The 72089-nt window shown below is 37.3% G+C and overlaps 2 protein-coding genes across 2 annotated transcripts; one reads left to right on the top strand and one right to left on the bottom strand.

Annotated features, from left to right (window-relative positions):
* The first annotated feature begins 261 nt into the window (after positions 1–261).
* On the top strand, positions 262–4370 carry LOC126722347 (F-box/kelch-repeat protein At3g23880-like). The gene is made up of 2 exons (XM_050425501.1): positions 262–1404; positions 4074–4370. The coding sequence occupies exons 1-2, from the start codon at positions 262–264 to the stop codon at positions 4368–4370; spliced, it is 1440 nt and encodes a 479-aa protein (XP_050281458.1).
* Positions 4371–28072: 23702 nt separating this feature from the next.
* LOC126723256 (probable WRKY transcription factor 12) lies at positions 28073–34789 on the bottom strand. Its single transcript, XM_050426580.1, has 4 exons — positions 34226–34789; positions 33942–34015; positions 33312–33473; positions 28073–28358 (listed from the first exon to the last, which is right to left on the bottom strand). Exons 1-4 carry the CDS (start codon positions 34517–34519, stop codon positions 28196–28198), a joined length of 693 nt encoding a protein of 230 aa, XP_050282537.1. The 5' UTR covers positions 34520–34789; the 3' UTR covers positions 28073–28195.
* Positions 34790–72089: the final 37300 nt, after the last annotated feature.

Genomic DNA, 72089 nt, shown 5'->3' with positions numbered 1-72089 from the left:
TTATAAAATTTAGAGGAGACTTGTGAATTAAGGAAAAGTGTTTTTTCAATTTTTTCTTTCTTTCTAATGTTTATCTCTATGAAAGTCTTTATTTGGTACAATCTCTAAAATAAGAAATAGGGTAAACAATCAATTAGCTACTAGTTTTATGAAATCTCTCTTCCCTATAAAAAAAAAGACTTGCAATTGAAGTAGGAATACCAAGCTTTCTCACATACAGAAACTAGAAATATTGCTCATCATAATTCATGAATGAAAGCAATGTCAACCTATCTTCCTGAGGAGTTGTTGGTGCATATACTGTCATGGCTACCCCCAAAATCTCTCATACAATTCAAGACTGTTTGCAAAACTTGGCTTTCTCTCATTGGGAACCCAGATTTTCACTCCAAAAATCTTATCAACCACTCGATTCTTAGCACCCCCCAAAACCAGCTCCTCCTTTTCAAAGGCATAGATAAATCCCGTATTCAAACAGAAGTTTGTTCATTTCTCTTTCATGAAAACCTTGAATGTGTGCCAACTCAGACTCCTAGTCCTATATATCTACCTTATACTTGTGTCAAAATCATTGCTTCTTGCAACGGTTTTCTCTGTCTTTACTATGACTTAGGCTTTGACATTATTATGTGGAATCCTTCCACATTAGATGTCAAGGCTACAAGATTTGTGTCCCATTATCCCATTTGGTCTATCACAAGTGACCGTGTTGGGTTCGGTTTTGACGCTAGATCCAATGACTTTAAGTTGGTGAGAATTCTCACTTCCGAGTTATGGCTTCCAAATCAGGAGATAAAGCAGGAAGTTCAGGTGTATAGCTTAAACTGCAGTTCTCTGAAAGAGCTTTTTGTAGATCTACCATATGGCTTTTTAAATCAAAAGAAATCGACACTTTATAGAGATGGTGTTTTTTATTGGTATGCAGATTCTGGTGGTCGCGACAATGTCCTCAATGACGAGATTGTTGCATTCAATATGGGCGAAGAGACTTTCCGCACGGCATTGGTGCCAAATGAATATCGTGTCGGGAACAATGGGAACTGCCGCCATAAGTGGTGGTGGTGGAGGCTGGTTACGGAGTTAAGACATTGCTTTGCTATGATATTCTTCCCTTCTAAAGAGCAAACAACATTCATTGATATATGGGTGCTGCTTGAATTTGGTGTTAACAAGTCTTGGATCAAACTCTTTAGCATTGGACCTACAATGGATTTGGGGCGTCCTTTGGGATTTTGGAGGAATGGTAATTTGTTCACGGAAAACAAAGAAGGGCACCTTGTACTATGGGATCCCTTCACTGGAAAGTTTAAGAATCTTAAAATTGAAAAGCCGAATAGATTTTTGGAAGTTTTTCAATACAAGCCAAGTAGAAGAGGTGATTACATAAATGGTGCATCTATGCATGTATTATGGCAAAGAAACGGATATAAAATAATCAGAAGGTATTGTATTTTATAACCTTAGTACTTAGTGTTTTGGTTATCTAGAGTTATTTGAGGCTCTTAATATTAATAATAAAATTTTTTTTTTCCAGATTTGATAGCAGAATAGTACCTATGGGGCCTTCTCGAGGATGATTACTCTTTATCACTAGGTCAAGGCAACAATCAGTTTTTGATATAGGCGGTGTTTGAAATCAAATTTTTTATTCAACAAAAATTGTTAATGAAAGGAAAGCGAGAAGGAAGAACCATAACATAGGTAAGAGAACTTGGAAGGAAGTTCCTAATCGAATATCGAAGGAGAGGTTACATCCTTCATATATCCAATTAGAACCCGATTCATTGTTCGGTTCGATGACAAGAAATTTAATCAATTGAGTTAACTAGTTAATGTTTTAGTTGAAATTTCTATTATGGAAACATTTATATTTCAATGTTGTTGGTTTTTTAAGATGATTTTGATATTACAAAGTTTTTGGTTAATAAAAGTCTAGTTTATTAATTCGCAATAATCCTAACTTTTTCTAGAGTTGTTGCCTATCATATCTTAAACTACATACTTAATACTTTGGCTGTTTCTACGTTAATATTTAAAATGAGTTATTTTACAAAAAATATTTTCTATAAAACTATCTCATATATCTATGTTTGGTAGCAACTTTAACTGAGTTGGAAAACAATCTTGTCACGCCCCAAACCCAAAAAGGTCCAAAGCATGAAAAAAACATCTCAAAGGTACCTGTAGATTTATCATTTTTGACAATTCAATCCAAATAATTCATGTCAAGTACCAACATCAAGAATTATCATAATAATTTCATTTACAATACTCCCAAAGTAAGCCAAAGCTCTATGCAATAATTACAATGACCATTGGCCACAAAAGAATGGAGGTCTGAATAAATATAATTACATATCATTAACTTATCCCATCAATGGAAATGAAGTCATAACCACTATTAGATACAAAAGAATAAGTCTAGCCTACTCTAGGATGTACATCTAAATATCTCCATTACAAAAGTCCAGCCTCCATTGGTAGTTGGTCTAACTACTGCTAGCCACCCAAAAAAAAAAAAAAAAAAAACCTTTCTTAAAACGTCATTGCCTAGTCTAAAAAATTTGTAAAAGAATGGGATGAGACAGAGCCTAATAAGTAGAATAATTAATGGGGGAAGGAGAACTGCAAGTTTCATGATGATGAATAGTTTACAAAGCATGTTATAATTTGAGAATTTCCAAATAATTTCTACAAAACCATTTCCAAAAATAATATGACAATAATGATTATAATGATATGGCACAAAACATCTCAAAATGCTCCCATGAAACTACATACTATGTTTTGTGAGCAATAACAATACAATTCCAAATCCAAGGCCACATGACAATGTTGTTACATAGATGGAACTAATTTGCCGTCACAAAGACAGAACTCATTAACCATCACAAAGATGAGTGCTAAGATATCGATGTCACACAGATTATAGTATCTAACTAGATACTCATCGGGTAATTACATGTTACAGCACATGGGTAGAACATAAAGAGTTCACAAATTACCTTTAATTCAAAATACATAATTCACTTCCAAGTAGTTTCATAAAATATTTGAATACCCAAGATATTCACAAGGTTCTCAAAGCGTTCAACTCATTTCTTGTCAAAAAGATTTTGTATTAACTTCCCAAATAACATAGATCAAGATAAAGCATCTTTATATTTTGCAAATAATGCAATAAATCCATAAAATCCATTCTCAAGAATTTAATCAAAGATACTATTCTTTTTCATGCTAACAAATCATGCATTTCCCCATATACATTACCAAATATGATGCACTATTCATAAATAGTCATGTATAATAGGGTCACAACACAATACTTTTTAAGAAAACATAGTTCCACAAATAATTTTCCAAAATGTGTTTAACCCAAAAACAATGTTTATGCAACATGGTTAGTTTCCGAAAATCCCATTAAAAAGTTACTTACCTCGCAACCTGCAGAAGCCTAATTTTCCAAGCTCCAAATGAATTTAGCTAAAACCTAAACAATACCAAGCAAACCTATCACAATAAGCATAAAGCTTGACATTGCATCTAGCTATGAATTAGAGATTGCTAACTAAGCAATTAATTAGGCAAGTCTAGTATTTAACCTCACAAATAATGTATTCCACTTCCAAAGTTTCTCAACAAATTAATTCACAAGGTGTTGAGGTCTAAAAAATCACAACACCCAGGCCCAAGGAAATAGCACAAGGGGCCATAGAAAATGAAAAGAGGAGGTGAGCCCAAAAAAAGCTTGAAGCCCAAAAACCATAAAAAAAGACAAGCCCTAAAGCCTACGAGAAAAGAAGGAAGAAAAAGAAAAAAAAAAGGGCTCAGATCGGAAGATTAGAGAAGAACCAACGTAAAGAGCTGAGTTGGGATCCCCGAAAGGCTGCCAAAGGCTCGGGATCCCCGAGGCGTGTAGCATAGCCAAGACAGGATTAAGACAGCTCAAAGAAAACGCCAAAAGAACACAAGAAACAAAGGGTAGATACGTCCTTCTCAGGTACCAGAGATGCAGCAAGAAAAAGGAGAAAGCCTAGAGTGACCTCTCATAATGCAAATGAACGCTACCTCAGGGAACCAGAATAAGGAGCTATAAAAAGGGAAGTAGCAGCAAAAAAACTTTCGAATCAGCAGAGTTGGATTTCGCCCACTTGGGAAAAATGACAAAGAGGAAGGACGACCAAAAGCTAAATCATAAGGAACGTGACATCAGAAACAAGTGCATTCCAGAATGGAAAGTCAGCCATGGGCTTTCGAAGAAACAACACCAAAAGGAAGAAAAAATGAGAAACAGGAAAAGGCTCAAACTTCTAGGCGATGGGTACAAAACGGGCTCTGGTACCCAGGGAGCAAAACAGGGGAATCAATAGTTCCTCGGGACTCTAGAATAATGCTATAAAAAGGGGGGAAAGCAGCTGGCAAAAGGGAGGAATTTTTTGTGAAGAAAGCAATAGAAAATTACAACAGAATCATTGAGAAAGTTCTATCGAAAAAACTCAAAGAAAGTTGAAAACTATCTCCCGATATCGCAGAAACAGCCACTATAGCACGTACTTGGATTCAAAAGGATTCAAATTTTGCAAGTCTTAGAGGCTTGGATAGTCATCTAAGTCTGTAATTTTTGAGCTTACTTGAGCCTTGTATCACGTCTTAGTGAGTACACTGTAATCATAATAAAGAAAATTTAATGAAGTATTTCTTATTAATTTGAGGATCCCTAACCATTGCTTTGTGTATTTCCTGATTGCTTTGGATTCCTTTTGCTGTTTTCATTGTTATTCAATACAAATATTCTCGTTTGCTAGTTTATGTGTATTGTAGGAAGCATGCTCTGTGCACCACTTGGTTCTTAAACAGCTCTTTAGCTAAGGTGAACCAAAACCCAGTCCACCAAACTATAATTATTTGGCCCAGGATCCTTAGGCCTATGTGCTAAAAAAAAGTACTCTTACATTTTGGCGACTCCACTGGGGACTGGGTAAAGAAGAGGGAAGAAGCAATCCCTTCGCAGAGTATGCCTCCAAGATAAAGGAACAACAAAGGTACTAATATGCCACCTGTGACCTCTGAGCCCGTGGGAGAAAACGAAGTAGCTTCCAGACAGAAAGGCGAGGTACCCCTGATGGAGCAGGGGGTGGTGTCAGAACAAAGGCACGCAAGGCAGGAGTCAGACCCCATGACTCGAATGACAGCGATGTTGAAGGATTTGGAGCAAGAAGTTCGCCTTCTTAAAGAAGGCAGGACACAGAAATCAGAGACAATGTTCCCCCCGTGGGTAACCAAGACAGAATTCAACCAGAAGGAGGGTCAACAATGGGAGGGAGAACCAACTCAGTACCTAACACTAGCAGATGTCAGTGCCCTCCTGGAGCAAGAAAGGGAAAAACTTTCGGGGATCCCCAAGAAATTCTCTCGAGATCCTCCATTTCCACCAGAACTCCTTGGCAAGCCATACCCCAAAGGGTATAAACCCCCAAAGTTCCATCCTTTTGATGGAAGAAATGGAAGCACTGTGGAGCACGTGAGTAGGTTCATTCACACTATGGGCCCCTACGCAAGAGACAAAGAACTGTGTCTAAGAGAATTTGCTAAATCCTTAGTGGATAGAGCATATACTTGGTACACCATGCTGAGATCTGGGTCCATTAAAACTTGAGATGAAATGATGGAGAGATTTTGTGCTAAGTATTATTCCGGTGAGGACAAGATCACTTTCCAAAGCCTTCAGATGATAAGGTAGAGGCCTGGGAAGGATCCCGTCCAGTTCATTAAAAGGTTTGAAGATGTGTCCCTAGATTGTTATGGGGACCACAAAGAAAAAGAACTCGTAGAAACTTGTATATCCAACATGCTTTTCGATTACAGACTCAACCTCGAAAATCTATGCATCGTACAATTTGCTGACCTGTTACAGAGAACTAGAAGGACAGCACAAACTATGAGGACAAAGAGGATGCCAGTATCCCAAGCCATGACAGCATCAGTTGGAGAGAAAAGGAAGAGGCCTGACGGGAAGGTGTTCGAGGAACCACCAGTGATCCCATGTACCGCAGAGGAATTAAACCATGTCCTGGACAAATGGATCAGGGATGGAGTTGTTAGGCCATTTATTGTGTCCAGGCCACCAACTGAGGAAGAAAGGAAGAACCCTTTGTTTTGCAGGATCTATAATTATGTCAAGCATTCCACCAAGGATTGTTGGACCCTCCATAGACTCTTCCACAAAAAGCTAAGAGAAGGAACCCTAGAGCTTACTCAAAAGGAGCCAGAAGTGCAAAGGAACCCCTTCCCCAACCACAAAGGGAAATGGGTGGTAGCTGTAATAATCCATGGGAACCCGGCAGAAGTAGAAGAATCTGAAGGATCCTTCCACCCAAGCACAGTCAGGACCCTCTAGAAGAATCCCAAGTTTAGGTCACTATTCAACCAACTGGGATTTGGACTAGAAGCAAGAAGGGTGGCCACAGAGTCTCTCATGAGTATAGCAGCAAATTCGGGAATGGAATGTAATGCCCTTTAGCCTCAAAAATGCAGGGGCCACATACCAGCGAACCATGACATCTATCTTTCATGACATGATGCATGAGGAGATGGAAGATTATGTAGATGATATTGTGGTCAAGTCAAAAACTAGGACAGGACACCTTCAGGTACTTGAGCAAGTTTTCGAAAGATGTAGGAAATACAAACTACGCATGAACCCCATGAAATGTGCCTTCGGGGTGTTTGCTAGAAAGTTCATTGGGTTTCTGGTACATCACAGAGGCATAAGTGTAGACCCAGCCAAAGCCACAACCATTGCCACAATGAAAAGACCGACGACGGTGGGAGAGCTCAAAAACTTCCTAGGGAGGGTCTCCTATATTAGGAGATTTGTGCCTGGGCTAGCTTCAGTTACAACGGGATTATTCAAACTATTGAAAAAGGGAACTAAGTTCACCTGGGAAACGGAACAACAAGAGGCCTTCCAAAGGATTCAGCAAATCATGAATCACTTGCCCACTCTCCAAGCACCAGTGAGGCCTTCCAAAGGATTTAGCAGATCATGAATCACTTGCCCACTCTCCAAGCACCAGTGCATGGGCGACCCCTGTTGCTGTACTTAGCATCAAACTCCTAAGCAATAAGAGCCTTGCTAGCACAGGAAGATGATGATGGGAATGAACAACCTATTTACTACGTAAACAGGACACTCAAGGACACCGAGACCAGGTACCCCAGGATAGAGAAAGCTGGCCTAGTGATTATCTACGCGTCCCAGAAGCTGAAAAGGTATTTCTTAGCTCACCAGATCCTTTTGGTGACTAAGTCCCACCCCATAAAAGCACTCCTACACTAGCCCCTTCTCACAGGAAGGATAGCACAGTGGCTGGTCCTGCTCTCTCAATATGACATAGGCCTCAAGACCCCTAAAGCTGTCAAAAGTCAAGCCATAGCAGATCTACTAGCTCAGTTCCCAAGAAAGGAATAAAGCTCACTGAGTGAAGAGATCTCGGGTGAGGTGGCAGTGGCAGATATCCCAGGAAAGAAATGGACAATGAGATTCAATGGGTCAGCTACAACAACTTCAAATGGGGTAGGAGTCGTACTAAGCTGTGAGAATGGGGATACCATACCCATGTCTTTCAAGCTTGGGTTCTCCTGTTCTAATAATGCAGCTGAATATGAGGCATACTTGACCGGGTTAACTATAGCACTCAGTATAGGAGTAAAGCATATGAGAGTATTAGGAGACTCCAATCTTGTAGTTTCCCAGGTGAAAGGTGACTTTGCACTAAGAGAACAAAGTTTAGTAGCCTACAGGACTTGGGCGTAAAAGCTGGACTAGGAATTCCAAGCCTTTAGCATAGAGTACACTCAAAGGAGTGAGAACAGGTTTGCTGATGTGCTTGCCACCTTGGGATCCTAAGTACCATTCAAAGGAAGGGACACGTTGGTAAGGATAGGAAAGCAGGAACATTCTATCATAAGGATTCTCCAAAAGATGTACCCCGGAGAGTCTAAATAGTGGGATTGGAGGAGCGAAGTCAAAGAAAAAATGAAAGAGGAAGGACCCGGAGGGAGTATCAAAGAATTGACGGATTACACTCTAATAGAAGGGGAACTGTACAAGAGGCTGCCTGGAGGAATCCTATCCAGGTGTATCAACGAGAAGGAAGGAAAATTTAGGCTAGAAGAATTACATACCCAAGCCTGCGGGATCGCAGAAAAGATCAGCCTATATAGAAGAATGCAACGCATTAGATACTACTGGCCAAACATGAACAAAGAGGCAACAACTATATAGGAAAAATGTCAAGAATGACAGCTTGCGATAGACAAAGAAGAAAGCTACGCTGTATTTGTTACAAAAGATTGGAGAATTTCCTTCATGGAATACTTGGCTCAAGGGATCCTACCAACTAACAGGATGCTAGCCCACTAGCTCAAGAAACTTGCGGACAGGTACTTCTTGCAGAACGGGATCCTATTCAAAAGGGGATACAGTAAGAGATCCCCTAAGATGCCTGGGGCCAAGGGAAGCTAGAGAAGTAGTCAGGGAAGTCCATTCCGGTGATTGCGGGAGTCACCCAGGAAAAATAAGGCTCTATAAACAGTTACTACTGTTGGGGTACTACTGGCCAACGATGAAAAGGGACTCCAAGGAACTAGTCAAAACCTGCCACGCCTGTCAAGTCCTTAGAGATGCGATCCATACTCACCCAAATGTGTTGCAAGATATGACAACACCATGGCCTTTTCACACTTGGGGGCTCAATCTCATAGGGCCTATAAATCCCATATCCAATGGTTACATATGGATCTTAGCAACCACAGAGTACTTTACAAAATAGGTAGAAGCCATCCCTTTGAAAAAAGCCACTAGAGCAGCTGTAACAAACTTCATTCGAGAACATATCATTACATGATTTGGGATCCTTAGGAGATTGATTAGTGACAATGAGGCCCTGTTCATAAACAAAGACATGAAGGGGTTGACTGAAGCATATTACATAAAGCATGGAAGGTCTACCCCATACTACCTATAAGGAAACGGCCAGGCTGAGGCCACTAATAGGGTGATGTTGAAGATCCTTAAAAAGATGAAGCATGAGTATGGAGGGAAATAGAGTGACCATTTGGCAGATGTACTTTAGGCATGCAGGAGTTCTGTAAAAACAGCCACGGGATTTTTGCCGTTTTCCCTAGTCTATGAAACAGAAGCTATTAGTCCTGTGGAATTAGTTGTTCCTACACGAAGAGTAGTACTTGAAGAAAGCCAAGAGGAAACCAAGGACACAAACAATGAAAGGAGATTGGCAGATTTGGAAGGGGTAGAGGAAGAAAGAGAACTAGCCAAGAAGAGAAGCCAGAGGTACCAACAAAGAATGACTAAAGCATATGCACAAGCAGTACGCCCGAGAGCTTTCACTGAAGGGCAGCTGGTACTGAGGTAAGGAGGAATCTTCCAGGGCCTTCCAAATTTGCCCCAAAATGGGAAGGACCCTACATCATCAGAAAAGCTCATGAAAGTAGGTATTACTACCTTTTAAAGGAAGATGGGATAGTCCTGACAAAACCCATAAATGGGAAGTGGCTGAAACAGTACTATGCATAAGAAAGAAAGGGTCTCAGCACGCCAGGATCCTTTTGCTAACTCCCCAACTCGCTAAGTTTTTTTTTTTTTAATTTTTTTTTATCATTTCTTTGCTTTTGTTATGAATTCTTGTCTAAGTGATTTTGTTCAGGAACCCATGATAGAAGGACACTCTGTGATCCTTACTATCTTTGATGACTTTTCCTATGTTCCTTAAATGGTAATCGTATTTTAATTCAATGAAATCTTTTTTCCTTCAGCCTTTAAGTCCTAAATATTGCAAAGTCCAAGTCTGGACAGAATTGAGGGAGGATATCTGGGCCAAGACAAAAGAAAAAATAGATAAATACCTTTTGACACATGACCCCGGATCCACCTCACAGATAGTTTCAAATGCCTTACAGATAGTTCAAATGCCTCACAAATAGTTTCAAATGCATGGTCTAGGATCACAGGCAAAAAGTAAGTGCTCAAGATACCTAGCCCAGCACTTGACAAAAAAGGGGACCTGTCAAGTTCATGAACTGGGACTAACAATAATAATAAATAAATAAAAAGGGGGACACCTAATGTACCTAGTTCAGTACTTGCGCAACAAAACAACCACCAGGGTACTTGATCCAGGACCTACAGTAAAACTTGTAGGAACCATGGCCCAGGACCCAGTAAAAAAAAAAAGAGGGGAAAGAAAAGCAATGTACCAAAGGGAGCAAAAAAATCTATATGCTATTAAGAAAAATCATAAACAGTTTAGAAACACAAACACTTAGGAGCAGTTTCGAAACACAAATACAGATCTATGCAAAAAAAAAAAAAAAGAGTAGTGTTCAAGCAGAAGAAAAAATAAAAACTTATACAACCCCAAATTGTTTATACACATCTAAACCAGCTAGAAAAAAGGGGAGAAGGGAAAAACTAGGAAATAAGGTCGACCAACAATGAACCATCTGGGGAAATAGTAGGGACAACTGAAGAAGAAAGAACCCTCTGCCTTTTAACCTTCAAATCTTGTAAACCTTGTGAGCACGAGCCAGAGCTTCCTCAACAGCAACAATCTCAGCATCTATACTCCTAGAAGCCTGCCACTAGAATAGCACGTGGGCCAGTAGACGCAAATGTTCCAGCAAGAAAGACAGTTTGAACTTGGCCTCTAAAAGGTCTTGTACCACTCCCCTCCACTCTAAAAGCTTCTCTTCAGATAAGGAGTCTATAGAAGAATCTCTCAAAGAAATCAGTATAGCACAATGCAGCTCCATCAGGATGTTGCCTAGAAAAACACCTCCCCTAAAACCATTGGTAAAATCTCCATAACTCTTGAGCAACCCTTCTAGTAACGGCAGACCCTCCACAGGCACGGAGAAACGCAAGAAGCTGCCATAAGAAGACCCAAAGGAATGGAAGTGACTAGTAGGGAGGCTGTTGAACTCCAGAAGATCAAAACGGGCCAGGAAGATGGAAAGCCTTGAATTAGGATTTGAAGCAGCCACTCCCGGAACGTCCCCCATCATTGTATCACCACCTGTAGGAGCTGGAGAACCTTTAGCCTTTTGGGTTGTTTGAAGATCAACAACCTGAACGGATCTCACAAACCCCCAGGAACTACAAACTCAGAATCCCTAACACCTGTATCAACACTCGCAAAAAAAAAGAAAAGAAAGAGGAAACAGACTTAGTTCAAAAAAAAAAAAAAAAAGAGGCGGTAAAAAAAAAAGATAAGGGAAAAAAAAAAAAGGAAACCAATATTGGCCTCTTGGGGCAGAACCTCCTCCTTTTACTCCTCTGGCTTCTTAGAAGACTTTGAGAAAAGACACATAGCAAGTTGAAGAAAGGGTGAGGAAACCTTAGCAAAACGACGAAAAGAAGGCAAAGACATAGGGGGCTTAGCCATAGAAGAAGAAGATAGGGGAAAGGCATTAAAAAAAAAAAAAAAGTAAAGAAAGAAAAGGAAACACAGTAAGGACGATCTACACCCACCTTCAGAATTCTCTAATTCCAAAGAATAGGCGACGCTAGGAACAAACCTCACACTGGCTTGACCTAAAAAGAGAAAGGAAAGAAAGAACTCAAAAGGGGAAGGAGAGAAAAAAGGGGGCAAAAGAGAAATGGAGTTAAATACTATTATAAAGGAAAATAAGGCTCACCCATTTGCTTGGACAGAGAGACGCCTCCCAAAGTTTCTGTACTTAACACCATTTGAGGGAACACAGTTTTGATGGGACTAGGAGTCTACTCGAGCTGAGGACTTTGGGACGAAGGAAGTTAGGAAGCCCCAGGATCCTGGGTAGCTTGGACACCCTGCATTGGCTACCCAGCCTCCTCAACTATGCCACCATTAGGGGGCTCCTCTTCCACACCAAGAAACGCAACAAAGAAGGCTGCATCCATTTCCTCCTCCAGAGTCCTACCAGCCATGGGAGGAGACACTTCCACCTAAAAAAAAAATAGACAAGCAATAATAGGTGTGGGTAACAAGGTGCCACAAACATACAGTACTAGAGAAAGGAATTAAAGCAAACAGAAAGAGGCATGAATAAGGAACGGTCATACCACATCATAACCAGTTGATTGACTTCTACCTTTCTTGGAGTCCGATTTGCGTTTGGACTGCAAAGAAAACAACCACTCATTAGCTAAAAGGGAGAAGGGGCTGCAACAATAATGACAAACATAAAAAAGAGAAGAAGGAAGGAGGTCTTGCCCTTCTCTCTCTCTCTACAGATTCTTTGATGGTCTTTTGTTTACTACGAGTACGCCCAGAGGGTCCTAAGGGGGACTGAGATACAAAATCAGAGGATCCTAAAGGACTATGGATTGAAGAAGTCACATGAACCTAAAAAAAAGAAGACTTTACCTTAGTCTTCTTCCGGGTCCTTGTAGCCAAAGGTTGCCCAACTTCCTTTTCCTCAGGAGCCACCAACTGCTTCTGGGATTTCCCAATCTTTCTATTTTTTGCCTCAGGGCCAGCCTCTGTGCCCTCTGCACTTTCCTCAACTTCGGCTTCTTTCAATTTTTCCTGCTTGATCCTTTTTTCCTTGCCTTTACCTGCGGGAGTGGCAACACCTATTGCCTCTATTGCACCCCTCTTAATAGGTACCCCGGAAGAAGTACCAATGATAAGGTCACAACCCGACTAAGTTTTTGGAAAATCCTATGCATAAGTCACCTAGCCTCCCCTGGAAGCATGCCATTCCACAAACCCTGTCTTACTACTCACAGCAGTAGAAACAATTCCAACAGTAGGCAGGGATAGGCATTTGTTGGATGTTGGAGCAAAAGAAATACTAGGATTGGGGGCTTCCTTAATCGTGCCAGAACCAACATAGTCAACAAAAGATTTTTGTACTCTCCTCTAATAGCCAGCATAACCATTGGAGGCAAAAACTCCTTTTTGGGAATTGGGCACTACAAACTGAGGGCTCCTCTGCAACCAGTAGGAGAAGGCCTGGAGTCTCAAAAAAGGATCCAAAGAAGGAAGAGATGGTACTACATCTTTAAACACCGGGGGAATATCCTAATCAAAACTGAATTGCCAAAGTACTCGGTGTGCCGAGTAATGAGTGTACTTAGGGCCGCTTGAAGAGGGCACAGGAAGCCAAGAAGGACTAATACAAGCTAGGTAGGCTAAACTACCCTCATCACCACAGCGCAAATCAAAAGTGTTTCCTGTAGAAGTAAGAAAAGAAGACAACACAGAATCACAAGCAAAGCCAGGACCGAACTCTCGGGGAGACTGCCAATGTAAATGTCTTGCCTAATCAAACAACTCAACTAGGTTGAGATTGCCACCTTTCAGACTAATCCAGCGGAAGATGATAGGAAAAGTATCAGTTGAATTACCACAAAGACCTTTAATTATATAGGGGGATCCCTGAAATTTGTCTTTCACAAACTTCAAATTTCTACACTTAGCTAAAGTAGCTGAAGAACGATCCCACATAAATATCTGAAGGATGGCACAATGAAGAGATGAAGTGATTACATAGCAAGAGTCGCCTTCGGCTTCATCCCCATGAAGCTGGTCTAGTTGGGAATAGACGTGGCCCAAGAACAAGGGAGCTAAAGGATACTAGGCGCCTCGGGCCAACTTAATTGCCAGCGGAAAGAAAGTAGACTTAACCCCATACCCGGGGAACTCACTAAATAGGAACTTACTAAGCCAGAACACCAGGAAACCGGCTCGCCTGACTTCCTTATCTTTCTCACGCGAAAGGGTCATAACCCATCTCCCCATTTTGGTCGGCTTGCCACCAGGAGAAGCAGTGTGACCACCAAAATGGCTAAATAACTTGTTTTATACCTCGAGATCCTCTTCAGAAAGACTAATATCAAAAGGATTCTCATCTCCAAACACCGGAAGAAGGAAGTTGTTGAACACATCCTTTAGGGTGATCGTCAACTCACCAACAGAAAAGAAAAAAGTGTGAAGAGAAGGGCACCAACGGCATACTAGATGCCTGAGACCTTTAGCGTCTCTGAAACCCTCAAGATTCCTGGAAATCACCACTGCTTTTAGGATCCCAGCTCACTCCAAGCGACCCACGAACTCCTCATCAGAGAGTTCCCTATCCACCCAAATGGACCAACCTTGGATTTTCCCAGGAACAAATCAAAGAAGATAGGCACCGCCTCTCGAAGTCCCTGCCTGATCTGAAGATCAAAAATTTCTCTAGGGTCTGGAACCTGAGCGGAACCAGCGAAACCCACCTGACTAGAGAATACCCAAGCGTGAGGGGATGAAGGGGTCTCACCATGAGATACCTGAGGGAAAGATAGTCTAGGGGTATACCAGGGGTCCCGTAGGGGAAGAGTTGGGCGCTTAGTGACCTCATGAGACTCGCCTTGAGTTGAACTAGTGGAGCCTTCACCCTCAAAAGGGCTGGGAGTACGCTCTCTTCTTTTTTGAGAAGAAGAAGCCATCAAAGCAATGGGTATGATGAGAAGTAGGGAGAATTGGAAGAATGGAAAAAGAAACGGGAGTAGTAGACTGATTGAAAGAGAGAAAAGAGACCTAAGAGTGGAAGATTCAGGGAAGCAAAGAGATAATGTGAAGCGCCCACAATAAAGGCACAAAGAGCAGTTGGAGAAGACAAAGTATAGAAAGACACGCCAGTTGCCAAAATATTTAATTTTGAGGGAGAGATTAATTAGTAGTTATTAATGGAAGTTACGGGGAACATAAAAAGTGGATGGAGGAAGTTTTACTCCAAAACTCAACTGCCACATCCTGTGCAAAAGGGGGAAATTACAAAATAAAGAAGCACGACACGCAGAAAAGACCAGGATATCCAAAAGCAGCAGGAAGGTAAGGATCCTGAAGAAGGAAGAATGGAACCCAAGGATAATTAAAAGGAAATCCTACGGAAGCTAAAAAATCCTGAATTACTCATGCGTGGGCTTCAAGCAACCCACGAGCTCAAGGGGCTAAATGTTGAGGTCTAAAAAATCACAGCACCCAAGCCTAAGGAAATAGCATAAGGGGCCATAGAAAATGAAAAGAGGAGGTGAGCCCAAAAAAAGTTTGAAGCCCAAAAACCATAAAAAAAAAAGACAAGCCCTAAATCCTATGAGAAAAGAAAGAAGAAAAAGAAAAAAAAAAAAGGGCTCAAATCGGAAGATTGGAGAAGAAATAGCGTAAAGAGCTGAGTTGGGATCCTCAAAAGGCTGCCAAAGGCTCGGGATCCCTGAGGCGTGTAGCACAGCCAAGACAGGATTAAGACAGCTCAAAGGAAACGCCAAAAGAACACAAGAAACAAAGGGTAGATACGTCCTTCTCAAGTACCAGAGATCCAACAAGAAAAAGGAGAAAGCCTAGAGTGACCTCTCACAACGCAAATGAACGGTACCTTTGGGAACCAAAATAAGGAGCTATAAAAAGGGAAGTAGTAGCAAAAAACTTTCGAGCCAATAGAGTTGGATTCCGCCCACTTAGGAAAAATGATAAAGAGGAAGGACGGCCAAAAGCTGAATCATAAGGAACGTGACATCAGAAACAAGTGCATTCCGGAATGGAAAGTCAGCCATGGGCTTTCGAAGAAACAGCACCAAAAGGAAGAAAAAATGAGAAACAGGGAAAGGCTCAACCTTCTGGACGATGGGCACAAAACGGGCTCTGGTACCCAGGGAGCAAAACAGGGGAATCAATAGTTCCCCGAGACTCTAGAATAATGCTATAAAAAGGGGGGAAAGCAGCCGGCAAAAGGGAGAAATTTTTTGTGAAGAAATCAATAGAAAATTACAACAGAATCATTGAGAAAGTTCTGTTAAAAAAACTCAAAGAAAGTAGTAAACTATCTCCCGGTATCCTAGAAACAGCCACTAAAGCACGTACTTGGATTTAAAAGGATTCAAATTTTGCAAGTCTTAGAGGCTTGGATAGCCATCTAAGTCTGTAATTTTTGAGCTTACTTGAACCTTGTATCACGTCATAGTGAGCACACTGTAATCATAATAAAGAAAATTTAATGAAGTATTTCTTTTTAATTTGAGGATCCCTAACCATTGCTTTGTGTATTTCCTGATTGCTTTGTATTCCTTTTGCTGTTTTCATTGTTGTTCAATACAAATATTCTCGTTTGCTAGTTTATATGTATTGTAGGAAGCATGCCCTATGCATCACTTGGTTCTTAAACAGCCCTTTAGTTGCGGTGAACCAAAGCCCAGTCCACCAAACTATAATTATTTGGCCCAGGATCCTTGGGCCTGTGTGCTAAAAAAAGCACTCTCACACAAGGCATAGGCTCCAATTTATAAAATTAACCCATTCAATATCATCTTCCTAATACTAAAAATCATAAGAATTTATGAGTAGCTTCCATAAGATTTACACAACATCATCAAGAGACCCATGAAACCAAAATCACAATATCCTCCAACACAAACCATTTAAATCATTTACTAGCTCCAAATAAACTCAATAAAAATTATATTCACCATCTATTTCACATTAAAAAGCCAAGACCCCCAAATTTTCACCACTTAGATAGCCACCATTGTAAAAACTATAAACCCACTCATTAAATAATTCCACCAAGACCAAACCCATATATATGAACACATGGATATCACTTCCAAAACTCATAAATCACGTAAATATTATTATCAGAGCTTAGCTTAAAAGAACCTCAAGCAAAAGTACCCACAAAAAGATTAGGAATTTTTACCTCAAATAATAGATATGAGTGAGCTTAGCTTTTCCCTATGGAGTTTTCCTATAAACCTTGTTGGAAAAATGATGGTGGAGGTGGTGAAGTGTGTGTACCAGTGGGAGAGTGAGGGAGTGTGAAAGAGGAGTGTTGTGTGAAAAGAAAATAAAAGAGAGGAAAGTGAGAGGTAGAGAGATGGCTGGCCAAAGTGTGTGAGGGAGATATTTTGTAAGGATATGTGGTGGGGAACAAAAGCGTAGGTGGGGCACGTGCAACTCTATAAAGCCTAATCAATCTTTTTTTTTAATAATGGGCTGGGGCGTTACAAATCTCCCAACCTTCCTTATTCATCTTTCCGTGAGATAGAGTTGTTTAAAAATAAAAATAAAAAAACCGCTCTGTTTTTTTAGTTAGAAAGCCTTATATAAAGATAGTTTTCTAGGTTTTCGGTATTTGGTAGTAAATAAAAATTTTGATCAAAGGAAAACCATATTTGATCAACAGAGTAGTCTATAAAATATAAAACTTGTTTTTTAAAGATTGTTTTCCACTGAATTACTTAGGAAAACAAACTCTTATCACACCCTGTGTGAAACACTTCTTATAAATTATCTTCTTTTTCCTAGTGAAACTTAATCAAATCTCACGCTTCAATCTTTGTCTTGCATGCAATCACAGTAAGCTTTCTTTTGCCTCTATTTTCTACTTTTCTTAATCACTATTCTCATGCCAACACTCTTTCTCTTCTCTTCAATTCCATTTGATTGATCTATTTTCTCTCGTTCTCATTGTCAGTCTCTCACTCTTTGCTCCTCTCTCTGATCTCTCTTGCTCTATCTTTCCCCTCTGTATGATCGTTCACTCTCTAGATGGTTTTTGTCACATTGGGGATGAATAATGAGGAAGAATCTTAGAAAAACAAGGATTGTTGTTTGCATGTGTAAGATTACCAAGGATTTTTCAATATTAAGAGGACTATGCCTGGAACATAGTTTCGATTGGCATAGACCCTAAAACGAGGGCAATAGCCACGTTTCTAAAACGCGGTTATAGACCCTAAAAATGCAGCTATAGCCCTGTTGAGGGCCAAATTTCACAAGAAAGCCCATTCCATGAAAAGTAAGGAAATACCATGGGCCTTAACAAAAGAAGGCCCAATTCATGAAGTTCAGAAGGACCATGAAGGCCCAAAGTCCCAAAAATAAGGAAAAAGAAAGAAATAATAAAGAAAAAAGAAGAGGATCTCAGGCAAGAGCAGAAGACATGCATCAAGGATCTTAGGCAAGACCAGAGGACATACAGCAAGGATCTCGGCTAGGCCAGAGGATATGCAGCAAGAAGAATCAACATCAAGGCCTTATGTATTCCAGCAAAAAGGCCATTAAAAATCCAGCAAAATCTAGTGAAAGAACTGGGTTGGGATACCCAGAGGCTGCCAGAGGCTCGGGATCCTCGGGACGTGCAACACAGCTAAAGTGGGATTGAAACAGCTCAAAAGGGGTACCACGAAATACAAGAAACGAAGAACAGATATGTCTTTCTCAAGCACCCAGTGGTGCAGCAAAGAACCAAAAAGCTTGGAGAATGACAATTCATGAACAAAAGGCTAGTACCTCGGGGAACCCAAAATGAAGAACTATAAGGCGAAGTGGCTGGGAAAACCTTCAACCCAGCAGAAATGGATTCCGCTCACTTGGGAAAAGTGACAGCAAGGAAAGACAACCAAAAGCTGAGTCTAAAAAGTAAGAAGCTTTGAAAGAAGAGAGATTGAAGGTTAGCTGCCCAAGGATGCCCCAGAATGGAAAGTCAATAAGTGACTTTTAGAGAAACAGCACTAAAAGATGAAAACTATCAGAAACAGGGAAAGAACCAGCCATTAAAGTGGCTGACATAACAAGGGCTCTAGTACCCAGGGAGCCAAGGGGGGAGAATTAGTGGTATCTGAACCCTAGAATGACATTATAAAAAGGGGAAGGCAGCCAACATTGAAAGGGGGATTCAGCAATAGGGAATCAGAACAAGAATCGTTGAGAAAACTCTGTCAAAAACTCAAAGAAAGTAGAAAACAACGCCTAGTATCCCAGAAACTGCCACTATAGAACATACTTGGATTCAAAGGGATTCAAACTTTGCAAGTCTTAGAGGCTTAGATAGCCATCTAAGTTTGTAATTTTTGAACTTATTTGGACCTTGTAACGCGTCTTAGTGAGCACATTGTAATCCACAATTAAGAAAAATAATGAAATATCTCATATTGATTTGAGGATCTCTAACAATTATTTCGTGTATTTCTTTATTACATTGTCTTCCTTTACTGTTTCTTGCTGCTCAATATATATATTCTTGCTTGTTAGTTTTTCCTTTTACTCAGCCAAAAGCTGAGTCTTTTTACTGGGGTTCTCACTTCAACTTGGGCCTTGGACACACTTAGCCTCCAAAGAAACATATGCCAAAACATGCACATATCAGATATCACTCTCTCCCATAAAAATCCTTCTCCCTTGGAAGGCAATGCCTAAGCAAAGACACTTGGACTTGAGTTCCAAATCCCACAAGTCTTGTGCGAAGGCACTAAGTCTGTGAGAATTGGGGCCAGGATCCTCGTGGCTGAATCATTCTCATGAAATTCATTTACATATATGTATATGTATTAAAATGTATATCCTAATCTAAGAAACTAACAATTATTTGAAGATATGTGTATTGTATAGTATTTTTTGTTTTTTTTTTTATTTTTTTTTATTTTTTATAGAGGTAAAGGGAAAAAACAAAACTCTATTGCATAATAAGCATGGAGAAAGATCATACAGTTTAGAGAACCAGAAATTCTGGGTTCTTATAGGCCTAGTACGCCCCGGGATCCCATGTCAGTACGCTCGGGGTACCAAGTGAAGGAACTTTTTTAAATGTTTATACAATAAAAGATAAGCCTTAAATATTCTATTTCAATCTCTTTCTCATTGTTAATATTATGAATATTTATTTTACTTATTTTGTAAGAGTAAAGGGTCATTTTATGACACTAAAACACTTATAATGGTATTTTTATTACTTAGGAGGAATCGCATTTTTGTCTTGAGGAGACTTGCGCATAACTTGGTTTGTAATTAGCCCCATTTAGCTGCGGTGAACCAAGCCCAGTCCACCAAAACAACAAGTAGAGGGCCCAAGATCCTTGTTTCTACATGGGCCTGTGTGCTAAGAAAAAAGCACCCTTACAAGCCCCTTTTGGTCTATAGCTGTGTTTTCTATCGTCGTGTTTACATGCGCGGCCTATTCACCGCGACTATAGGTCTAATAGGTCTATAGCTACGTTTTTTTAAACGCGGCTATAGACTGAGATCTATAGCTGCGTTTTTAAAAATGTAACTATAGACCATGTTTGGGCTATGTTTTAAAACCGCGGCTATAGGTACATTTTTGGCTGCATTTTAAAAATGCAGCTATAGGTTTTTTATTATTTTTTTTTCCAAGCTAAATCAAAATCAAACACATACTCACAATACAAACACACTCAGAAAATTTAAAATCAAACACAACATACTCACAATGCAAACACAACGTGCTCCAAAATACAAGAACACAAACCCATGAATCTTCTCTCATTCAACAAACCAACCGAAATCTAACACTAAATCCATTCAAGGAACGAACACAAAAGTACAAGCTCAGAAACACAAAAGAACAAGCTCAAGAACACAAACCCATTTAAACTTAAGCACAATATCAGTAACACAATAGCACAAATTCAAGCACAGATCCAAAAAATTCAAAATCAAAACTCAAATCCAAATCAAGACATAGACACAAATATTGCTAGAATATTCACTTCATTCAAAATTTTCAGCATTTCCTCCATTTTCTTACTAACTAAACATAAAATAACCCCAAAAAAAAAAAAAAGATCTATAGACAAATTAGTGTGCTTGAGATGAAGAAAAAACAGAAAGAAAAAAAAAAGTAGCTGCAAAGAAATAAAGAAAAAAAAAAGTTGTGCTGGAGTGAAGAGGGAAGAAAAAAAGAAAAAGAAAAAAAAAAGATGAACCTGGCGTGACTTGCAGAAGAAAGGAGCAAGACAAGAATGAGCAAAGAAAGAAAAGATGAAAGTGGGGATAGGTAATAATGGGGTAGGTGGGAAAGTGGGGATGCAGGTTATAATTATCATTTATTTATTTTTTGTGTGTTTATGTTACCTATAGACTTAACCTATAGTTGCATTTTTAAAACGCGGCTATAGGCTATCCTTTTAAAAATAAATATATTATTTGCCTGGACCTATAAACACGGCTATAAACTTAACCTATAGCTGTGTTTTAAAAACGCGGCTATAGATAAGCTATAGCCACTTTTTTAAACGCGATTATTGATCCTCCTTTTTTAAAAAAAAAAAAAAAAAATTTATTTGGCTAGATCTATAGCCACGTTTTTTGAACGCAGCTATAGACTTAACCTATAGCCGCGTTTTTTAAACATGGCTATAGATTAGCCTTTAAAAAAAATATTTATTATTTGGATGGACCTATAGCCATGTTTTTTAAATGTGGCTATAGGCCCTATCCGAAAAAATAAAAACGCAGCTAAAAACACTTATAAACGCGGCTATAGTTACCTATAGTCGCGTTTTTTGTAAATGCAACTATAGCCTGCGTTTTTTGTAGTGCATTTAAATTGAGTGGTTGCTATTTTTTTTTTTTTTTTTAATTTTCAAATTTATTTGAGTTCATTGAACTCCTAAACTCTAGGGTCTTTGTCACTTTATCATTTTCTAATAAAAAAAGTAGCAATTTCTATTAAAATCACTGTCTATGAGGAAGATGAAGGTTAGAGTTCATGGATATTGGACAACTAATTTTGATAGTATCTACCTTATCAAGAACTTAAATTTTATAAATTATTGCAACATTGGAATGAAAACCCTTTTGTCAATATTAGTTGGAAAACCAAACTCATACTTGAATTTTCAATTTACATTGTTTTCGTTAATTGGTTTACACAATATATATGTTATACATGTTTTGAATTCTACAAGATATATTTATAAAAAAAAAAAAAAAAATTTGAGTAGCAAACACTAGAAAACGTTTTCAAAGTCACTATTAAAGATAGGAAAATGAGACAGTTTTCTAGAAAATATTTCTTTAAAAAATGACTCATTTTTAGAAAAGTAGAAGGTTGAAACAAATAGAGCAATTCAAAACAGTCTCTAAAAAAGAAACTATAATTCTTATGTTGACTAAAGATAGTTTTCTTTCGACTCATTTTTCCATTGAAACAAATATGGCGATTATTCTTGCAAGATTTTTATTTGAATTATAGCCATGTTTACAAATCAAGGAAAAAAAAAAACTTAAATTATTAAAAAATTAGAGTCGATCTAGAACTACACATTTATGTCATGTACACCACACCCTAGGAGAGCTATCATGTGCATATTCTAGAGTCATGTGTCGAGGATATAAAGAATTGGGGACACCACTTAACCCAAGACGCTTAAGCAGTTAAGCCTATTAGTTTGGACCCAACTATATTATATTAACCACTTATTCTTATCATTTTTATTCAATGTGGGACTTTACTCACACTTGTATACCCAACTGTCTCTCCCTCACGTGTAAGTCTTTGCCTCTCTATAAGTTTTGACTAAGTCCTACTAGCTCACCTTTACTTATGAGCTTTTCCTTCACAAGTGCATCATCCATAAGCTTCTTGTGCACCATCCATAGAATCAAATGCTAACCTCACACACTTATTCATGAGAACTTGTTCTACACTTTCATGTTCGTGGGAAACTTGCACCGCACTATAATCTTAGCACCATTGACAATACTCCTTTATTAGGCTTTTCTAATTTTCCAGATTGTTTATGTTGGTCCTTTCAATTTGCTTTGTCCTTGCTAGGAAAAAGACCTTGAACACCTTGTCACCTTTGTCGCACACCAACCTAATAAAAATTGGGTGCATATATTTTGAGCCCTTTCATAAATGGAGCAAAGATGGGTCCCTTTTTGAAATTGGAGAGAGGATGGTATGTTGCACAAAGAAAGCCCATAAAGCTCACACAAATAATTTTGAAAAAAAAAAAAAAAAAAAAAAAAACCCAAAAAAGGAGTGTTGCTAATGGTGCTAAATAACAGTGTGAAACGAGGTTCCCATAGACATGTGTTAGCTTCTAAAGATTGAGGTTTTAATGTTTAGAATCATATACTCCCTCCGTTTCATTTTGTTTGTCCTCTATTCCATTTTGGGATGTCTCAAAATTTGTCCTGTGTCTAAAAATAAAAATTATTAATTTACTAATATTCCTATTATACCCTTACTTTACTTTCAAAACTCTTTGAAAAGAAAACTAACAAATATATTTAAGGGTATTTTTGTAAACTTATATATTTTTATAGGATAGACAAGACAATAAATAATGTTTCCTTAAAAAGTTTGACTTTTCAAACAGGACAAATAAATTAGGACGGAGGGAGTATTATTTGTGTTGGCAAATCGAAAACAAAACATTTCTAGTCTATGTGTTAGGCAATGCTTAAAGGTGTAGGTTTCAAACTTCAAGTTCATTTGACTACAGATAAAGGGAGTCACTTTCTACCTTGCTCGATTGATCAAGAATTAGGTTTGACTGATCGAAAATCGTAGAAATTAGATTCTGCATAAGTTTTATACAAGGCCCAAGCCCTCAAAAACATTTAGGGTTCCATTCCAACTTGTCCACATATAAAAGGAAAACCCTAGCTATGTTTTGGGGACTTTTGGAAGACTTGTGTGTTACTCTTTGTGAGATCTGAGAGGTTTTGTACCTTCTAACTACGCAAGAATCTACCGAAGCAAGATCTACGATCAAGCAGTGGTAGAACCTAGTTACTGCTACAAGATCATTATTGATGGTGATCTGAAACCTTTGAGTGGGATCTCAAAATCACAAACAAGGTTGCTTGTGTTACTATAAATCTAAGAAGAGAAGGAGTCTGTAGATTTGGAGCTTGCACGTGGTCGTGTCAGTAAGTTACTATATGAGGTAGCAATAGATTTAGGATTAAATCCTTTGTAAAAACTTTGATTCTCTTATAGTAGATTTATTTTACCTTGAGGATAGTTAAGTCAAATCCTCCCCGAATTTTTATCTTGAAACAGTTTATTTCGTCGGTTTTCCTAAGTCATCATATCGTGGTGTTATTTGTTTTTTCGCATTTGTGCATGGTATGATATATGCTTGTTTAACCTAAATCTGAATAATAAACCTAATAATCAACTTGGTTAATTAATTAGGTTAAACAATCTGGTTTAAGGGGTCTAAACGAACAAACAACGTGGACGTGCGGAGTTCCCATGAATGAGCATGCGAGGTTGACATTTTTCCATGGATGATATAGAAGAAGCCCGTAAGACAAGGGGGAATGAGTAGGATTCATTCTTGGTCCACAAATAGGTCTTGAAGCTCATAGAGAGGTAAAGACTCACACATGGAGGGGAAATTGTTGGGTATATACATGTTAGTGGGTGTAAATTTAGACACATGGCGCAAAATTAGATGCTAATTTCAAATTCTAATTAAACTTTCTTTAAACTTTATCTATTGATATATGAGATGGGTAAGTTACACCTGGTGTAACTCTTTTAGAGTTACACCTTTTTTATTCCATTGAATTTAAGTAGATCCAACAGTAAAAAAAAGACCCTCATTAATGCTAATATTCTAATTGATCTCATTTATTATCCCTTATTTAATATATTCTGTAAGGTTGAATTTAATCAACCATGTGTTGGCTTTATTCCGTGCCAAATTTGCTTGTACTTCAGCATGTAGATACCCTGTATTTAGGTGGGAATAATGTAAGGGTTGTGTGTGAGAGTGTGTGAAGAAACTCAAGTTGTGTGCATTCAAAAGAAGTCTTGTAACTGGATCTTGCGAATAACTTGCAACTGGAAAGTCGCCAAAGTGCCACACGTGTGAAGCATTCAGGAAGCTGAAGGGTCACGACAGCTGAAGCACTACAAAACAAAAAGTACAGTTTGGTCTGGCAGTTAACTCATGACTCAAACTCGCAACTCATTCCAGTCGTGAGGCCGAGTTGCTAGAATGCCTTATTTTACTGAAAACTGATTTTTCGCATTCCTCTCATACCCTACTATAAATACCCTTATACCCATGAAATGTATGGTGCTGAAAAAGGAGTCCATTGAGAGAAAAACCCTAAGAGAGCAGTTTCTACAACACACCCACCCTAATAGAGAGAGCTACTTATTCCTAGAGAGAAATCTTTGTAGTCTCTTCTCATTCTCTCTCCCATTGTTATACCCATTGAGAGGAGATTTGTACTCAAACACTACTTACACCCATTCAAAGTGTTAAGAGTGTTTTTGGAGCTTGGGAAGCATTGGAAAATGCCAAGGATGGCGGATGCAATATGGAGCTTATTGTGGGATCCGGTAAGTTAGAGAAGACAAGGTTAAGAGTAACCCTGTTGGAGCAAGAAGCTTGGAGGGCTTAAGTGCATTAGGTAGATTAGGCTTGGAGGTTTTATTGTTATTCATGTATCCCAACTGATTTTCTAGTGGATCATTTTACCGCTTGGAGGGTGGCGGAAAGGTTTTTCGCCGAGTTCTTCGGTTTCCTCTTCGATAACACGTGCTGGTATTATCCTTGTGTTTGCATCTCTCTTTCCTTACTCTTTAACCATTAATTGCTGCTGTGTTTGTGATTAATTGTGTTAAAGTAGTTTGCCAAATTGGGTATTGCTTATATTTCATATTCCGCACATATATTGTTTGAATATAAGCTTGTGTTGGTAATTTTGTAATTGGGGGTCTAAACATTCATTAGTGTTTTACATACTAATTGAACATTCACATTCCATACTTATTTCTAAACCCAAAAAAATTTATATTTCTGACTCTCTCTCCATTGCATGTTTCTCTCTTTCTCTTTTGCACGTTTCGCTTTGAATAATGATAAGAAAAATGAATAGTTAATATAATATAATTAAGCTTATATTCATTGGGCTTAGACTTATTGAGTTAAGTGTGTCTTTATATGTTATATTAACTACTCAAGGTATCTCCTTAATGTTTTATCTCACCAACAATATTATCCTTCTAAAGAGAAAACAACATGCTTATAGCCACTTGACCTTCATTGGACTTGGGATGTTCGTTGGGTTTTGAAGGAACGGTCAGTTGTGTATGGAGATCGACGAGGGGCATGCAATTGTTGTTGTGGCCGGATCCTTTCATTGGAGAGAGCAAGAATGTTGAAGTTGATGGGCCGAATGGATCGTTGGAAGTTTTTCTGTACAAGCTAACTAGAAGAGGTGATTTCCCATGTTAATACTTCTATAGCACAGATCATGGTGATGAAATGGATTTAGAATTAATGATGGCAAGATATTGATATTTTTTACCCAATTGAGAAGTTTGGTATCGTAGAGATATTCTGCGACTTTAAATATTAATAACTTTAATTGAAATTCAGTTTTTTTTTTTTTTTTTTTCTTTGTTTGGCAAATAAAGGGTAGCTTGTTTTATTGAGGAATATTGCGATTTCATAATAGAAAAGGTAGCATTTGGCGACATAACATGTTTTATAGAGGAATATTGCAAATACATTATCATTTTAAAACTAAAAGCAGATCATACCGTAAATGTTCTAAGAACACACTTTCAAGAGTTCCAGAATATCTCTAGATATATAATCCAACTTCGGAATATGCTAAGAGAATATATATCAATACCTTGTCATGAAAACAGTCAAATCAAATGTTTCCCTCTTTCCCTAACTGTTTATCAATCACACACAATGATAGAAGATTTAATTTGCTTGGTCTTGGATACCTTTAATTTGCTGTCAGCAAAATGATATACTTTCATATAATTTTCCAATTTTTCAACAAATTTTTTGGACAGTTTGGGCAAACTTTTTCGAATATTCACTTCATCTCTATAATATCTAAAAGTTGAAGCTTAACACTTGTTGATCCACTTTTTTTGAGCCATATTAGTATAGCATTTCAGTCTAATTCAGTTCATTTGGTCTACTTCATTCTATTTAGTTCATTCGGTCCACTAAGGTCTATTTTGGTCCAATTATGTCCATCTGGTCTGTTTTGGTCCAGTTCAGTCCACTCGCTCTAATCGGTCCATTTTGGTCCATTCCGTCTATTTTGAACTAATTGGGCTTTAAATTGATTCTTTCTGTAGGTTTCCTTTTAAGTTTTGGACTCAAAAAATCCTTCTTCTTTTTTCCTTAAATTTTATTTTATTTGGGTCAAATTCTTTAGTTTTGGGTTAAAAAATACAAATAAAATAGGTATTACACTAAAACATAATAAAAATGATAAATATTCAAAATATTGCTGTAAAATTTAAATTTTAAATAATATCATTACACTTATATTTGAAAAAAAAAATCTGCAATTCTAAACTTATATAATAATTAAACTTAATGTAGACATATCATATGTGTTCTATGGAATGAAAGTGTATATGTATATTTTTTTTAACTCTTGGATATTTTGAAATTAGTCAACTAATTATGGAATATTAAAAAAATCATTTTAATATGATCTTCTCCATTTATATAAAACAATATTATAATTATATAACTTAAATACTTTTATTAAATTGTGTTTTTCATATATATATATATATATATCACTATTTATTATTGTTAAATGTAAAATATACTATATATTCAATTACATAAAACTTATAAAAATATAAAATACTTTTAAATAACACATAAATTATTTAACATAAAAATTTTACATTATATTCTCATAAAAAAATAATATTATATTTTCTCACACATCACCTAGCTTTACTACTGGTTTGTTATTAAATGGGGAGCGCGATAGTTGGACAATTAATAACTCTCTCTCTTTTTTTTTTCTAAATTGGACATGCAGTAACTTGGATATTAATTTGCAATACGTATCTCTATATGAATAGCTTACTACTATGATAACCACCATATACCTTTGGTACAATGGTCACTCCACAACTATAAGTGTTTGTGGGGTATGGGGGTAAGGGACGGGATTCAAGTCTCTAGAAGGAAGTTTCACACACATATACACTTAGATTAAGCTAGAGTAGAATTTCTATCTTGTATAAAAAAAAAGTTTACTACTATAGCCGTTAGATTGCTTAGCATAAACTCATTTGGCATGTTCTACGTAATATCCGTGCTGGTTTCCATTTCATTCTAAAGAAGAGAAGAGTTTGAGCTTCGTAGGTAATAGCATCACAAAGAAGAGCGCTTTTTTCATATAAACATCAATCTAGCACTCTAGACTCTAGAGGCCTAATACTATCCCTGATCCTTTTTTTTTTTTTTCCAATCTATATATAATAGAGCTTTAAACCATAATTAAATATATTAGTGAATCCCCAAAATCATATTGGCAAAATATCATCACAAGCTAATACATTATATTCATTACATCAACATTATGGTTCTCTGAGATTGAGCCATTTAGAAAGAGGCAAAGCATTCATGCTCAGATGAGTTCGAGTCATCACATGGAGAGTGGTTATGTCTACCTTCATATGTTGTTATCACCATTCGACAATCCTCTGATAATCGTTCAACCCTCTTCTTCACCCGACAGTTATTATGGGTACATCGGTAATAACTTCTGCGATTAGCCAAAGTAACCAAAGAAATTACCTTCAATCTTGTCACTTTTGAAAGAAAAAAGCAAATATTTGAGAAGTATCGACTTGGTGCTATAGCACTTCAAATGATTCATGACAATGATGGTAGAATTTTCTTTTTTATCTACTACAAAACAAATATTTACTGATCATGAACAAGGAAAAAAAAAAAAAAAAAAACGAGTATATGCGTGGGCAATCTAAAAAATAAAAGAAAATGTTTGATTAATTCTATCATCTTCTCGTTTATCATAAAAATATGAAGTTATTTTACATTTATATTATCTAGATCAAATATAGTGAGAAGTTTTAGAAAATCCAAGATCCCCTTATACAAACAATACAATCATTAATTGTAATAATAATATAAGTTATTATATACTATATCTAAAAAAACAAAGAAAGCTGCTAGGGATAAGCATCTTCATCTCCAAGCTGAAATGGTCTTTTAGTAAAAGAAAACAAAAAAATCTCAAAGCCAAAATGGCTAGTGCCTGTGAGTGCCATTTGGCTATGTATTTAGCTCAATCGAAATGAATATACATATACATACATACATACATACATATACATATACATATACACACACATATATATATATCCTCCAATGCTCCAACCTATACATTTGATATCTCAGTTGTCTCATGCATGCATAGTTTTTCTTATCTTAGGATTACTATGTGTAGCGCTTATCTTAAAACTGGTCACTTTCTAATATTCTTTTTTACCTCATTTTAGTCTCTTAAATACTAGAAAGAAAATCTGTTATATATATATATATATATATATATCCCTTTCATTTCAATTAAATGTTCTAGTAAAAAAAAAAAAAAGAAGAAGAAGAAGAGATTCCAGCCTATACCTACGTTCAAAGTCTCATTTTTGTTTGTAATGTTGTCAAAGTTATAAATTTCTTAGACCTTAGTCTTGTTTATTCTTGACATTCTAGCAAAACATTTTTTAGGGTAAGCACCACAGTTCCCGACAATATACATCTCGAATGATCATTTAATTAAGCTTGCATCATCGTCTATTCTGATGCAAAAAGATAGAGTTTAGGTCAATTTTTTTACCATAGTTTGTTTTCATGTTAAATAGTTACAATTCTATCATACATTTCTTTGCTGAATATTTAGTTGATACCCATATGCCTTTAGTACTCTATTTCTTACTCAACCAAAAAGAAAAATTTATGGCACTTCTTTACACTCTAAACCATTGCGTTAATCTTAAAGTAAGAAATAATTTCCATGATGAACCTACCTGAGAGGATAGCTGAAACTGGCCATGTTGATTTTAAGATATTTATTACATATGATAGGGAGTTATCACGGAATAATTACACTTTCAAAGTTTATTATTTCACTAATTCACTCATAGTACTCATTTCACAAAACACAGGCACATTTGAAGTTCTTATTAAGCAATTCAGTGGGATCATTACTTAGAAACTATTAACTCTCAATTGAACACCAGGTCAAGGTCTTTTTGTTCTGAACTTACAAAAATAAATTCATACTAAACCTAAATCTACACCTTACTCCCCCCAATCCCAAAAATAAAAAATAAAAAAATAATAATAATAATCTATAAATTTAGTATGTTATCATCTTTTTCTTCATGTTGGAAGAACTTTCCTTGTTTATAACATTATTGCCATACATCGTTCAAGAGTCCAGCCTTCAGTATTTAGTGCATATTAAGCTTGGTCAATAACAACCAACTTTCTTTAGATAGTAGTTCATTCCTTTTTCTTCTTCTTCTTCTTCTTCTTTTTTTTTTTTTTTTTTTTTTAATTAAATTTATTGAGGACTACATTGGCTAAATATTATAAAAAGAATTTCATTTCACAGGGTATCGCTTTCAACATTACAATTTTAAATTTTTGAACTCTTAAATTGAAAATAAGTTATCCTTCCAGTTAAATCAATACCATGCACCTTCTAATCATGGAATTAATTGTCGCTTTAACTATTTCTCTTGCATATCCAAGCTATCCTATGTTATGTTGCCCGTTTCTTCTTGTATCACTTTAAAAGTTTTACCAGGGAATGTTGTTATTATGCTATCTCTTTATGAATGTTCATCCTAATTACTATTCTCCCATTTGAAATTCTCATTGTTTCTCCTGTTTGAAACTCTGTCTATCTAAGGATTCTCTGGTACATATTATATGGGAAGATTAGGCACAGAGTTTCATATGCTTTTTTGAAACCATGGATAGTTAGTATTTAGCTAATTTGCTAGGGCATGATTTTCTTTACTATTTAGAAGCAATTTTACTTTCGTGCTTTCAAAAAGATTAAAAGTTTTGCTAGGTTTCACGAAGATAAGTCATACCTAAGATTCCAAGATAATTACTTCATATTTATTCAGAAAGCAAGAGGCAACCAAACAATAACCTTTTCAAAGCCCTAGCTTGTCTCATTGAAAGCATAGACTCATTGTTCATCAGTTTGAACCTTGCGTTGCTTAATAATATTTCTATTATTGTTCATCATTTCGATTTGAGAAATTAAAAAGAAAGCTATTAAAATGTGCTTTCTAAATTGATGGCATGATACCACAATCTCTTAAAAATTACCATAACTTTTAAGTGGAGTTTATAATATATCTTTGAATTAGAATCGCATCTCATCTCCCCAGTGTGAGTTTGTTTCTAAAAAAAATAAATAAATAAATTGATGACCTGATATGATAAAATGTGTAAACATATTGGAAAAGTTATTATATGTTCTTCAAACTTCTAATCCTTTCACAACTACTTTTCTTATTGCAATTTAGCTAGTAACTCAGTGGTAATTTTAGTGCAGATAATCATTGATCGTTATAGAAACTCATTATAAAACAGGGCCAACATTACAATTCTTCTACGCATTTTCTGATGTTCAACTCTTCCTTTCCACAAAATTACCAATTTAATTTACATGCTTAATAGTGTTGTCATTTTGTCAATATAGAAAAAAATTATTATTTTTGAACTTTATTGAATGTTTTGAACCAAAAATTACTCTAACATTTCCATAGATTCAATCTCTATCATATTTATAAGGGAAAAAAAATTCCATGATTTAGGGTTTAAATGGTCACAAACAAGACCATGATCGAAACTGTTGCCACTAAGATCCCGGATGTAAGGTTCAAATGGCCAAAAAGATCAGCAGAACGAAAAATCAACAAAATCAGACAAAGCATGCACACAAAAGTATTCTAATGTCCATTTCCAAAAAATAAGCGAGAAGTCTTAAGGTTTGAAATCAATGGAGGTGAAATTCAATACCCTACGTAAACAATTTCAATACTTTCCATATCATGATTTAATATGTTACAACATGCACATGAGTATCCTTATGTTTAATATGTTATTTAAACCATTAAACTAAGACAAAACACAAGTAACAAAGTTCCTAACAGGTGCATATTCATTTTGAAAAGTTCCTAACAGATAAATACAAAAGCAGTATGAAATGAAAGTGTGTCAGTTTTCAATCATTGAGTCACATAAGAGATGAAATTCCATATATATATATATATATATATAAATATATATATATATATATATATCTAAAATATCAAATAAAATAGATATATGAGGGTACATTCGTCATGTAACATATCCACTGACCTATACATTACCTTGTTCCATGAAAACCAAAAGTAGTTTTAGTCATCATATCTTAAAGGAATAGATGAATGATTGATATTATAAGATATATCTTTGAAAATAAGTTCTTGGTGATATATAAGAAATGATCTTTAGGGTAGCTTTTTCCCAGTTAAATCTCTCCCCTCCCTTGTATAGGTTGAACCAATGCCACACCAAAGATGCCATTAAGTTACACAAGGGCTAACATTTCAGATGCATATGAAATTGTTATACTGTGTTGCTTGTGTAAACAAATTCAAAGATGTAAAGTTATGCATCAACAAATTGAAAACAACACTTCTCCATCCTATTCATGCTTGAACATGAGTAGGAGTCAGATGAACTAAGTTGTTGATACTCTGAAAAATTATAAGTTTGCTTATTTAGCTAGGATTATATACCTAATCAATATCACCTATCTTCTGTTTAATTATCTCTTGTTTTGTTATTCATTTTTTTAAAAGAATACAAACCTCAATGTTTATTCAACACTGAGAGCAAATGCCTCCAGTCATTTTTTAATTGGGATATATATTGTCGGTAGCCATTGATAGAATATGTACATACAATACTTTCAAAACATCAGAGTATAGTCAATGCATCAAATTTCAATTAGAGCAGATTTGGTTGGTGTGATAGAAATTATATAATTTAATTAGGGTAGGTGAGATAGTATCTCCATTTAGGTTTGAATATTGAATTAATTCATCACTGTCTTTTTTTGTATTTTAGACAACCTATATGTGCTTTATGTAATCCAAAAATAAAACCTCAATTCAAATACCTTAATGACTTCCTGTATTCAGAAAAAGGAAAAAAGAAAAAAGTAGACATATATTGAACCTGCGTTAATGCTATTACCATAATACCGAAGCATGTCTTACAAGCAAATGATGATTAATTTAATATAAACCATTCTCTACTTCAAATATAACCAAGTAGATTAAACTAATTGAAATAATTTTTAATGATTCGTATTTAATTTTCCAAAGATTAGTTGAATATTCTAAGTTGTTTTAACTTTTCCATGTCATACACTATCTAGAAACAAGCATTCATTATATTGTTGTTATGGCGTTTACACGTTATCCACATTTTCTTGTAAGAAAGCATCTCTGTTTTGCTCATATGGCTCTTAAAATCTTGATATAATTCGAATGCATGTTAAGTGCAAAAAGCCAAAATATTAAACATGCTGCTAATTAACACAAAATAGCCTAATGATTTCTCACACACAAATGTATGTGAAAATGAAAACAGTGGAAATAAAGAAGGATGTATATATTACCTTGGATGAAGGCTATTCTTGACAACTTTCTGGCCATATTTCCTCCATTTGTAACCATCATCAAGGACATCAACATCACTCCTTGTTTGGAAACAGAACCTTGGCTCTCTAAGCTTCCTTCTCACCTTCACCTTGCTTTTATCTGAGGTTGAGCTCCTCCACCTGCCAAATTCCAAGTTCTCAAAATTGGCCATATATATATATATATATATATATATATATACTTCTATATCTTTCTTTTAGTTTTTATTAGAGACAATATAACTAAAGAGAGAGAGGAGGAAGAATATATAAAGGTAAAATCCACTGATGGACTTGAGGATTTGGATATCAATGTGTATCAAGACTTTTATGTGTAGTAGTACTTGCTCCCTCACATCCACAAGAGGAGAGAGAAAGAGGGAATATAATGACATGCTGCTCAGAAAGCATATTGCAAAGAACAGAAGCAATCTCTTCCATATATGGCTAGATCTCCTTAGATTCTGTGGAGAAGATTAATAATTTCCTCCAGTTCTCTTATACGTGCATGTTTGTTATTTGGGTATTGAAATATGAGAGAGAGAGAGAGAGAGAGATCTAATACCCATATAAAGAAAAAGAAAAAATGAAGTTAAGAGAGAAAGATACCATGAATTGTTGCCATCGCTAGCATTACCGGTACCGTTTTCATCATTGACAGCCTTGGGATCCATCGTTCCCACCTAAATTTTTCCATAAGAAAATTAGAGTACAAAAACATCAAGTACCAAGTATTTATAAATAGATACCACAAATGAAAAAAATACAAAAGAAGCATAAAATTATCGAATCCCTCATTAAAAAACAATGCCAAAAGGCATGATATGAAATATAAAATTGTCAAGAATTAATTTTGCTTCACCCTTTTTCTTAAGCAACACCCTAATAACCACCTGGTCGTTATTCCAAGAAGGTCTAGTGACAAGGTCGTTATGACTAAACCCCATGGTGGTGGGGTTAGTGTTTGATGTGGCACCAGTGGTGGCGGTGGTGGTGGTGTTTGTTGTGGCGCCACCGCCGCTGAGTGGCTGAGACATCTGAGAAGATTGTGAGGGAGCTAAGAAGCTTAGGACCTGGTTATCTTCAAATTGTACAAACCCCATGTCGTGGATCGCTTGTGGAGTGGCTGAAAATGATACTTGCAGCTCGTAATTTGGAGCTCCTCTTTCTTCTTCCATTATTTTCATACACTACCAAGAGAAGGTTTTGCCTTTTTTTTCTTCCCCTTGTTGTAAATAGCTAGATTTGGTGCATGTTGTCCACACCCAACTGTTGGTATGTAGTAAAGGTGTCTTTTTGTGCTTCACAGTTCATACACGGTGTAGTTGTGTTGTGGTCAACAAGTAAACGCTAAATGGAATGTTTCTTGGAAATTATTCCATTCTATCTTCTTAAGGTTGTCTTGAGAGACTTCTCTCTATCTCTCTCTCTTTCTCTCTCTCTCACACACACAGGGGCACAAGTACAGTACTAACGTGTAACGAGTTAATGCGTGGTGGTGTACTAGAAAGGAATTAGGATATAGACATTTTGAATTTTTAATGGAAGTGAAGAAGTATGTTTTACGGCAAAAATATTCTATTTGACGATTTATCATTCTACTCTCACAACTTAGAGAATAAAATAAAGACTTGTGTATGCATTTTCATAAACTTTATGTTTAAATTTTTTTGTTTAATATATGTGTTTGTTTAAGATTTTGACTCATTCAACATGTAGGGAGTATATATATGTCGGTGTCTTTGAACATTTTGACAGAGTGATGTTAAAGTTACAATTACTACAAATTTTATTAAATAACTCTTACAAACTAATTTTTTCAACTTTAAAACTCAAAATAAGAAAGTAATTTAGATATTTATTTATTTAATATGACACCAAATACATTAGTTGTCTAACCAGTTTACAATCAATTTGTAATACATTTGCAATAAAATTAGTTCTAGCATCACTCATTAACATATATAATTAATTAAGTATATGCTAACATATTTAGACCATGTTTGGTTTGTCTTTTGGAGTGAAAAACTCCTATAATAAGAGGATTAAAACTATTTTAGCTAAAATTATCAAGCCTTTGGTAATTTCATCAAAGAGTTTTAAGGATGTACCTAAAGCTAAAACAACTTTAGGGTTAATGCTGAAATTTGGAGTTTTAATGTAAAATCTTTACAAATCACTATTCATTCTTTGTGAATCCAAAACTTTACTTCATTATGCATTGTAATTCGCTAAAAAGTCAAAACACTAAAGAGCATTTTAATTAAAGCGCTATTTCATAAAAGACTTACTACTAAGTGCTCATTTAGCATTGATCTAAGAAGTAGATCTTTGCTTATAAAAATTTTGCGGTATAAATCTTAAACTGAAGATATCTTTAGTGTTATGAGTATTCGGCAAATTATAATGAATAAAGCTTTAGAGTTTGCAATTTATGCAGTATGAAAAGTAAATTGAGAGTGTTTTTCTCAAAAACTCCAAATTTTAACTTTAACGTTAAGGTTGTTTTCAGCTTCAAGAAATTTCCAAACATTTGTCAACTTCTCCTAAAAATGTTTTAGGCATTTAAAGTACTTGAACACCCTTGAAAGCAGAACTAAATGGACCTAAAGCTCTCAGTTAAAGCTTTGCTTTCTACGATAATGCCAAAAGGGACTAAATATTTCATAATTTACATACTTGAGACACCTCTTAATAAGAACCATCAATTAATAGATCATCTCTAGACTCAAACTAATTCACTTAAGAAAGTAAACCTGTAACTTTTACAGTTGCACTAGACAAAACCCTTTTTAGAAAAAGTATATATAACACATGCTTATTTGATGAACTACTTTCATTTTGACCATTGTGCTTTTTTCATTCCTCTATACATCATATGTAAAGGTTTATAGTAGTTAAACACATATTTTGTAAGTGTATAGCAACACAGTTTTTTTATCTTTTCCATGAAAAATGTTTGTCAGATCCCATAAGAGCGTGTTTATCGTTAGGAATTCCACAAAGTCCACCTCTACCCATAAACGATATAATTCGATGGCTCTTACCAAAAAAAAAAAAAAAGATATAATTCGATGGCATCATCATTGACTATATGGGTCTCAGGTGTTTCACAAGGTTCAAGGTTCACGGCCGCCTCAAGTCAAAAATGTAGTTTTTATCAAATTATAATTATATGGATGTGAACGGATTTGGCGTTTTACAATAATAATTTCAGACAAGGAATTTGAATGTAGCAAAAAAATAAAAAATAAAAATAAAAATAAAAAATAAAAAATTAAGGGTATAGATTTAAAAAAATAAAAAGAAAATTTAAGTAAAAGTTGAGGAGATCTAAATCTATACCTCGCCCAGAAGATGAGAATAGAAATGCTATTAGTCTACGGATATTCAGTGTTGTTGTCTACTTCACCCTATACACAGTAATTCAAATGTTGTTTGTATATAGATTGCATGTTAATTTATGTTATCACCAAAAAGGTGTATGTGTTAATATATTATGGGGTTTACTAACCATATGTCTTAGTAAACTACTATTTTTAAAAGAATTTATAGAAAAATAAAAAAGTTATTAGTTTTTTTTACAGGTATTTTAAATTTTTATAAATAATTTTTTTAAATTGATAATTAATGTGTACCTTAGCCGGTTCCATATATTATATATAAAATATAGAATGCCGACAAAATATACTACAATCAAATCCACTGGTACTGGAGGCTAAAAGTAATATCTATCACCTCCCTCTAATGGCAAATAGAAGATAGGTTCAATAATGAAGCACAAATAAAGTAAGGAATACGGGGTCAAACTTATATATAATATATATATTTATTTATTTTGAATAATCATCTATTATCATTTTGTATTTTATTATGGTAAAGTTTGCACACTAGATATTATGTTTGTGTCAAGATCTCAAGTGACTCATTATATACATGTATTATCAATTACGAAATAAATATCTTATCATAAAAAAAATACGACATTAATATAGTTTTGTGGTATGGATCATTAATTTTTAAGATAATTTATTGTATTTTTAGGTAGATCTCTATTCAAATTTGAAATGACTTACTAATTACTAAGATTATTTGATTATTTTAATAAAATGTTTTATTTCTTTTATATGCATTTTAAAATTTTTTTTAAATTTAATTGAGGAGGCATTTATTTCTTTTATATGTATTTAGCAGATGTTGACACTTAGGGCATGTTTGGTAGACTGTAATAAGTGCTATAATGTAATAGTTCTTCCTATAGTTTAGTTATTCTTTAGTTTGGTTATGTTTTTATTGCAAGGAATAATCATTCCTATTGAATAGCTATTCTTCAAAATAAGGAATAACTATTCCTCTTTAAAAGGTTGTATTAATTATTCCTTTTTTTTTTTTTTGAGAATTCATCTTCATCTTATTAGAAAAAAATCAGCCAAAGTCGGCTAAAAGTACATCCAAAACGGGTGGTGGAACATCCTCCATCCACACTAAAACACCATCAATAGTTTTTGCGAATTTGGCTAAAGAATGAGCAACTGAGTTCCCCGATCTACGGGTATGGGAAAATGAAATGCAGTTACAGTAAACTAAAAATTGCTTGATGGAAGAAATCAAATGGCCAAAAGAAGAAAAAGAGTCTTCTTTTTTCCTTAAGGCTGAAATAACTACCTCGGAGTCTCCCTCGACAATAAAAGAGGGTAGATTGAGGTCCATAGCAAGGGTGATAGCTCGAACAGCTGCTAGAGCTTCAACTTCGTCGGATGATGATGGCATCTTGATCTTTTCGGCCAGGGATGCGAGAATTTTTTCATGAGAGTCACGTACGGCAACTCCCAGTCCTGCTTCCTCTGTATCTCTGAATAGCGCACCGTCAAAGTTAATTTTGATGAGCGGTGGAGGCGGAGGTTCCCATCTAGGCTGAGAACGTTGAGGAGGGAGAGACTGCAGCGTTGCTATTTGGTTTGCCTCTGTATACTCGTGGAGCATCTGCCTAGCTGAAGGGACGACCTGGGCTAACGTGAAGGGTCTACTGCTGGTGCGAAGCTGGTTCCGACGAGTCCAAATGGTCCATGTGATCGACGCAAACATCTCAGGACTCTTGTCTTGTTCCAACACGAACCTGGCAAGCTCGAAAAAATTTGAAAATTTCTTAGACCTGCAAAACAGCCAAATCAAGTCAGTTTCCCAGATGGCTGAGAGTGCAGAACAGTCCCACAAAGCGTGGTAACCATCCTCAGCCTTCACGTTACAGTGGCAGCAAACTTCATCATCAAGGATCTTCCTGCGGACCAAATTCTTCCTGACTGGTAGAGCTTCCCTGCAGGCCCTCCACAAAAAATTTCTGACTTTGTTTGGCACCGAGAGCTTCCACAGACGCCTCCAAAAACTTGTGGCTTCATTTTGGGAGGGGGGAGATGGAGGTGGACCGGTTTTCTCTTTAGCAAGAAACCTGTATCCAGACTTCACACTATAAACTCCATTAGGTACATGAGGCCAAAAGAGCTTATCTTCAACCTTTGTCGGGCTAAGGGGAATTTTTAAAATTAATTCAGCTTCTGAAGGTGCAAAATAACCATATAAAACTTCCCTATCCCAGCTCCTTGTAATTGGGTTTATGAGGCAGTCAACTGTAGCTTCCTGTAAACCATCAATTGTTGGGGATAAAATTCTTGGATGCTCTAAGCTAGGCAGCCAAGGATAGTCCCAAATTTTGATGGTATCGCCCGTACCCACTCTCCAACGGGCTCCTTCCCACAAAACTTCCCTACCCTTTAGAATACTGTGCCAAGCATGTGAGCCACTACGGTTATCTGGGGCTTCCATAAAAGAACAATTAGGGAAGAATTTACTTTTAAAGACTCTATGCAAAAGCGAATCTTTGTTATGAAGTAGACGCCAAGCTTGTTTGGCCAACAAAGCATCGTTAAAAAGAGCCAAATCTTTAAACCCCATGCCCCCTACAGATTTAGATTGGGTAAGGGTTTCCCATTTCACCCAATGGATCTTGCGTCTGTCTCCCCTCTGACCCCACCAAAACTTTCTAATAAGGCTCTCCAACTCATTGCATAGGCCAAGGGGAAGTTTGAAGCAGCTCATAGTGTAAGTAGGAATTGCTTGCACTACTGCTTTAATCAAAATCTCTCTCCCAGCCTGAGAGAGTAGTTTTTCCTCCCAACCTTGTAGCTTTCGCCACACCTTCTCCTTAATGAAGTTAAAACTAGCTTTCTTCCTTCTCCCCACGAAAGATGGCAAGCCTAGGTACTTCTCATACTGCTTGATCTCTAACACCCCCAAAGCTTGTTTGATGTGCTTTCTAGTATCTTCAGAAGTAAGCTTACTAAAGAAGATGGTAGTTTTATTCCGGTTGATTTGTTGGCCAGAACAATTCTCATACACATTTAGTATCTCCAGAATATTGTTGCACTCCCTTTCTGTAGCCCTGCAAAAGAGAAGACTATCATCTGCAAATAGAAGATGTGTTAGTCTCGGGCTATTTCTGCATAAGGCATAACCTTTTATGTCGCCACAATTGGCTGCTTGAGATATTAGGCCATTCAACCCTTCAGTACACAGCAAGAACAGAAAAGGGGATAAAGGATCACCCTGTCTGATACCCCGGGTTGGGATAATCATACCTTTAGGCTCGCCATTGACCAGGATTGAATAAGATACAGAAGTTAAGCAAATCATCATCAATCTGATCCATCTTTCATAAAACCCCATTCTCCTTATCACAGCTTCTAAATAGGTCCACTCCACCCTATCATATGCTTTACTCATATCAAACTTTATGGCCATGTAATTATCTTTCCCTGTATGTCTCTGCATACTATGTAAAGACTCAAAAGCCACCAAAATATTATCTGAAATAAGCCGACTCTTCGTAAAGGCACTTTGGTTTTCAGTGATAATATTTGGGAGAATTTTTTTGAGCCTATTTGCTAACACCTTAGAAAAAATTTTATACAATACATTACACAGGCTAATAGGCCGAAATTCAGATACTAATTCCAGATTTTTAACCTTTGGAATGAGAGCAATAAAAGTGTGATTAAGGTTAGCAGGCAAAGATGCAGAATTAAGAAAATAAAGCACAGAAGAGGTGACCTCCTCACACAGTAAATTCCAATAGTTTTGATAAAAGATAGGGGGCATACCATCCGGGCCTGGGGCTTTTAACGGGGCCATTTGTTTGATTGCTTCTTGTACTTCCCAAGCTTCAAAATCCGTCACAAGACTTGCATTCATCTCATCATTTATAATAGGATAAATGTGCTGGATAGTATTCTCCAAATTGGTGGGGTTGGTTGATTTAAATAAATCTTGAAAGTAGGCTACTATTGTGTCTGCCACTTCATCTTGATCTCCACACCATGTGCCATCAGGTTTTTTAAGGGAAGATATGGAATTTTTTCGAAACCTTTGTGTGGCTCTTGCATGAAAATACCTTGAGTTCCTGTCTCCGAGTTTGGCCCATTGTACCTTAGATCTTTGCATCCACATCCGCGCCTCCTTTTCCATGAGTTTATTAAGTTCAGACATCAACTCTCTAACTCGAAAATTCTGCCCAGTTCTCATTGCTTCCCTTTCGGCCTTCCCAATCTCTTTCTTCTTCAGTTCTAGCTCTTTCCTCACACTACCAAAAATTTTCATACTCCACTTCTTCAATTCAATACCACATCTCTCTATCTTTTTGATTACCTTAGTGCCCGGGTCAGCTGGATCACTCACCGCCCAAACAGCTTGGACAGTGTCGGTACACCCTTTTTCTGTTAGCCACATTTCTTCAAACCTGAAGGGTTTAGAGGCACTTGAAGAGAGCAAATTTCTTAGCACAATCCATAAAGGACAGTGATCTGAAGTAAAGGATGATAAGTGATGAACCATGGTCCCTGCAAATTTAAGTAGCCAGTCACTGTTAGCCATACCCCTATCTAATCTTTCCCACACCGAATGGCCATCATTGAAATGCCTCTTCCAAGTAAATTGAGAGCCTGTGAACCCGAGATCCATAAAACCACACTCATCTATGGCTTCTCTGAATATTTGCATTTGTGCTTGGCTCCTAACACTGCCACCCAATTTTTCAGATTGGCGGATTATTTCATTAAAATCCCCAAAAAAAAGCCAAGGAAGTGTCATTCGAGAGTTGAGTTCCCGAAGAAGATTCCAAGACTCCATTCTTTTGTGTGTCACAGGCTCACCGTAAAAACCAGTGATTCTCCAAGCTCCCTCTTTTCCTTTTCCAACCACCGCATCAATGTGATTCTTAGAAGACGTTTCAACATGTAAATCCACTGAGTCTTTCCAAAACAGAGCCAAACCCCCAGCTCTATTTATTCTTTCCACAAAGCGCAAATTATCAAAACTTAAATTTCTTTTGATGTCATTTAGCCTTGCTTCATCTGCCCATGTCTCGGCTAAAAACACGACAGAGGGATCTTTTGCCCGGATTAAATCTCCAAGCTCCCGAACTGTGCATGGGTTCCCAAGCCCACGACAGTTCCATGCTAAGAAACTCATTGGGACTGGCGGGGCTGCTCGGCAGCCTCCACCATTGGATTGTGTACTTCCTGAGAAATCTGAATCTTCTTTTGACACCTTTCTGCCTCTTCATCCCCTTCCACATCTATAGGACGTTTGCCCAAAGTTGGAACCTGCATGTTTTCTTCTGAGGATTGCTTCAAACGTGCCAGACGTTTCCATGTTCTTAAACATAACTAGTTCTCCTCAAGATCACGTGATTCATTAATGGAGTCATGTGCAACAATAGTGGGTGCAATATTGGACTTTTCACATGCATGTACCTGATTAGAATATATAGGCAAGCTGGGAGACAACTCATGCAAAATACCCGGGTCAGCAGCACATGAATTATGATTGTCAAACTTAGTTAACTCCATATCAATATCCTGAATTTGAGCTTCAAAGCTTACCATATTTGTGTGCACATTAGCAGGCATCACGGCAGGGGAAGATTCAGGACAGTCCCGAATATTATCTTCATGGAAAGCTTGAGTGATATCCGCCCCACTACCCGGATTTCCTATACTTTGGTTAATCTCGGAAGAGAGGTCAACCTGACTCGTACCAACTTCGTGTGGTGGCGCCGCCTCATGTGATCTTCGATCCTGTTCACTCCCGGTCCTTACAGGAATCTCTTCTCCGCCAAAATCACCCCCCGAACCTGGAACAAACATCATAGATCTTCGTCCCACTGAGAATGGATCTGCTCGAAGCCATGGACCATATTCTTGTTGATCCAACGGCAGCGAGCCCTTACTTGACAGCCACACTTTGCACTCCTTCGCATCATGAGACACCAACCCACACCAGTAGCAAAAGTTCGGCAGCTTCTCATACTTAAACTTAACCCAAACCTCTCTGTCTCTACCCAGAAGGACTTTTCGCCCTCTGCTAAGGGGTCTCGTGATGTTAATGCCCACCCCGATTCGTAGAAAGTTACCTCCGATTAACTTGCCAGACTGTGAGGTTCTTGATACTTCCCCAATACTTTTTCCGATCCCATAAGCTGTCTTCTCATTTAATCTATTCATTGGGAGGCCGTGGACCTGAATCCAGAACTTGACCGTATGAACCTTATATTCTGAATAGGGCAGGACCCATCATACCGAGACAGAATGATTAAGTGTTTATCATACGTCCATGGTTCAGTAGCCAAAACTCTTTCTGCTTCAGTCTCATTATCAAACACAAAAAGCAGTATATGATTTCCTACATCCCGGATTTCGAAGCCGTTCCGAGTTCTCCACAGCGGCTTGAGAGTTCTTCCAACCGCTTCAATGCTAAGCGCCCTTCTTGTCATAAATTTACCTGCAAGTATCACCTCTGTAGAACCCTGGTTTTCATCATCCAGTGCAACCTTGCTGTTTTCTTCCTCCAGAAGGGAGAATCGTTTCCAATCGTCCAGTATTTCTTCCATTATTCGAAAGCCTCTAACAAAAAAAGAAGGATTACTGTTTCCCCACCCCAAGAAAAAGATCCCGACTAGCCCTACTATTAACGTTGTTAATAGAGGGGATGAGTATCACTCCTAAGGAAGGATAATGAGTTCTACAGTCCCGCCGCCCTAAACTAGGTTAGAGAGACGAGAGCAGAGAAAAATGAGCTATTTTACTTGTTTTTTTTTTGTGTTTAATTATTCCTTAGTAAGTGCAATAATTTCAAAACTTAATATATATTTTCAAGTAAACAAACTTTCCATATACATCTAATAATTATAAAAATAAAAAATTATAAAAAATAACACATATCTCCCTTAAATTTAAAAATAACAATTTTTAAGGAAATATAATTGTATGAGTAAGAAATTTCCTAAAATAAATGTTAAGTTTCATTTTAATGTTATAACTTACAACCAAACTAATGAATAGGTTTAGTTATTACATTACAACACATTTTATTCCTAGTAATAAAGATTACAATTCCTATCATAATCCTCATTCAGTGTACCAAACGTACCCTTAGGGATTTATTATAAAATAAAATGGCACTCTTAAGAATTCTTCCTTTTTTTTCTTTTTTTTTCTTGATAATATGATGATTAAAACAAAATAAACTCACTTTTAAAAAAAATTAAAAATGTAAGAAAAATGTGAGAATTTAGTTCTTATAACGTGTCCTATATATAGAAGGCCTTTTGGAAACAGTTAAGCTTTTTTTTTTTTTTTTTTAACTTCACATTGATTATTTATAGAAGGCCTTTTAAGAAAACAATTTATATAAATGGTCACGCACAGAATTTATTTTTTTTCATGGTAAAAGGCTGAGACTTCGTGACAAGGATAACATGGTGACAAAATTGTTAATAGCCTAGAAGCTCAATTAGTACTTTTAAAAAAAAAAAAAAAAATTTAACAGAGATGTTTAGGTTCAACTCACCTCTATTTAATCATTACTAATAATAATAATAATAATAAAAACTATATTGACAAAATTTAACTTTACATTTTATGACTCCAAATCAATGAAAAATGGGATATATCCAACAAAATATTGAGACCAGAAAAACCTCCAAATATTCGTCCAAAAAAATAGGTTCGAAAATATTACCGTACTAAGAAGATCATAATTGTCATTTGTGTTGGCTTCTTTTAGACCTGCAAATAGGTTAAGAAGGATGGGTACAAGTATGACGCAATCGTGTATGGATCAAAATGGGTATGAATAAAAAACAAATGAGTCTAATGAAAATGAGTCAAGTGATGATAACTTAGTCTCCATTTGGCAAAGATTATTTTTGTCAACTTATTTTACTAATTAGCTTATTTTTGGTACTATTTATGGGTCTCATTGCATTTTTTAGTACTGATGATGCTCGGGATCGTCAGTCAGAATGCTTGTCCAGAACGGAGTCGTCCTATGCCAACCTGACCTTGAAGGAATAGAGTGTGAAAGGAAGAAGAGTGGGTCACCGGTGTGGTGCCTGCCATAGAATCTCCGATGCTAAAGTTAGAATTGCTAGCAATAATAGAATATCAATCACTGTGAACTAGAGTTTTTGTACCTTTTTGTCGGATCTCAAGAATGGATATATATAGGCACTTTCTTCTTCCTACTAGCCGTTGGTTTTGCCTAAATAAGGGTATCATTTCCGATTCTGTAACGTTCCTGTAGGGCGTTAAATGGGGAGATATATCTCCAACGGTACGGAAGTTCATTATTGTCCTTGTAACGCTTCGACATTATTGAGGGACGTTGGCCTCGTCTTTGCCAGGCAGTTTACCAAGGTCTAGGCTAATCTTAGGGTCATCCTCGTCCATTGTCCTTCCTAAATGGACGAAGATATGTTCGGGACTATCAGCTGCCCCCCTGTTCCAAGGTCGTCCACAATTTGGACGATCTTAGGAATATGAGATTTTTTTTTTTTTTTTGAGGCGCTTGGGGTTATGCTCCCCGAATTAATTGTCTTATGGCAGAGTGGCTCGCATCGTGGCCACGTGTCCTCTTTTCACTAGTGAGCCGGTTTCATTTCCAGTGAGAGCCTTTTCAGTTTTCCCACATTTTCCAAGGCAAACCTTTTTAGCTCTTTGCCTTTCTTTTCTCATCTCATTACTTTCCCCTTGCATTCGATTTCTCTGATTCTTAGCCTTTCTCCTCACTTTCTCTCTGTGTTCAATTTCTCTAAGCTCATCATTGCCGCTGTGCGTTTTGCTCCTTGCCTTCCCAGTTTTCTTCCTTATTTCCAGGTACACCCCCTTTTTTTACGCCTTTTTCCTTTTTGGTTTTATTGTACTCTTCTCTTTTGTACTCCTATTTTCCTTTTTGGAGTTGCATATTTTTCCTTAATGGTTGATTACACTGAAATTAGGCACACTTCTCCCTCCATCGCCTTTCTTTTTGCTCGCTTAAGGGGGCTGTTAGATTCTTCTAGTGATCAATAACCACAAATTAGGGATTTTGTTGTGGGCAATAGTGGCCTTGATTTAGCTTTGGGTGACCTGTATCCGTTGTTGCACCAGTCTTTGTCTTGGTTCAAATCTGTACGTGAGGCGTTTAGAAGGGAAAATATGGGGTTTGAGGTGAGATCGAGTAATCGGGAGAGGGGTTCGTCTTCTGGTGTTGACGCGGATGGGGCTATAACAGACATAGCTACCTTCGTGCCTTCCTCCGCCCCTTCGTCCATTCTTCCTTCTGCTTCTCCCACATCACATCCTTTTCATGCCCTTAAGGAAAAGTATACCTTGAAGGCAGAAGTCTTTGACAAGTTTAGGGATAGGTTTTATTTCCCCGATGAGACCAGGGCTCGTCTTCCCAAGAAAGGCGAGAAGGCTTGCGCCTTTGCTCATGGTGAGGTCTACTTTTATGAGGTTGGGTTTTAGTACGGCCTAAGATTTCCCGTCCATCCATTCATTATGGAACTCCTAAATCACCTGAATATCGCCCCAGGGCAGCTTATGCCGAATTCTTGGAAGATCGTCATAAGTTGTATGGTGATTTGGACGACCATAGCGGATGGGGACATGATCACACTCAATGAGTTCATCTATCTCTATCGCTTAAAAGAGTCTAAGGAATTTGGGTATTACGAACTTGTACCCTAGATAGGAAATCTTGCCTTGTCGTCAACCTTCCTTCGTCCTTCCGTTATTGGAAGTCTAGATATTATTTCGTGTTAGGTGATGGTTGGAAGACTTTGTCCGACGACTTTTGGGGGAATGTCCCCAGGTTGCTGCGTCGGTGGGAGACCCCTCGTCTTGGTGCGTTTGCCTTTTATGTTTCTTTTCTTTAGTATTTTGCCTATATTGATCGTCCCTTTAACCTTGTGTAATTTTTGCTTTGTAGTGTGATAGGCCAAAAACGAATTGACCATTGTGATAAATTAATTGATTAATTAGCCAAGTTTATTAATTAATCAAATTAACATACAAATGTGTGGTAGCACAAACAAATCACCAAATAACTAAATATACAACACGGTGATTTGTTTACGAATGGGGAAAACCTAACGGCAAAAACCCCACCGGGTGATTTTCAGGTCCCCACTCTCGAAATTTCACTATTATCACAACAGGCGGTTACAAGTAAAGGAATCCCAGAACCTTATATCAAACTATAGTTGAACCCTTACCCCAATACCCAATTGGACTTATTCTGTAGTGACAATCTCCCCTTTTGATACACGACTCCCAAGTACGTGACTAACCAATTGCGTGGATCTCAGTACGCAACTTCAATCACCAACTAGAGAAGGTTGTTGGCTGCAAAGTTCTTCAGTTCATCCACACGATGAAGATCAAGAAGATGCTTGGTCACAAAACCCTAAGGTGCACATACATAGCAACTTCTTCAAAAGAGATGAACAAGGGCGAAACTTTGTCTCCGGTCATAATTTGCTTGAATAAACTATTCTCAAAACTTGTGCAACTTGTGAACACTTTGACGGCCCTTGAAATAATCCTTTTATATGTCTAGGGTTAGAAGAAAAGAAAGCCCAAACACATAAAACCAGATTAGAGTCAAAACAGAATTGGAATTCTGTTTTTCATAAAGGTCGACAGATAGCTGTCTGTCGAGGTGCTGTCGAGTAGTTGTCGAGCTTTAATGAACAGCACTTCTTCAACTTGAATCTTGGAAATACTTGCATGTCTTCAACACTTAATCTTGAAACACAGTTTCTTGAAGTATTAAACACATCCTAGATCTACCCAAATACAAGTAAAGTGCGTTTTGTCAAAGGATAAGCCAATTATATAAAATAGTGACATATGTTTCTAACAAGCGAATCACATATGTCTTAACAATCTTCCCCTTTGGAAATCCGTGACAAAACCACAACAAACAAATGAACATATGAGAGAAGTCTTAAATCACTTCACTCATATTCATTTGTTGAATATAATAAAATCTATTCTAATACAAACTCTTGAAAAACTTTGCAAGAAGAGAGTTTATGGCAAGTAGACTTTGACAACCTGTATTTCTGAAACACTTTAAACAAAACTCATCGATGCATCTTTGTGTGAAACAGAAATAATAGATTGCATACAAGTAATAAGAACCATGTGTATATAGAAAGAAAAGAAACAACACATGCAAGGGTAGGTGAAAGAAATATACATCACATATATAAAGAAGATAAGTACAATGTATGTCAAAAACGGTCACATGACCCATGTACAAGAACAAATGTATCTAAAATAGAGAAAATAAAAAGATGCATGTAATCCTCACTACAACCCTCAGATATCAACACTCCCCCTAACAAAAATGTCATATACTAACTCTCCCCCTAAGAATGACTACTCTCATATATCCAAAACTACTTCCCCTTTTTGTCATGAATGACAAAGGGTAAGAGTGTCAAGTAGACATCTCATCGGTAGAGCTAGCATCTCCATCATCACCATCGTCATCACAATCATCATCATCCTTATCCTCAGAATCTGAAGCCACTGGAGGAGGTGGTGGAAAAGAAGCCTCAGGAGCAAAACCACCCATGGTTGCCTGTCGTCGTGCAATACGACCGACACGAACATTCACCTAATACAACTCCGTAGAGAGAGTATCAAAGCGAGCATCCATGCGCTGCAATTGCTCCATGATGTCTCCTAGAGTCACATCGCCCGAAGAAGAGGAGGGAATGGATGTGGATGGAGCAGAACGAGACGGAGTAGAACGGGAGGGAGGAGTTACTGAATCCGACTGCTTAGACCTAAACTGCGCCTTGCTACGTTTAACGGTAGCGTAGTCTATGGCACACATAACAGGAAAATGGTTAGAAGAAGAAAAATGAACAAAAAAATGGCATAGAATCCACGTGATAGCCGAAGGGAAAATGAGCTTATCACGGATAGCTATATCCCTATACACATCTAAGATAGAAAGAATAAAGTGTGAAGGAAAATCTATAGTGAGGTGCTCTAACAAAGAAAGCAAAAATCGAGCACGAGGCTCTGTGATAGAGTTATAGTGAAAGAGTGGGTGCAAAATAAAAGCCATCACCATGTTCATGAATTTAGGACCTTTAGCAAAAGGCCGACATGGTGTAAACTGACAATCACCCCAATCTGTGGGACGTTTACAGAAAGCGGAAATCATCTGGTCTTTGGACACAGTCCTTAGATGCTCACAACCGGGGTAGTCAAGATGCTCTACCCTTGGAACATAAAGCACATCCGCAACAAGCTGCGGTGTGACTACAATGTGCGTACCTCGAACGCAAGTAGAAAAGAGAGGTACTAAAAAATTGAAACCATACATGTTGGAGTAAAACTCCTGGATCGGCATGGTCGGACAAGTGACTGGAACATCACACAGTGACTCCCATCCCCGACTGTGAATGACAATGGGAAGGTCAGTGTTGGCGAAGTCCACCAAAATAACTCGGTGTTCCGAATGAACACCTCGTCAAGAAAAGTTCTCCAAGAAGTCCTTTTGGGCATCCTCATCACGAAACCGAATATGAGAAGGAGTAGGATCAGACGAAGATGATGCCCTAGAACGCAAAGGGTTCTGGGACGAAGCTGACTTATGCTTAGGTGCCATAGACATGACTAACGTAAACAAGAGAGAGAGGAGGAAGAAAAGGACAATCAGAAAAGCTCCAACCAGTTCAAATATAGCAAGTATATTGAAAAGAAGGTACGTATGCATGGGGAATGCATGAACATGTGATATGCAAAAGAAAGTGCGTCATAGGCTCAACCCAATCCAATCCTACCAGCACACCATCAATTTGCACAAATCTAAATGCATGATAATACTATTATTATGCTAATGTGATACAATGCATGAGATTTGAAACTCATTTGAGTAAAAACCCACCCCAAAATTTCAACAATAACTCATCAATTTTGAAAAACCTCAAATTTTTCAAAACCCCAAAACCTAGGTTTCAAAACATGAATGCATGTAAATGAAGGAGATTAGAAGCTTACCAAGTGAAGGAAAACTTGAAAAAGCTTGAAAAATCACTTGGGAAGAGGTTTGGAGTGAAAGAGAAGGTGTTTGGGAGAGGAATAGGTGCAGACAAATCGAGAGAGATTGAAGAAATGAGAACCTGACTGTGACGAACGAATATATAGCTCCTCAATAATTCTCGACAGATAGAGGTGTTAAGCCATCTGTCGAGGTAGGTGTGGAGAAAAACAACATCGACAGATACAGCTGTCAAGAAGGTGTCAAGAAACAAAGCAAAGACACAAGAAGAGAAGCTCGATCGATCCACTAACTGCCGAGAAGTTATCGAGGATCCAGAAACTTTCTCGTTCGATCCACCAGCTGTCGAGAATTTGTCGAGATTGCGATAAGAAAAGACCTTAAGAGCTCGACAGAAAGCCAGGTGTCGAGGAGGTATCGAGGAGGTGTTGAGATTGCTTAAAAACCATTTTTTCAAGAAGTGAAAAACACAGATATGAATGCAATCAAGCATGCAACTCAACCAAGGATCCATTCAACATTTTAAGCTCTCAAAATCATCTCTCAACAAAAAAATGTTAAGCACATAGATCCCAAAACACACACATACACACACTAAACAAGTCTAACCAATTTTATATTTCAAAAACAAGTCAAGACAGTTTAGTGAGCATACATTAACACATGTAAAACCTTGTGATGGCCAAATCACATTGTACTTGCACATGTATCAAGAGTAGCAAAGAATATTGTATGTTATGTGTGAAAAATATCGCAAGATTGCATAAGTGTATACATGTTATGACGATTTAAGATATGAGAAAATCACTTTAACTCACACACAATCATAACTACTTGAAGGGGACTATCACCTTCGAGGTACATCCTATAACTCCCACATCTCCTAGAATACACGTTTGCAATTATATTTAAAGCATTTTTTTATCTTTTTGCTTTTCATTTTCTTTGCATATTTTTATTTAAGCAAATCATGCATGAGCATATAAGAGAGAGAAAAGAAAATACCCAATGATAGTAAGCATTTGACATTCCAATTTTGCTATGCCGAAACACACAAATGTCATTAACATTACACTTTTGCTATGCCGAAGCATACATGTGTCATATTATGATTGGTGAGCAACAGTGGTGAGATAGTTATTTATGCCTTTCTCTTAGGATTTTTTAGTCCTTCCCGTCAAAAAGAGTGATACAAGTGTTAAGTACAAGAGATCACTTAATCTTACTCATCACAAACATGAGCCACAAAGCTCACTTGCTTAGTTGTGTATAGAGATGCTCATCTAAGCTACAAGAGATACAAAGTTTAGAAAACTTTGTTTCAATGGTCATCCAAGGTACACAAGTACCAATGTACATAAAACACACACTGTTTTTGTATTTTTCTGATTTTTCAATTTTGTTTTTATTTTTTTATATGAAAAACAAAACAAAGCAAAACTGAAAAATAACCAAATAAAAACATGTTAAGCAAAGCAAAGCATAAAAACTAGATGCATATACATGAGGAAGAAGGAGGAGAGAAAGAGATCAATCCATGGAGATAACACCAATGTTTTGACGAAGGAATTCAAAACGTTTGCTATCAAGAGGTTTGGTGAACAAGTTAGCCTTCTGATCATCGGTGTGAATAAACTCAAGAGTGAGAATACCATCTTCGACAAACTCCCTAATGAAGTGATTTCGAATTTCTATTTGTTTGGTTCGAGAATGTTGAACCGGATTCTTAGAGATGTTGATGGCACTGATATTGTCACAATAGATGGTGAGATGCTCTTGAAAAATACCATAATCATGGAGGAGTTCTTGCATCCATAGGAGTTGGGTGCAACAGCTACCGGTAGCGATGTACTCAGCTTCTACAGTGGATAACGAGATGGAGTTCTACTTTTTGCTCATCCAAGAGACAAAATTGTTATCCACATAAAAACAACCCACCGATGTACTCTTTCTATCATCAGCATTCCCAACCCAATCAGCATCAGAATAACCAGCTAAGACATCATTTGTGTCCTTGCTGTACCACACACCGAACTCAGCAGTGGTTTTGACATACTTTATAATTCCTTTTAAAGCAGTCAATATAGACTTGAGCAACTATCAACTCACCATTTCCTTTTTGATGAAGAGATTCTGATCAGCTTTTCCTCTTGTGAACCCATGTGACACCAAATATTGTGTGAGCCGATCATACCAAGCTCTAGGGCTTGCTTTAAGCCATAAAGTGCCTTCTTGAGATACAATACATGGTCTGGAAAGTGGGGATCAATGAATCCTTTTGGTTAAGCCATATAGACATCTTCTTTAAGTAGCCCATTCAAGAAAGCAGTCTTTACATCCATCTGATAGAGTTTGAACTTCAAATGACATGCTAGGGCAAGGAGAATTCTGATGGACTCCATACGGGCAACTGGGGCAAATGTCTCATCATAGTCTACTCCTTCCATTTGTGAGTATCCTTGAGCTACAAGCCGAGCTTTGTTACGAATCACATTGCCCTCCTCATCAGTCTTATTGTGGAATATCCACTTTGTGCCGATGATGTGCTCGCCTTCTGGTCTAGGTACTAAGGTCCAGACATCATTCCTCTAAAACTGAAGGAGTTCATCATGCGTTGCTTTGGCCCAATTTTCATCCTGAAGAGCTTCCTCAACTTTTGTGGGTTCAACCTGTGACAGATAACAAGAATAAGACACAAAATTAGCAACACATTTATCAACAATCCGTTTCCTTAATGTGAGTTCATTCATATTTCCCACAATAACTTTTGGAGGATGATTTAATTTAACCTTGGATGAAGGTCCTTTCTCTTCATGAGATTCAAAATCTAGTGAAGTGGGTATATCTACAAAATCTTCCAGACCACTAGGAGTACCAGGAGTACTTGGAGATGCAGGTTCTTGTTCAATAAGTTCTTGAACTTCCTTAAGCTCAGGAGTAAGAATTTCTTTGGGTAACTCCTCAATGCCTTTCTCAGAACTGGAATCTAAAGACTCATCAATAACAACATTCACTGTCTCTATTACCTTCATAGTTCTTTTGTTGTATACCCGATAAGCCTTACTTGTGAAGGAGTAGCCCAAAAATATACATTCATCACTCCAAGAGTCAAATTTTCCCACATTCTCTCTATCCTTGAAGATGAAACAAGTACTTCCAAAGATTCTGAAGTACTTCAAATTTGGCTTCCTTCCTTTCCATAACTCATATGGAGTCTTCTTGGTACCGGGTCTGAAGTACACCCTATTAACCGTATGACAGGCAGTGTTAACGGCTTCTCCCCATAAGTTTCTAGCCACATCCTTGTTGTATAACATGGCTCTGGCCATCTTCTGAATAACCCTGTTCTTCCTTTCTACTACACCATTCTACTGAGGAGTAATAGGAGCAAATAATTCTTGATATATACCTGATCTTGTGCAAAAGGACTCCATATATGAGTTTTCGAATTCTTTACCATGGTCACTTCAAATTCGATCAATCTTCAGGCTCTTCTCATTCTGTAATCTTATGCACAAAGCTTCAATGTGCTCAAGAGCATCAGACTTGGATTGTAGGAGAATGACCCAAATGTACCTAGTGAAGTCGTCTACCACAACCATGATGTATTTCTTACCACCAAAAGACTCGGTTTTAGTTGGACCCATAAGATCTAAATGTAGAAGCTCCAATGGCCTAAATGTAGCTGATGTCTGAGTACTTGGATGCTTAGCTTTTGTCTGTTTCCCAAGCTGACATGGTCCACACACCGCTTTGCTTATTCTATTGAGCTGTGGTATCCCCAAGACTGATTCATGCTTAGATACAATAGAAATATGTTTGTAACTAGCATGTCCCATCCGTTGATCCCATAGATCTTCATTTGGCAAACGAATGCTATTGCACACAATATCAACACTAGGAACCAATCCATAACAGTTGTCTAAAGTGCAAACACCACTTATAAGTTTCTTTCCAAACTCATCCATGACAAGACACTTTCCCTTTGAGAATAGTACCATGAAATCTTGATCACATATCTGACTTATGCTTAATAGGTTCACCCTTAGACCTTCTACATAAAGAACATTTGCAATGTCTGGCAGTCCAGGTAAAGAGATAATTCCCTTCCCTTTGATCTATGATTTGCTTCCATCACCAAAAGTGACACTGCCACCTTTCTTAGACTCAAAAACCTTGAAGAAAGATCGGTCTCCAGTCATGTGTCTTAAGCAACCACTGTCGAGGTACCACAAATATGTGTCCATAACTTTAAATGTGGACTTCATCATAAAACACACTTCATGTTTAGATGATAGATCAGTGGGAATGGTGCTTTCTCTCATCTGCCTTTTTCGAGCTAAGCCTTTAACTATCACTCTTATCAGACGAACTCCTTTGCACATTTTCATTCTGAGATAGTCTAGTTTCTTCTTAGCCAAACTGAGATCTTTTTCAATAGTCATCATAAGAGAATTCAAATAACTTTTAGACTTGTATTTTCTGACACACTCAAACAAATAAAGATTAGAAAAACAAGATATATTTGAAAACAAAGATCTCTTCAAGCTAGTTACAGCTATGACAACAAGGGTCAATAGATCAATACAGTAAGGATTAAAACCTAATCAGAGTGTGCCTGCTCTGATACCACTTGATAAGCCAAAAATGAATTGACCCTTTATGATAAATTAATTGATTAATTAGCCAAGTTTATTAATTAATCAAATTAACATGCAAATGCATGGTTGCACAAACAAATCACCAAATAACTAAATATGCAGCGGAAAAATAAATGACATGGTGATTTGTTTACGAATGGGGAAAACCTAATGGCAAATACCCCACTGGGTGATTTTCAAGTCACCACTCCCGAAATTCCACTATTATCACAACAAGCGATTACAAGTAAAGGAATCCCAGTACCTTATACCAACCTACAGTTGAACCCTTACCCCAATACCCAATTGGACTTGTTCTGTAGTGACAATTTCCCCTTTTGATACACGGCTCCCAAGTACATGACTAACCAATTGTGCGGATCCCAGTACGCGACTTCAATCACCAACTAGAGAAGGTTGTTGGCTGCAAAGTTCTTCAGTTCATCCACACGATGAAGATCAAGAAGATGCTTGGTCACAAAACCCCAAGGTGCACATACACAGCAACTTCTTCAGAAGAGATGAACAAGGGCGAAACTTTGTCTCCGGTCACAATTTGCTTGAACAAACTATTCTCAAAGGTTGTGCAACTTGTGAACACTTTGACGGCCCTTAAAATAATCATTTTATATGTCTAGGGTTAGAAGAAAAGAAAGTCCAAACACATAAAACTGGATTAGAGTAAAAAAAGAACTGGAATTCCTTTTTTTCATAAAGCTCGACAGATAGCTGTCTGTCGAGGTGCTGTCGAGCTTTAATGAATAGAATTTCTTCAACTTAAATCTTGGACAAACTTGCATGTCTTCAACACTTGATCTTGAAACACAGTTTCTTGAAGTATTAAACATATCCTAAATTTACCCAAATATAAGTAAAGTGCGTTTTGTCAAAAGATTAGCCAATTACATAAAATAGTGACATATGTTCCTAACAAGTGAATCACATATGTCCTAACATAGAGGGCATTTGGATTCAGATGAATCCTGCGTCCACGTTTCCAGTGTCACGTTTTCTCCTTTTTTTTTTTTTTTTTTTTTTGGCCCGCATTTGTTGACTTTGGGGGGACAAATTTTACTGTTATGAACAGTAAATACACTGTTCACGCACTGTGCTGACACTGTTCACGCATTAAAAAATATTAAAAATGGGTCCTACGGTTCTATTTACACATTTAAAAATTATTTTGCTACAGTGTTTTCAGTTTCAGTAACAATAAGCTCAATCCAAACGGACCCATAGTGAAAAAGCGTCCTAAGCTTAAGGATAAATTTGAGGAGCGGGTTCTAGAAGCTGTGAAGTACGCCAGCACGATCGAGGACTTTGACGAGCTAGGTGATCCACGTACACTAGCTCGTCACTGTTTGGGGCCAAAGCTTTCACCTTATGTTCTTCGTGCGATTGATCGGGAAGAGAGAAAACGTGAGTAGCCTTGATATATTGGGTCGTCCTTTTCTCTTTTTCCTAACTTAATTATCATTATTATTATTATTATTATTATTATTATTATTTGGTGCAGAGATGACAACCAAATTCAATAAAGACATGTATGCGAAGATTAAGGGGAAGAAGAACGAGCCCCTTTCCAGTATTGGCCAGAGAAAGTTAAAGATAGTTGATAAAGAGCAGGAGAAGGAGAAGGCAGAGAGGGGTTCGTCCACCCCTACCTTGGATGAAGGACGAGTTGCTTCTCCAGCCCTTTCAATTGAGGAGGTCGTTCCTCCCACCAAAAGGTGAAAGGCGGGGGACAAAGGGAAGGAAAAAATTGACTCCAATGTCTGGGCTAACGCTGGAGCAACCATGGCTCAGGCAAATGAGTTCCTGACTCCCAAGGAAATGAGGGAGATTTCTAACGTGCCCTCCCATGAGATGGTGAGCCAGCATGTTCATAAACTTGTGCAGGTGATTTTTCTTATCTTGTTTCTGGTTTCATCCTTAGTTGTTTAGTTACGTCTTCTAACCTTGGTCATGACGAAATTTGTTTTTGTTTTCAGGTGTTGGGAGAAATGATGCACATCACTTCTCAATATCTGGGAAATGAGGAGAAGGCTGTCGTGGCCAACTCAAAAGTAGAGGCATTGGAGTCCGAGGCTTCGGGGTTGCGGAGGGACCTGATTGCTGCTATGGATGCTAATAACGCTTCCAATGAGCAAATCAACTAAGCATCTGGATTCCGAGAAGCTGCTGGTAAAGCAAAAGGACGACCTTTTTGCTTCAGCTGGCTAGAGGATGAAGAATGTCGTGGCTAAGGCCGTCCACGCTTTCCAAACTACCGACGAGTATAATACCATTCTATTTCAATGGTATTTTAAAGGGTTTGAGCTGTTGAGGAGATATCTGATAAAGCATGGTCCAAGGACGAACTTGGAAGAGCTGGACTTCGAGGTCGTTGATAAAGAGATTGAGGCGGATGAAGTGGCTCAAGCTACTCAGGCTGCAACTTCGACTGGCAAGGCCCCCAAGACTGGCAAGGATGATGATAATGCTCCTCAAGCTTGATTCTGCTGCCCCTTAGTGATTTTTTTTTTTTTTTTTTTTTTTGAAAATGCCCTGTCTGTTTTAGGGCTATTGGACTCCATGTATTTGGATGCCCTACTTGTTTTAGGGCTTTTGAACAATTCACAGCTTTTTCTTTCTATGCATTTTACTTTTCTTCATATTCATCTTCTTGCTTGCATTTGGTTGCAATTTGCTTGGCTGTGTCCTTTTGTCCCTTTAGGGACTTAGAAAAATTTGTTTAGTGTGGTTTCTTCATCCATCTAGAGACATGGAGACTTTTTACTTCTCCGTCCATCTAAGGACTTCGAGAATTTTTACTAAGGCATTCTCTCTGTCCATTTAGGGACTTCAAGAATTTTACTGAGGCATTCCCTTCGTCCATTTGAGGATTTTGAGAATTTTTACTAAGGTATTGTCGGACGATGTACATTCCTTAGGGAACTTTATCGTCTTTTTCATTAGGACGATATACATCCATTTAAGGAATCTTATCGTCTTTTTTATTTGGACGATGTACATCCATTTAAGGAATCTTACCATCTTTTTTTTGTTAGGACGATGTACATCCATTTAAGGAATCTTATCGTCTTTATTTGGACAATGTACATCCATTTAAAGAATCTTATCGTTTTTTTTCGTTAGGACGATGTACATCCATTTAAGGAATCTTATCGTCTTTTTTCGTTAAGACGATGTACATCCATTTGAGGAATCTTATCGTCTTTTTTATGCCCCTAAGGGGTTTTTTTTTTGTCTTTTTAACTTGCTCAAAGTTTTTGCATTCGGACGATGATTTGGCAATGGATAAGATAACCAACACACATTAATTATTAAATGATACGTTTATTTGCTTTGCATAACAAAAAAGAGTCTAAGGCATTGCTGACTACTTACAATTGGGCTGTAATTCCTATTCGTAATACCTCTTTAGATGCTCGACATTCCACGGATGAGGTAGCTTGTTTCCGTCCAAGTCCTCCAGGTGGTAATTTCCTTGACGAGAATAGTGGACGACCTTATAGGGTCCTTCCCAAGTTGGTCCTAGCTTGCCTTGTGCTGGGTCCTTGGTTGCAGGAGTCACTTTTCGAAGGTCTAGATCTCCAATGTTGAAGCTTTTCAGCTTTACCCTCTGATTGTAGTATTCAACCATCTTCTGCTGGTACTTGGTCATCCTTTGGGAGGCTCAGTCTCTGATTTCGTCCAGACAATCCAAGTTCAGCTTCAATTGATCGTCGTTACTTTATTCGTTAAAGAACTCCGTCCTGAGGTTAGTGAGTCCTACTTCGACTGGGATGACTGCTTCGGTTCTGTAAGTTAGGTTGAAGGGCGTCTCTTCTGTTGGTGTTCATGTTGTAGTCCTGTAGGCCCACAGAACGCTGGTAACTCCTCGGGCCATCCACCCTTTGCCCCCACTAACCGGGCCTTGATGATCTTTAATAAGGTTCGGTTTGTTACTTCCATCTGTCCATTGGCTTGAGGATGTCCTAGGGACGAATACTTGTTCCTAATGCCTAGGCTTGAGCAAAACGACCTGAATCCATGACTGTCGAACTGGTGACCATTGTCTGAGATGATTGTCCTCGGTATCCCAAACCTGCAAACAATATTTTTCCATACAAAATTTTGTACCTTTGCTTCTGTGATCGTTGCCAGTGCTTCTGCTTCGACCCATTTCGTGAAGTAGTCAATCGCGATGAGTAGAAACCTCATTTGTCTCTTTCCCTGTGGTAAGGGGCCCATAATGTCGATCCCCCATTGTGCGAATAGCCAAGGTAAGGAAATGGTTGTCATCTTTTCCCCTGGGACTCGTTGGAGATTTTCATACCTTTGGCAACTGTCACATCTTTTAATGAAATTCGCTTCGTCTTGTTGCATTGTGGGCCAAAAATAACCCGCCCTCATGATCTTCTGAACAAGGGACTTTGCTCCTATGTGGTTGCCGTAAACTCCCCCGTGTACCTCTTCCAAAACATATTTGGCTTCCTTCTCTTCTACACATCTCAAGTAAGGTTGGCAGAAGCCTCCTTTGTAAAGCTCGTCATTAAGCACCATGAATCGGGCAACTCGTTTCTAGATATTCTTGGCTTTATCAGGGTTCGGTAGTAACCGTCCATGTTTAAGGTAAGACAAAATGGGACTCGTCCATCCAGAGCGGGTGTGCACAGGGAAGGTTTGAAATTCTTCGATGCTAGGAGAGTTTTGTTCTTCCAACCTCCAATCATTTACCTTTGCTTGATCGTCTGCTGATGCACTCCGTGCCACTTCGTCGGCTTCAACATTTTGATCCTGTGGGATCTAAACAAACTCTGCACGATCAAAATTGCTTACCAACTAGTTAGTCAACTTGGGGTATTTCTGTATTCTTATCTTGTTTGCTTCAAAATCTCCCCTGACCTGCCCTACGACCAGCTGTGAATCGCTCCTTAGCAAGATGTTCCTAGCTCCAAGTACCCGAGCTATTCTTAGCCCTATTAATATAGCCCTATACTCTACTTCGTTATTGGTTACAGGGAATTTGAGTTGGACTCCATACTTCAAAACATCTTCTTCAGGGGAGGTGATGATGACACCTGCTCCACCTCTCCTTTAAATGGATGACCCATCTGTATGGATCGTCCAAAGCTCCTCCTGGTTTTCTTCATGCTTGGGGGTGGTGAATTCTGCTATGAAGTCTGCCATTGCCTGAGCTTTTATAACCGTCCAGGGGCGATATTCTATATCAAATTGACTAAGCTCAATAGCCCATTATACCATCCATCCAATAGCCTCAGGCTTATTCATTGCTTTCTTGATGGGCTGGTCCGTCATCACTATGATCGGGTCAACCTGGAAGTACGGACGAAATTTTCTTAAGGCCACTATTCGGGCAAAGGTAATCTTCTCTATCCTTGGGTATCGAGCTTCAGCTCCCTAAAAGGCCTGGCTAATGTAGTACACCAGAAGTTGTATCTTGTTCTCTTCCCTAATCAAGGCTGTGCTGACTATAGTTACGGATACTGCCAGGTAAAGGAATAAATCTTCTCCCTCCTTAGACGGACTCAAGAGTGGGGGGTTGCTCAGGTAGCGCTTTAACTCCTAGAATGCTGTCTTGCATTCCTCCGTCCAAACAGAGGCTTGTTTCAGGGTCTTGAAGAAAGGAAGACATTTGTCTGTTGCTTTTGAGACAAACCTATTGAGGGTAGCTACTCTTCCTGTGAGAGATTGCACTTCTTTGACCGTCTTTGGAGAGGACATCTCGAGGATAGCTCTCACTTTCTCAAGATTTGCTTCTATTCCCCTTTGCGACACCATGAACCCGAGGAATTTCCTTAAGGAGACTACAAAGGCACATTTGGACGGGTTTAACTTCATGCTATACTATCTGAGCGTGTTGAACGTTTCCCTGAGATCGTCCAGGTAGTCCTCTTCTTCTTTGCTCTTGACGAGCATATTGTCGATGTACACTTCCACGTTCCTCCTAATCTGCTTGCTGAACATCTGGTTTACCAATCTTTGGTATGTGGCCCCTACATTCTTCAAACCAAAAGGCATGACCTTGTAGCAGTAGAGCCCCTTACTGGTGATGAAGGTTGTCTTTTCCTGATCTTCCTCAGCCATTTGTATCTGATTGTACCCAGAAAATGCGTCCATGAAGGTAAGAAGTTTGTGCCCGACTGTTGAGTCTATCAGTTGGTCAATCTTGGGTAGAGGAAAGCTATCCTTCGGGCAGGCATTGTTTGGGTCCGTGAAGTCAACACACATTCTCCACTTCCTGTTTGCCTTTTTAACCATGACAACGTTGGCCAGCCACTCTGGATAGTAGACTTCCCTAATAAAATTAGCAGCAAGCAACTTGTTCACTTTGTCCATGACTGCATTGTTTAGTTCAGGGGCAAAAACTCTTCTTCTCTGCTAGACGGGTTTCTTCTCAGGGTCTACATTTAGGCGATGTTGGATGATGTTTGCTGGGATACCTGGCATGTCCTCGTGGCTCCATGCAAACACATCAAGGTTAGCCTTCAGGAAGCTGATAATCTCTTCCTTCGTCTTTGGATTTAGAGTCGTCCCCACTTAGGTCGTCTTTGCAGGATCTCCTTCGACCAACTCTATCATTTCTAGCTTCTCGATGATTTCTAGTGTCTTATCTTCGATTGTCCATGTGTGGTTCTCTTTTGAGGCCAAGACTGCCTGGTAACACTCCCTTGCCAACACCTGGTCTCCTCTTATCTCTTCGACCCCCTATTTGGTTGGAGACTTCACCTTCAGGCTGTACGTGGAAGTGGCAGCTTTCCAGCGATTGAGGGCAGGTCGTCCTATAATCACATTGTAGGACGAAGGTGAGTCTACTACCAAAAAGTTATGCTTGTTGGTTACCTGAAGGGGGTAAGAGCCGGCTGTGACAGTCAATGTTACTATTCCCCCGAGGGTACACCTTGTCTCCACTGAAACTGACGAGGGGGATTCGAAAGGACGAAGTCTCTTCGGGTCTACTTTTAATTGCTGGAAGGCAGAAAGGTAAATAATGTTTGCTGATCTCTCGTTGTCTACCAGAACCCTTTTGGTGTTGAATCCCTCAATCATGATTATAATGACTAGTGGGTCATCATGAGATTGCTTTACCCCTCTGGCATCTTCTTCTGAGAAATACATGTCTTGGTTCGTCTGTCTTTGCTTTAGGGGAGGCAGGCTATGAACACTATTCACTTGCCTTTGGTATGATTTCTTGAGGGACCTGAACGACCCTCCCGTGGATGGTCCTCCTATAATGGTTTTTATCTCCCCTATTGCACTTTGTGGACGAGGCGGTAGGTGATCCTCGTTTCTCTGAGAGCCTTTGTGTTGATCCTTCTTGCCGTCCCTATACCTGCTTGAATCTCCCATTTTCACGTATTTCTAAAGTTTCCCTTTCCGTATAAGTTCTTCTATCTGCTCCTTCAAGTCTCGGCAGTCCTCTGTGTAATGCCTGTGGTCTTTCTGAAAACGGCACTATTTCCTTTTATCGCACACTGGGTGACGAGTGTAAGGGCCTAGGCCATTTAAGATATTGTTCATCCTTAATCTCCATCAAGATTTGGTTAACAGGCATCACTAAAGGCGTGAACTTCGTTGGACAAGGATTTTTGTCATCTCTTCGTCTATTTCCTTCGACATTCTACCGATTTGCTCGATCCCATTTTCACCCTCTTCAGTCGTCTTCATTTTCTTTCTTCTTCTCCTTGGGTTTCTCTACTCCTTCTATAGCTGCTAGGGCGTTCTTAACGTTCATGTACTTCTGTGCCTTCAAAAGCATCTCTGCCATCGTCTTGGAGGGATTTTTTGCCTAGGAGACCATGAATTCCCTAGACTTTAATCCAGCCTTAAAGGTCATTAGTTGTACTTTATCGTTTGCTTCGTCCACCTCCAAAATTCCTCGAGTGAAATGCGTTACATAGGACCTCAAGGTTTCCTTTTCTCCTTGCTTGATGGTGAGCAAATGGTCAGCTGGCCTTTTTGGACGTTGCTTGCCGACAAAATGATGAAGGAAGGAGCTGCTTAGCTACTTGAAGTTGTCAATAGATGACGTTGGTAATTTGGTGAACCATTCCCTGGCTGCCCCTTTGAGGGTAGTGGGGAAAGAGTGGCACAGAATCTCGTCAGGGGGTTGCTGGAGACCTAAAGTCATCTTGAATGTATTGAGGTGATCCAATGGATCTTTCAGTTCATCAAAGGGCTCGAGCTGAGGTAGACAGAACTTGGAGGCATCGGGCATTCCTGGACTGCTAAGGTGAAGGGTGAGTCTGTCTTTCTGACTATTCTGTCCAAACTTTGATCCGTTTTTCCCTTGATAGAGTTTCTCAGTTCGTCCATCGCCTTTCTCATCTCCCTGAGAAGATCCGAGTTTGCCTCTTTTAAAGTGCCAGCTCGTCTCCTGTGACTGTCCCTATCGTCATCTCTATTAGTCTCCATGCGGTTATCTTCCTATTGCAACCGTTGCCTTATCTCTTGGTTTTGCCTAGTAAGCTCTTCCACAGTGGCTGCGAGTGACTGAATTTGCAGGGCCAATGCAACAAGATCTTGGTTAACATTGGATTCCATCTGAACTTGAGAGTTGAATGGAATAGTACTCTTGAACTAGGTGCTAAAGAATCTCTCGTTTCCCATAGACGGCGCCAAACTGATGATGCTTGGGATCGTCAGTCAGAATGCTCGTCCAGAACAGAGTCATCCTATGCCAACCTGACCCTAAAGGAATAGAGTGTGAAAGGAAGAAGAGTGGGTCACCGATGTGGTGCTTGCCACAGAACCTCCGATGCTAAAGTTAGAATTGCTAGCAATAATAGAATATCAATCACTATGAACTAATATTTTTGTACCTTTTTGTCGGGTCTTGAGAATGGATATATATATATATATATATATATATGCACTTTCTTCTTCCTTCTAGCCATTGGTTTTGCCTTAATGAGGGTATCATTTCCGAATCTGTAACGTCCCTGTAGGGTGTTAAATGGGGAGATATATCTCCAATGGTACGGAAGTTCATTATTGTCCTTGTAACACTTGAGGGAGGTTGGCCTTGTCTTTGCCAAGCAGTTTACCAAGGTCTAGGCTAATCTCAGGGTCATCCTCGTCCATTGTCCTTCCCAGATGGACGAAGATATGTTCAGGACTATCAAGTACTATTCATGGATCTCACTATACTATTTAGGTTAATTTTTACATTTATCTATAGCACTTTCAGCAAAAAGTTTTCAGTTTCAGCAAAATAAGTTAATCCCAAACAGACCCTTAGTGATAATGGTATTTTTTTGTGATGTTTCAAGTTTCTTGTTTGAATCCCACCACTCTTCTCCTACTATCTACCTATATAAAAATGAAAAATAAAACATTCATTAATAAAAGTTAAATAATATCCAAATCTTTAACTTTATAGTCTGATAATTAATTTAATATTCCAATAAGTATACTGATTCTACAAGAGAGAAAACGAATATAAGTGCAACTATCATATATCAAACATGAAAAAAAGTTGGTTTTGTTACAGCAAGTGGGATAGAGGGATTCAAACTTAAGTTCTTCCCTTGGAACGAACCTGAAAACACCCTCGAGCCACTAGGCTCTATCTTGGTAAACTATGTAAATAAATAAATAAAAAAAATAAAAGAAACCTACTCAATATTATAGATACTGGAAATATTTATATTTGAAAATGGAAAGTTCAGTTGATTAATAGTATAATTATAACTATTTTCATTTATAATGTAGAAAATGGAATATAAATTTAGCATTCAAACAGAAATTGAAAATTAAAATTAAGCTAGAATCGGATATGGCCTATGGGTAAAAGATAGGTCGGATTAAAACATATTGCTTTTTCCATTACTCTAACCCTTTTTCGGGGTGGTTAACCAATTGAGGTCTGATTTTGTCAGGTCTTGCTTTCTTTCTCTTTTCTTTTTCTTTTCTTTTTTTTTTTTCTTTTTATTTTTTTTATTTTTTTGGTTTTTTGAGAACCAGGCCTTGCTTCTTTATCAGTTTATCCACGACAGTATGACTTTGTGTTAATGACCTCTAGACCAAAGTTCTGATATATAAACTATAGAGCAAGGGTAAGGTCAATGGGCTGAAAAGATAAAATGAGGAAGTTAATTACAACAAACTGCTTTGTGATGAATAAAGAAGAGAAGAAAGAGCTTCAGTGTCAGATCAACTGGTATACATAAAAGTTATTTACGTCTTTCACCATCTATGAGAGTTAAGATGCATGAACACTTCATTTATTGGGGTATTGTGGTACCTATGTTGTATCCGCATCGTAATTGTGTCTTATCTGTTGTATGCTCGTATCATGTTATAATTCTTCAAAAATTATTTGTATCGTGTATCGTACTCATGTTCATGTTTTTACATCCTACCATAATATTCTATTTTGTATTTCATGGTGCATTATGCCATTATGTATAAAAGTAAATGTCTTGGGGCATTAATTTCTTTGATAGTTGATTCACTTATTTTTATTTTTTGGGACAGGTTGAGAGTTTATTTATAGGTCTTATCCTCCTCTTTTGTCCTTCTCAGATTCACCTTAACAACCCCAAGAAATAATCAAACCATCAAAAATATTCATTCATGTTTTACTTTATCCTGCAAATGAAGCAAAAGATTTCTTATAATAAACTAGAGTACCAAACTCAACTTACCAAACAACCCTAGCTAAATTGTGCTCATTCATCATCGATACTTTATATATCTTGTAGCGCCTACTTTATTTACAGCAACGGGTGTGCGTGTTTTAATTAAGTACTTTGAGTAGAATACACTCAAAGAAATTTGGAGCTCATGCATAGGTAGTGCACTTGACCAAAACTTCCCTCTTTAAGAAATTAAAGGAAACACACACTTGCACAAATAGTACACACTACACACACTCCTCAAATACAAAGGATTTATCTTGTTTTGAGGGAGTATGTGTACTATGTGTGTATTAAGTGATGAGTAACTAGACCTTGCTGAAGTACCACAATCATTTTTACAACTTTATTACAACTTGTCCACATGGCAACTTGTGAATGATAAAATTATAAGTAATGCTACAATCATAAGCTATTTTGCAACATTTTTACAAAGTATTAGTGTGGCCAACCTCTTATTGGTTTTTATCTAAACCCACCATTAGTATCACTTTTTCATTTATCAATAATCACTCACCACATCAGCAGTTTGTAAGTTTTTTTGTAAAATAATTTATATCTCTATCATTAGTTTGAAAGAATAGACCCACAAGGATCCACCATTTATTTCCACCACTTAAATAAACCTGCCACGTAGGTGAGTTGTGGCCAAAGTTATAGAAATTGTTGTGTTAAAAGACTTACTCTTACACATTTCCCTTAAAAGGAATATCAAACAAATGACATGCTTATCCTGTTCTTTATATTGTCCTTGTCAAGGAAAACATGATTTGCTCATTTAATTAAGCAAGCATCATTGAGCTGAATTAGCTTCAGGACAGTGGGAAATACCGAATTAGTCATAAACGCTCTTTATCATTGGCCTAATTAAAAAGAATTTATGTTAACTTCAAAATCATGAGAGAAGTACATCTCTGCTGCCATTGAAATAGAATTCCTTTTCTTTCCCAGACAATGTAATTAACGGAAAGAGCAATATACCATAGTCATTAATTTTATAGTTTACAGTTATTACAAGTACTAGTGGATGTCCCGCGCGATGCGCGTGTTTGCTATTAGTTATTTTATAATACTCATATGTGTTATAATGTTTAGAAAATTAATTTCAATTATGTATTATACGTCACTAAAATAATGAATGAAAAAAAAAAATTGTAACACAATATATCCATAAGTAACCATAATTAATTAGACTCTAAAAATGCCACTATATGCCCTTTTTTGTTTGATTAAGTGTACATGTATATTTAGTTCTTACATTTGACGTTTTTAATATAATTTTTTTATTATTTCCTTTTCTTTTTTTTTGAAGTATTTTTTTTTTTAAGAAAACAAGTGAACTTTAGAAGGCTAAACATCTAAGATTTAAGATTTATAATTTCTAATTCACAAAACTAAATATACATGCCAAGAGATTAAAAATAAAACAATAATTGAATAGAGAAATATAAACTTGTACTATTTCATATCTCACGTATAATTTTACTTACATTTGAGTACCTTAATCACTTACAAGGATTAAACAGTTTTCAAAAATATAAATAAAGACAAAAAAAAAACAAAAAACAAAAAACAAAACAAAAAAAAAAAAAAACAAAAACAAAAACAAAAACACATACCTTTTAGAAACCCCATGTGTTGTTAAGCATTGTATCAAACTTTGATAGTGTTGTTAAGAAGTTTAGATCATACGCACCTGAAACCAAAGCCAATTTCATACTCTTTTTTATACTAATTTTCTCACTCTTTGTCTCTCTATCTCTCCGAATGGACAAAACCTTTTATTTTTTAAATTAATGAAATTAAAAGTAGAAAAGTTCAATAAGTTGGAAAAGGGAGTAGAACCAAATCTTTTAATTTTCTGCATTTATGGCTTAAACTAATCAGTGATAAGAAGATGGGAGGTGAAAGGCTAAATGAAAAAGTACTCATACAAAGCGTCATATTGTAGAACCTCACACACTTCCGCATGAGGTTTGTTTTTATATATATATTGATTGATTAATGATTGATATATTGATTGATTGATTATATTTGAGAAAATCTAAGGACATAATTTTGCACAACTCTAAAATGGTTGACTATAACTGTTGGAGAAGTAATGGGTATATTGTAAGTGACTGTCTACTAGTCATAGTCAAACCAATTCATCAAGTTGTGACAAATGATGTGATTGTTGGCACGTGAAAAAGAATATTATAAAAGTTGTAGTTCTAAAAGAACTCGTTTATTATTTATTACTTATTTGTGTGTGTGCACATGCTTGTCATCCATAGTAAAGTCCAAAGGCCACAGAAAGAAGACCACTGAAAGAAAGAAAGAAAGGGAGAAGGGGCGGGGGTGCTTTGCTTATAGGATGTGGAAGTCCAAAGAGCAATGAGTGGTGGGGGTACATCAAAACTTCCATCCATGTCAAAACATGTCTTGGCAGTTGAAAGAAGGAAAAAAATGATAAAGCCCCTCAAATCCTGCCAAATCAAATTCCAATAGATATGCTTATGTCCACTCAGACCACCCTTCCCTGCAAAAAGAGAAAAAACTATCATAACCCTCACAGACACCACAACATTTTCTTGGTACCCTTCTCTACTTCCACTCACTCTCACCTGTTATTTCATCCACAGTTTCCTCTCTCCCTCCCTATCCATGAAAAGACCCTCTCAACCCCTACCACAATACCAACAGGCAACAACAAATAAAAAGTTAAAAACCCTTTCTTTCTCTAAAAAATCCCTTTAGAAAAATTATTAGGTAATCTGTGAGTATATTTTCTCTCTCTCGTAGATGGGTGGATTCAGTACACAATAACAACCCCACTTCTTTATCAGTATACAAATATTTTGTCAAAAAGGTTCTACACTTTTATTCCCACTAGCATTGACAAATACAACCTTGACTACTAATTCAAAAGGGTCTGCAGTGCTGCAGATTTACCAGCAAAAGAGCCAAAGCATATTAGGAAAAGGAAGTTAGCCTAGCTAGCTTAACTATTTGTGGTTTTGAACATACAATGTATTAAAACTCAACTGAATGGCAAGTATTCAATAATCTTCAATACTTTATCTATCAGTATTTACTAAAAGTTTACAAAAACTGCGTTTCACATAATTGCTTGCTCAAATTTTCAAGGCGTTATAATCACCATCCATGGCTAGTACAAGTAAAGCCCCCACATGGCTAGTACTTATATACTTCTTGCTTAATTTTCTAACGTGGAATTTCATCATATGAGTCTCATAAGTTTGTGATACATCGTTGTTGAATGAATATCAATATTGATATTATGGGGTTTTGTCAAAGATTAGTACTCACATTTGAAAGCGTCATTTTCATTTCATTTTCAAAAATTGTATGATACAAAGAACCTTAGGTGGCTACTTGGTCGGTCCGAGCGTATTTTTCTTCTCTCTTCTCTCCCTTTGGAAGAGGAAGCAAAAAGAGATATAAAGTGGCCGCAAAGGTAGAAATATCAAATATATACAAGAGATTTATAATCATTTTTTTTGCTTCTGAAAGATCTTTCCTGATAAAGACCCGGCGTGTGTGTAGGCACTTTTAACGTATTAAGCAAAATATTAGAAAATTAAAAAGTTAAAATACACAAAGAAAAAAGAGAACACAGAAAAGAAAAGGAAAGAATTTCATATTCTCATCATCCAATAGATCATCTTGAATTTATCTAAAGATAATGTAGTAAGTACACGAGTTCATGCATTTTTATTAACACCATCTGCAGATTTTAAGATATTGCACTCGATCTAAGGAGGTTGTACTACATGTGAATCTTGAAAATGATACAATGAACAGAACCAGTAACTTTTTACTGTAGAGTTTTAATAATAGACTAAGAGCTACAGGACTCTTGGTTTCGTCCCTACCTAGAACTTGCACCAAAAAAGTCATTGTTCTTTTTTGGGGGGAGGGGGGGCTGGGGTGTTTGGGCCATGGTCCTCTCAGACTTTTGTAAAAGATCTTTTTTAGTGGGTTCATTGTAAAACATCTTTAAGGATATTCCTTGATGTGTAAGAGATTTTAGTTCATGGGAATCAGAAGTTTGTGGAAAAAAATTCACTTAGGAAGATTCCAAATATTCTGTGACTATTGAGGTAAGAAAGCAAGCAAAGCATTTGTAAATGTGACTATAAAGAGTCTAATAGTACAAAGATTTTGTACATTGATTGTCGTAATTGCTAATCCCTAGAATCTTTACAAGAATGGGCCCCAAGAGTAGTTTTTCCATTGAAAATGTTCTTTATTGGTGTTCCATTCGTTACTAAATTTATGTGTGATTTTTCTGCTTAATTTATTATTGTTTGTTCAAATTTGTGATTGATATATCTTGTGTATGGAATTCCTAATTAACTAGTTGAATTAATTTGTTTATTCTGTTGCATACATGAATTGCATAGAGTCTAAGAAAAATTTTCAAGTGATATCAAATCATTTAGAACATATCAGGGTTAGGACAACCCAATGCAAGCCTGACCTTAACAATCCTATGCTTTCACCATGGCCAAGGGACAATTAAATAATAACTTGAGTATAAGAGACGAGCTTGACCATATGTGGCAAGCTCAACCCCAAAGAGCTGAGCACGAATATCCGAAGACTGATATTTGTTTATGAGGGTCTACGGTTATGTCCCCATAACCTTACTTGTAATTAAGGTTGTCACGCCCCTCATAATAATATTATTAAAAAAAATGGCTGGAATGAAGGAAAGCATACCACACATGAATCTATATATATTGGAAATCAAAATTTGGGACATGTACTACACATTTCCATTCTCACTAGCAAATTTTGCCCACCAAAAATCCTCCTTTGACTTGGGCATCGGAGCTATTAGGCTGATGCTACTCCAAGTCCCTTTTTACTCTTGCAAGTATCTTATTAGTCTATAAACCATTTGACTGTTAATTCATTATCAATAAGTAAACAAGTTATGCTGTTTATCAAACACCCCTTACACCAAGGAACTTAGATGGAATCGCAACAAGGGCTTCAACAGGGCCCATCATGGTGAATCTTTGAAACATGACGAGTACCAAGTTGAGAAAAATAAATCTCAGTTTGGTCCTGACCAACTCGCGGATTGTTCAAGGAAGCTTCGATGATTAAGCCAATAAACTAGTGGGAGAATAAGAGAAATAAAAATGACAAAGTCTCAGCATGTGAAGTTACGTACCTTAATTTGCAAAATGGAGGAAGATTTTTAGAGCATGAGAGTGTTGTGTTTGATGTGAAATTAACTTAAAAACAAGCAATAGACTTGCCGACTCAAGTTGATTAAGGGGACATGTGGCAGGGTAATAGTCCAATCTACAAGTGAATGAGACAGGTTTAGCGAATTTTTGTCATAATAATGTAGATGTGCAAGGAGCTAGGGTTTAATTGAAAAAAAAAAAAAAAAAAAAAAAAAAAAAAAAAAAAAAAAAACCCTAATGGGCACTACTTTTGAGAGTGACTGTCATTGCCGATTGATTAGAAGAAGGGATTCATAGGTTGATGGGCATGCCATACTAAGGTAGGTGGTTATTTTGGCCTAATGACTGAAGGAAGATATTTATAGTTAGTAGCCAAGTCACCCAAGATGGCAATCTGTATAGCTCGGTCTTTTTCGGAAGCCCAGTGGATGAATATTTTTAGAGCATGAGAGTGTTGTGTTTGATGTGAAATTAACTTAAAAACAAGCAATAGACTTGCCGACTCAAGTTGATTAAGGGGACATGTGGCAAGGTAATAGTCAATCTACAAGTGAATGAGACAGGTTTAGCAACTTTTTGGCATAATAATGTAGATGTGCAAGGAGCTAGGGTTTAATTAAGAGAGAGAGAGAGAGAGGGGAAAAAAAAAAGGAAACTAATGGGTATCACTTTTGAGAGTGACTGTCATGTCCAATTGATTAGAAGAAGGAATCCATAGGTTGATGGCCATGCCATACTAAGGTAAGTGGTTATTTTGGCCTAATGACTGAAGGAAGATATTAATGGTCGGTAGCCAGGTCGCCTAAGATGACTATTTGTATAGCTCGATCTTTTTAGGTAGCCCAGTTTTCGATTTGGGGTACAATTTTCTCTTCACCTACCCCCATAATTGGCACATCATTGAATTTAAGTTTCCTATCACTTTAGCATTTGGCATTTTTTCTTGGGAGGATTATTTGCTTGAAATGGAACAATTTGTATGAAGTTTGAAGCAAGTGTGCAAGAGAGGAACAAAGTACGTAGAGTGAAGGGATCAACAATTGGTTGAAGGACTAGTATACTGCAATGTGTAAATTGATCAAAATTTTGAATTAGATCGACCCCCAATATGTGTGTATATATATATAAAGGATCTGGTTAATGAGTGCCCTTAGAACATTTGTTAATGGGTCATTTCAAAAAAAAAATTATATCACTTTTATTGAAATATAAAAAACTTTAAAAAAAATCAATTACTTTTTTTCCCATACAAAGTTTCTAATTACTTCCTAAACCAATACGCTTAGGGTATCCGTTAGATTTTATCATATATAAATTATGATAGACTGATGTCATTAATATATTAAGTATAAAATATCTTTTAACCAAAAAAAAAAAACTTAAATATAGGACAAAAATTAGCTACAAAATTGGTTGTAACCTAAGATTACAATTTCCTTTAAAAAAATTAACATTACTATATATTTTGAAAATCTAACTGTTGAATTGCATGTTCTTTGTGCTCTTAATACACATGTCAAATTTTGTACTAATCGGATATTATTTACTATATGATCTATAAACTTATATTTTAAATGTAATTTTAAACTAAAAAAACCTACGATTTAAATAATTTATTGATAATATAGCTATTGATCTTTAATTTTTAAGAAATTTTGCAAGCATGGAGGATATAAAAAAAAAAAAAATGTAATCCAATTGTGAATTTGTCAAAATTCACCTTTAATGAAAAGATATTAAATAAGGTTGTAGACTTAGACTAAAACCAAATATATAACTAAATTTTGTTCCCAAATATTATATATAGAAAAACACAAATTTAGATGCGCAATAGGGATCATTGTAAATCACCAAGTAATGTGCAGA

This window comes from Quercus robur, chromosome 4 (genome assembly GCF_932294415.1).
Source record: "Quercus robur chromosome 4, dhQueRobu3.1, whole genome shotgun sequence".
Taxonomy (NCBI): domain Eukaryota; kingdom Viridiplantae; phylum Streptophyta; class Magnoliopsida; order Fagales; family Fagaceae; genus Quercus; species Quercus robur.
This window is presented reverse-complemented; position numbering and strand designations above follow the sequence as displayed.

Excerpts from the sequence above, each read along its gene's own strand:
- LOC126722347 (XM_050425501.1), top strand. The coding sequence starts at position 262 with ATGTCAACCTATCTTCCTGAGGAGTTGTTGGTGCATATACTGTCATGG. Across the intron at positions 1,405-4,073 it reads TAAATGGTGCATCTATGCAT|GGAACCAGAATAAGGAGCTA; the intron begins GTATTATGGCAA and ends ACGCTACCTCAG.
- LOC126723256 (XM_050426580.1), bottom strand. The coding sequence starts at position 34,519 with ATGAAAATAATGGAAGAAGAAAGAGGAGCTCCAAATTACGAGCTGCAA. Across the intron at positions 34,016-34,225 it reads CTTCTTGGAATAACGACCAG|GTGGGAACGATGGATCCCAA; the intron begins GTGGTTATTAGG and ends GGAAAAATTTAG. Across the intron at positions 33,474-33,941 it reads AGCGATGGCAACAATTCATG|GTGGAGGAGCTCAACCTCAG; the intron begins GTATCTTTCTCT and ends GGAATTTGGCAG.